This window comes from Haematobia irritans, chromosome 2 (genome assembly GCF_050003625.1).
Source record: "Haematobia irritans isolate KBUSLIRL chromosome 2, ASM5000362v1, whole genome shotgun sequence".
In the NCBI taxonomy this organism is placed as follows: domain Eukaryota; kingdom Metazoa; phylum Arthropoda; class Insecta; order Diptera; family Muscidae; genus Haematobia; species Haematobia irritans.
In genome coordinates this window covers 228,184,163-228,256,251 of record NC_134398.1, presented here as the reverse complement: position 1 = coordinate 228,256,251, position 72,089 = coordinate 228,184,163, and the positions used below count along the sequence as shown (strand labels likewise).

General features: G+C 35.5%; 3 protein-coding genes across 3 annotated transcripts; 1 reads left to right on the top strand and 2 right to left on the bottom strand.

Moving 5' to 3' along the window:
• Window positions 1-27,872: 27,872 nt before the first annotated feature.
• On the bottom strand, window positions 27,873-33,982 carry LOC142227257 (zinc metalloproteinase nas-15-like). The gene is made up of 2 exons (XM_075297697.1): window positions 33,715-33,982; window positions 27,873-28,601 (listed from the first exon to the last, which is right to left on the bottom strand). The coding sequence occupies exons 1-2, from the start codon at window positions 33,941-33,943 to the stop codon at window positions 28,048-28,050; spliced, it is 783 nt and encodes a 260-aa protein (XP_075153812.1). The 5' UTR covers window positions 33,944-33,982; the 3' UTR covers window positions 27,873-28,047.
• A 21,291-nt stretch (window positions 33,983-55,273) lies between these two features.
• On the top strand, window positions 55,274-56,370 carry LOC142227256 (seminal metalloprotease 1-like). Its single transcript, XM_075297696.1, has 2 exons — window positions 55,274-55,525; window positions 55,605-56,370. The coding sequence occupies exons 1-2, from the start codon at window positions 55,300-55,302 to the stop codon at window positions 56,147-56,149; spliced, it is 771 nt and encodes a 256-aa protein (XP_075153811.1). The 5' UTR covers window positions 55,274-55,299; the 3' UTR covers window positions 56,150-56,370.
• A 2,500-nt stretch (window positions 56,371-58,870) lies between these two features.
• Window positions 58,871-63,627, bottom strand: LOC142227255 (uncharacterized). Its single transcript, XM_075297695.1, has 4 exons — window positions 63,340-63,627; window positions 63,171-63,273; window positions 60,369-61,296; window positions 58,871-59,455 (listed from the first exon to the last, which is right to left on the bottom strand). The coding sequence occupies exons 1-4, from the start codon at window positions 63,465-63,467 to the stop codon at window positions 59,028-59,030; spliced, it is 1,587 nt and encodes a 528-aa protein (XP_075153810.1). The 5' UTR covers window positions 63,468-63,627; the 3' UTR covers window positions 58,871-59,027.
• Between the last annotated feature and the right edge of the window lie 8,462 nt (window positions 63,628-72,089).

The following is a 72,089-nucleotide window of genomic DNA, read 5'->3' as shown; positions in this document are numbered from 1 at the left end:
TGCGGGAGAAATTCTAAGATATAACCATGTCCGTCTGTGTGTTGTAATCACGCTACATCCTTCAATAATAGTTGAGAACCACAAATTACTGTGGCGCCTATGGTGTGTATCGGTCCATATTTTGTTATAGCCCCTATTTTGATCGATATCCCGATTTGACTTCTTGAGCTTCTAGAAACCATAGTCTTTATCCGATTTAGGAGAAATTGGAAATCTGAAGGTATTTTAGGACCACTAATAGATTTCCGGAGAATGGTGTGTATGGCGTCCATATACACCGATGTCGCGATTTGACTTTTGGGCTTCTACACTCAAAAAAAGTTTACTTTGATCCAAAGATTTTGACCTTCCCTTAAGGATTTTGGTATTGATTCCGAGCCAAAGATGCGGCTTCTTTAAAATAAAGAATCCAAATTATAACAAGTACTTCAAAGTAAAAAATGCTTTCTTAATTCAAAAAAAAAAAAAAAAAAAAAAAAAAAACTTTAAACCAAAGACACTAAATCCTCAATATAAGTCTTAGCCTATATTTGAAGCGTTTTTATCTTAAATCTAAAATTTCAATATTTCTGTTAGTTTAAGGACAATTTCTTTAAATCAAAAATGTGTTTCGTTCCTTTGAGGAAATTTAGCCTTTGTGCAAAAACATGGGACTTTAACGGAGGGACGCAAATTTAATGAAAGAAAAATTTGAAGCAAAGATTATAAACTTTATTTTAATAAAAATTTAATTATTTTAAAGAAATTTGTCCTTAATATTTTGTAAATTTCGCATCCTAAAATTAAGGTTGCGTAATCTTTAATATCACGTAAATATTTTTTCAGTGTAGATACTGTAATTTTTATCCTATTTACCTGAAAATGGATATTTAGAGGTATTTCAGATCAAAGACTAGGTGTACCTAATATGTTGTTGTATGGTATAGCCCCCAAATAGGCCGATCTCCGATTTGCCTGAAATTGGAAATCTAGGCCCAAAAAGACCTGTGTCGATCTCCAGATTTAAAGACGCATTGGTCATCCGAATTGCTCAAAAGTAAAAGGAAAATTTCCAGAGATGAGAAGATGAGACACAATGATGGTGAAAAATGGTTCAATTTGGGAGGTATAATTTTCGTATGTAATTTTCATAAGAAATTAATATATATGACCCAAATTGAAGCATTTCATCTGGCCAAATCTTAGTGAGACTATGGAAATGCGTATGATAGTTAGGGTTGTGGGATTAGTAACCGGTATTTTCTTTTCAATAACATAATAATACCAATTCATTATTTTCATATCCAATAACAGGTTGGCTGATAAGTCCCCGGTCTGACACATAGATGGCGTCGTTAGTATTAAATGCATATTATTTTTATATAGTACAAACATTCAAATGATTCGTGTCAAAATTTGACGTCTGTAAGTCAATTAGTTTGTGAGATAGAGCGTCTTTTGTGAAGCAACTTTTGTTATTGTGAAAAAAATGGACAAAAAGGAATTTCGTGTTTTGATAAAATACTGTTTTCTGAAGGGAAAAAATACGGTGGAAGCAAAAACTTGGCTTGATAATGAGTTTCCGGACTCTGTCGCAGGGAAATCAACAATAATTGATTGGTATGCAAAATTCAAGCGTGGTGAAATGAGCACGGAGGACCGTGAACGCCCGAAAGATGTGGTTACCGACGAAAACATCAAAAAAAATCCACAAAATCATTTTGAATGAACGTAAAATGAGGTTGATCGAGATAGCAGAGGCCTTAAAGATATCAAAGGAACGTGTTGGTCATATCATTCATCAATATTTGCATATGCGGAAACTCTGTGCAAAATGGGTGCCGTGCGAGCTCACATGTGACCAAAAACAACAACGTGTTGATGATTCTGAGCGGTATTTGCAGCTGTTAACTCGTAATACACCCGAGTTTTTTCCGCCGATATGTGACAATGGATGAAACATGGCTCCATCACTACACTCCTGAGTCCAATCGACAGTCGGCTGAGTGGACAGCGACCGGTGAACCGTCTCCGAAGCGTGGAAAGACTCAAAAGTCCGCTGGCAAAGTAATGGCCTGTTTTTTGGGAAGCGCATGGAATAATTTTTATCGCTTATCTTGAGAAGGGAAAAACCATCAACAGTGACTATTATATGGCCTTATTGGAGCGCTTGACAAAAAAAAATCCGCTGTGTTTTTCTTTGTTAGACCGGGGACTTATCAGCCAACCTGTTAAGACATAAAACATAAAATTATGGATATAATTGTAAGCTTTGACTGCATATTTTCAAGTAATCCGCTAGGACCAGTAACTTTCAGAGGAAATTATTATATTTGTTTCATTGTTGTGGGTATTCGGCCCGTCTGAACATAGTGTAGTATATACTTGATTTAATTTTAATGGTTAATGGGGAGCTACCGTAGTGCAATGGTTAGCATGTCCACATTGAATACACAAGGTCGTGGGTTCGATTCCTGCTTCGACCGAACACCAAAAAGTTTTGCAGCGGTGGATTATCTCACCTCAGTAATGCTACACTGTTAGAAAAATATGTTTTTCATATGTTCCGATATAAACAAAATGTGTTTCGGGAACAATTTTTAAACACAATATATTTAAGTGCAAACATATAATGTTCCTAAACTAACACTAAATGTTTGGGACACATATGTTAATATGTTACAATATATTATGTTTGGGGCATGAATGTTTCATAAAAATAATATGTGTGAATGTAAACATATATAAATTTACAAATTTCGAGTAAACATATATATGTTGTGATATTTTATTCAGAGATCGACAGAGAGAGAGAGAGAGAGAGAGTATAGAGAAAAAAATCGGGAGGGTTGACGAAAGATATCAACATAACACAGCGAGAGAATCAAAAGAGAGCAATTTCTGTGAAACCGCTTGTATGTTGTTTCGGAAAACTGTTTTATGATATGCTTAAGTCTAAATATTATTTAATTTGAATATTAGAATTAGTATTCTGAGTAAAGAGAAAAACAGCATGTGTTTTCGCCTTGAGAGCAGCATTTGATGTAAGTTTGGACATGTGTTTTGTTCGTTAAAAGAAATCGATACGTACGAGGAGTAAGTCAAAATATTCAGGCAAAGGAAATTTAAAAAACGGTTGAAAATATACAAAAATTACAAAGGGATCTTCATAAAAAATAACGAAAGGGCACTATACTCTTTTTAGAGTTGGGACAGAAAAATGAAAAAAGGAGGAAATAGTGAAAAATTAATTAAAAAATTAAAGTAAAATGTATAAAAACAAAGTTTAGTACCTCTTTATGAATAAGTAGTCCAAGAGGAGTTGACGGACACCTTCAAATATAAAAGCGGACATTAAGTTCGAGTTTTGCATCTAATACATTTGAAAAAGTTTATTTTCTTTAAAAAGAATTATTAAAGAAAAGTAAAAGGCAAAACAGGGTCATTTTAGAGCGATAATGCCAACTTAATATCGGCCTTAAAGGTAGAAATAAAATTAAGTGCAAAACACGATCAGTTTTAAGTGCATTTAAAATGGTGTTAAATGCTAGTAAAAAACTATTCACGCTTAAATAAATTTATGTGTATATTACGAAATTATTTATGTATGTTTAAACTCGACTCCACGTTCTTCTTTTGTTAGAGTTTTTGATTTCCTTCCAAAATTTCAAATTTTTTTATACCAAGTTTCATTATAAAAAGTTAATTTAGTATAAATATAAATGTGTAAATTAAAAAAAAATGTTCGGTCGGAGCAGGGATTGAACCCACGACCCTTTGCATGCAAGGCAGACATGCTAACCACTGCACCACGTGGCAAACAAATGTATGTTTATGTTAAATAATGTTATGTTTGCATGGGCTCGTGGGCGCTGAAAACTATGCTATATAAATGTAACTTATAACGATAATTGTCTACTGGTGACTATAACTGCTACGTAGCCCAGTGGATAGTGTGTTGGCTTACAAACTGTATGCTCCTCGGTTCGATTCTCCGTCTAGGCGAAAGGTAAAATTTAAAAAATTTATAAAATTGTGCCAAGAACTAAAAAATATCGTGGAAGTGAAAATTATGTGAGGGAATGAGCACAATCATCTTTGGGGAAAATTCTTCCAAGCATATACAATTTTTGGGCTCAAAATGCTTCCAAACATATAATATGTTCACATAAAACAAACATATTAATGTTTCGGCAGTATCGAATAATATATGTGCTTCCTGCAAAATATGTTTGGAACATATGTTAGAGAAGCGATTTTTTTTGAGGGTGTAGTGACATTTCTCTAAATGGTTTCATTGCAATATGAAACGCCGTTCGGACTCGGCTATAAAAAGGAGGTCCCTTGTCATAGAGCTTAACATGGAATCGGGCAGCACTCAGTGATAAAAGAGAAGTTCACCAATGTGGTATCACAATGGACTGAATAGTCTAAGTGAGCCTGATACATTGGGATGCCACCTAACCTAACCTTTAATGGCTTCTAATTTTATACGATTATTATCAAAATGTATATTCTTCGAATTTTATCATAAATAGCCATTTATGGCTATAGCCATTTATGACACAATTTTTAAACACAATATATTTAAGTGCAAACATGTAATGTTCCTAAACTAACACAAAATGTTTGGGACACATATGTTAATATGTTAGAATATATTATGTTTGGGGCATGAATGTTTCATAAAAATAATATGTGTGAATGTAAACATATATAAATTTACAAATTTCGAGTAAACATATATATGTTGTGATACTTTATTCATAGAGCGACAGAGAGAGTTAGTATAGAGAAAGAAATAGAGATGGAAAACGGGAGGGTTGTTACGTTGAAAGATATCAACATAACGCAGCGAGAGAATGAAATGAGAGCAATTTCTGTGAAACCGCTTGTATGTTGTTTCGGAAACCTTATCATGAAGGCCAAAAATTTAACATGCTTAAGTCTAAATATTATTTAATTTGAATATTAGAATGAGTATTCGGAATAACGAGAATAGACATTCGGAACCAAGAAAATAGACATTTGAAAAAAAAAACAGCATATTTGTATTACAGAAAAAGATGCGAAGAACTCAAAAATTTCGTGGAAGTGAAAATTATGTGAGGGAATGAGCACAATCTTCTTTGAGGAATTCTTCCAAGCATATACTATTTTTGGACTCAAAATGCTTCCAGACATATAATATGCTCACATAAAACAAACATATTAATGTTTCGGCAGTATCCAATAATATATGTGCTTCCTGCAAAATATGTTTGGAATATATGTTAGAGAAGCGATTTTTTTTGAGGGTGTAGGTATTGAAAGAATATTCCGGCTATTATTATTTCACAAAAATCAATTCAATCAAAATTGAAGTCGATTTTCTATCTGGGCAACCCTATTTCTGGCTATTGCAATTGATTTGTATAGTAGTTCCATTTCCGTCCCTTACAAAAATATCATCAATAGTGTAACTCTCTGCTGGTTTAGTACTACCTCATTCATTTCTAAATTATCTACCCCATTTTTGCATTCATCAGATCAGGTTTTGTTCAGCGAAATCCTTTAAGTCCTGTCAAAAGCATCTGTAATAATTTTGCAACATGAAATGCGTGGGAAAGAATTCTCTGCAAACATTGTAGCCTCAGTCGCTGTAGTGATTAGCGTAGCAACATTGGCTTTTTGTATGGTGGCGTAGAGTGATGTACTCCCCCCACCACATTTGCCTTTCTCAATATTGGGTGTGCAATGAGACGGGAAATTGCTTTTAGCCCTCGCGTGCCCCCATAGCCCAACACTGAGCATTGAAACAGCTCGCCATAATTTCTATTTCCAAGGATCGTCATTATCTCTCTCTTATGGTGTGGAGTATTTTTCATTGGCTTTTATAGGCCATAAAAGAAAAGCATTTATGAATTTTTAATAGAGTAAATGGTGAAGCAAAATGGCAACTACACCAGTAGAGGCAACTAAAGCAAAACGTTGGCCAAACCAAATTGTTCTTTGCTGGATTACGCCAACTCTCAGACTTTGTAGGGGCTTAGTTAGGAATAGAAAGGCATAGAATAGAGGAGAAAGAAATCTTAAAGCTTCTATTGTCAGTGGTGGCCAAGTAGCTGAAAGAGTTGTGTTCTAATTCTCTAATACAGGGAATGAAGAGTATTCCAAATCTTCGTATGGGTTAGAGGGTGTGTGTGTGTGAGGACGTTTTAAGGGTTTATCCAAGAACGAACCAAAGTCCTTTCCTGAAAATTGCCAACCCATCATAGAGCAAGGTATATATGGCTGATGGTGCTTACAAAATGATCATTAGCATACTTAAGGGATTGTAGCTATTCTCTATTCAAAGTCATTGCCTATTTTTAGGCTGTAGACAAACATTCGAATTTTGGTATTCGAGCGACACATCATATGTACTTGCAAAACACTTTTGCAATTCCGAACAGTCATTGCCATACATTTTTCGTATTTGCAGAAAAAGTAAACTACCATGATGGTTATTATTATGAGGGAGTAGGGATAATTTTGGGTAAATACTCGTATGGTTTTTCTCCTCGAGTTTCTGTTTAGCTCGAGGGAATGTACAAAAACTTCTAACTACTTTGTAATAATTTCATATAAAGTTACATTATTATTTGTGAACCCTACATAACTTATTTATCCATCTTCGTTTCTTATTTATTTCATTGTTTCTTCAAGGGATAACGTGAAGCAGTTGCTTAATCATCAAATCCTTTTACGGATTATTGGCATGGACAGTTATGAAGATTTACAGCCAGAGTACTGAAGCAGTTTTGAATATTCCTTCATATGCCCTTGCAGGATTATTGTATTAGATTTTCAAGTAGATGAACTTGTCAATAAGGTCTTTAAATATGGAAACCAACATTTTGAAACAAATGATAGAAATATTATGAGAATCTAGAAATGGCCGTAAGTTCGGCCAGGCCGAAGCTTATGTATCCTCCACCATGGATTGCGTAGAAACTTCTTCTAAAGACTGTCATCCACAATCGAATTACTTGGGTTGCGGTAACGCTTGCCGATGGCAAGGTAACTTAAAACCTTCTAGCACCGTCTTCTATATTATAAGTAAGTTCATACGTGGTATATATTAAATTAAAAAAGGCCGATTTAATACGTATATAATTCAGTTTGACAAAATTTTCTATAGAAACAAAAATTTTGACAAAATTTTCTACTGAAATAAAATTTTGACTAAATTTTCTATAGAAATAAAGTTTTGACAAAATTTTCTATAGAAATAAAATTTTAACAAAATTTTCTATAGAAATAAAATTTTGAGAAAATTTTCTATAGAAATAAAATTTTGGTAGATTATTTTTGGCTCGAGTGGCAACCATCATTATGAACCGATATGGACAAATTTTTGTGTGATTGGGGATCGGTTATATGCATGGTTGTTAGCGGCCATATACGGCCATATCGGTTTATATGGGGGCTATATATAATAATGGACCGATATGGACCAATTCTGGAACCGTTGTTAGAGACCATATGCTAACACCATGTTCCAAATTTCAACCGCAAGCCAAATCTGGGGATCGGTTTATATGGGGGCTATATATAATTGTGAACCGCTGTGCACAATTTTTGGCATGGTTGTCAGCAGCCGTATACTAACACCACGTTGCAAATTTGAACCAGATTGGATGCCTTTGCTTCTCTTTGAGGCTCCGCAAGCCAAATCTGGGTTTATATGGGGCTATATATAATTATGGACCGATGTGGACCAATTTGGGTATGGTTATTAAATACCAAATATCAACGCCAAGTACCAAATTTCAGCCAGATCGGATGAAATATGCTTCTCTTAGTGGCTCCGTAAGCCAAATCTGGGGTCCGTTTATATGGGGCTATACGCAAAAGTGGACCGATATGGCCTATTTGTAATACCATCCGACCTACATCAATAACAACTACTTGTGCAAAGTTTCAAGTCCATAGCTTGTTTCGTTCGGAAGTTAGCGTGATTTCAACAGACGGACGGACGGACATGCTTAGATCGACTCAGAATTTCACCACGACCCAGAATATATATATACTTTATGGGGTCTTAGACCAATATTTCGATGTGTTACAAACGGAATGACAATGTTAATATACCCCCCATCATATGGTGGAGGGTATAAAAACAAATAAAACAAGACGATTATTTAAAATTAAAAACAAAGAAATAAAAACAAGTATATATGGCAGTAAATTCGGCCAGGCCGAATCTTATGTACCCTCCACCATGGATTGCGTTGAAACTTCTACGAAAGACTGTCATCCACAATCGAATTACTTGGGTTGTGGTATCTTAAAACTTCTTAACATTGTTTTCTAAATTGTGAGTTAGTCCATACGTGGTATATATTAGACAAAAAAATTATGTATAGGTAAGTCCACAAATAATTACGAATCGATATGGACTTTTGCACGGTATGTAGAGAGCCAGAATTGAAATAGGGGGGTCGCTTATATGGGGGCTATATTATATACAATTATGAACTTGATATAGACCAATTTTTGTGTGATTGGGGATCGATTTATCTGAGGGCTATAGACCGATATGGACCTAGTTGGGCATGGTTTTTAACAGCCATATAATAGCACAATGTACCAAATTTCAACTGATTGGATGAAATTTGCTCCTCCAAGAGACTCCAAAACCAAATCTCGGGATCGGTTTATATGGGGGTTATATATAATTATGGACTGATATGGACCACTTTTGGCATGGCTGTTAAATATCATACACTACCACCACGTACCAAATTTCAACCAGATCGGATGAATTTTTCTTCTCCAAAAGGCACCGGAGGTCAAATCTGGGGATCGGTTTATATGGGGGCTCTATATAATGACGGACTGATATGAACCAATTCCTGCATGGTTGTTGGATATCATATACTAACATCACGTACCAAATTTCAACCGATTCGGATGAATTTTGCTTTTCCAAAGGGCTCCGGAAGCCAAATCTGGGGATCGGTTTATATGGGGGCTATATATAATTATGGACCGATGCGGACCAATTTTTGCATAGTTGTTAGAGACCATATGCTAACACCATGTACCAAATTTCAGCCGGATTGGATGAAATTTTCTTCTCTTAGAGTCTCCGCAAGCCAAATCTGGGGCTCGGTTTATATGGGGGCTATATAATTATGGACCGATGTGGACCAATTTTTGCATGGTTGTTAAGGACCATATACAAAGACCATGTACCGAATTTCAGCCGGATCGGAAGAAATTTGCTTCTCTTTGAGGCTCCGAAAGCCAAACCGGGGGATCGGTTTATATGGGGGCTATATAATTATGGACCGATGTGGACCAATTTTTGCATGGTTGTTAAGACCATATACTAACACAATGTACCAAATTTCAGCCGGATCGGACGAAATTTGCTTCTCTTAGAGGGTCTACAAGCCAAATTTGGGGGTCCGTTTATATGGGGGCTATACGTAAAAGTGGACCGATATGGCCCATTTGCAATACCATCCGACCTACATCAATAACAACTACTTGTGCCAAGTTTCAAGTCGATAGCTTGTTTCGTTCGGAAGTTAACGTGATTTCAACAGACGGACGGACGGACATGCTTAGATCGACTCGGAATTTCACCACAACCGAGAATATATATTCTTTATGGGGTCTTAGAACAATATTTCGATGTGTTACAAACGGAATGACAATGTTAATATACCCCCCATCCTATGGTGGAGGGTATAAAAAAAAAAAAAAAAAAACAAATAAAAGACGATTATTTAAAATTAAAAAACAAAGAACTATAAAAAAATAAAAAAAAAGATTCCAAACTTTCCATAAATTAAAATTTAACTTTTTACAAACAAGTACATACAGTTCGGCCGGGTCGAATCTTAAATACCCACTCCCATAAATCAAATTCTAAAATTGTTTCCTTTGGAAACTCTTCGTCGGGTTACTTGATAATATATAGGATCTCACGTGGATTTGATAATAGATACTCTTATAGATGATAGATACTCTACCAACACAAGAAAATCGAAAGTTTTAACACAGGGGGGCTATACCCAAACATGGACCGATCCACCCCATATTCGCTATACCTATTTACGGACCTCTAGTATCTTAATTCGAATTTCAGGCAAATCGTATAAAAATTGCGGCATATAGAAGCCCAAGAATTCAAATCGGGAGGTCGGTCTATATGGGGAATATGATAATATGGATTGGTGCGTCCATATTCGGCGCAGTTATGTGTTGACCCAAAATATCTCTAGATTTTGAATTTTAGGCAAATCAAACAAAAAAATGGAATGTCTGGACTCTAGACACTCAAGAGGTCAAATCTATATTAGGCCTATATAAAGGAAATACCATCTTCGGCTCATCTATATGTGTGAACTTATTTATGAACCAAAAATACCTCTAACTTTTAGAAAAATCCGATAAAATTTGCGATGTCTGTAAGCCAAAGTATCTTTAAATTTTTAAATTTAGGCAAATCGGACAAAAATTCGGTTATTTAGATGCTCAAGCCACCACACCTTTTTTTTAAACCAAAATACCTCACAATATTGAATTTATAGTAAATAGGATAAAAATTTCTGTGTATAGAAGTCCAAGAAGTCAAATGGGGATATCTGGCTGTATTGGAGCTATAGCAAACCATGGACGGATACACACCATATTCGGCACACTTATTTATGGAGCCAAAATACATCTAGATTTTGAATTTCAGGCAAATCTGATAAAACTTCGGATGTTTAGACGCTCAAGAAGTCAAATCGGGAGATATGGGACTATATCCAACTATAAGCCAAAGTACTTTTAGATTTTTAATTGTAGGGAAATCGGATAAAAATTCGGATATTTAGATGCTCAAGACACCACACCATTTTTTTAACCCAAAATACCTCAAAATATTGAATTTATAGCAAATAGGAAAAAAAATGCAGTGCATAGAAGTCCAAGAAGTCAAATCGGGAGATCTGGTTGTATGGAGTTATGGACACACCATATTTGGCACAATTATTTATGGAACCAAAATACATCTAGATTTTGAATTGCAGGCAAATCTGATAAAAATTCGGATGTTTAGACGCTCAAGAAGTCAAATCGGGAGATATGAGACTATATCCAAATAATGGGCCGAATCATACCATATTCGCCACATTTATATAACCTCATATAAGATCTAAAAATATCGAATTTCCGGCAAATCGGATAGAAATTGCGTTGTCTAGAAGCCCAATTAGTCAAATCAGGAGAACAGGCTATGTAAAAATATGAGCCGAATCACATCATATTCGGCACTATTATTTATGCATACCTCTAGATTTTTAAATACTGGCAAATCGTATAAAAATTGGGATGCCTAGAAGCTCAAGAGCTCAAATTAGGTAGGTCGGTTTGTATGGGAGCTATATCAAAATCTGGACCGATATAGCCCATCTGCGAACTTGCCCTGCTTGCGAACAAAACACGAGTTTATGCAAAATTTCAGCGCGATAGTTTCATTATTGAAGGCTGTAGCGTGATTACAATAGACAGACGGACATCGTTATATCGTCCTAAATTAAATTCTCACGGAGCCACCGTGGTGCAATGGTTAGCATGCCCGCCTTACATACACAAGGTCGTGGGTTCGATTCCTGCTACGACCGAACACCAAAAAGTTTTTCAGCGGTGGATTATCCCACCTCAGTAATGCTGGTGACATTTCTGAGGGTTTCAAAGCTTCTCTAAGTGGTTTCACTGGAATGTGGAACGCCGTTCGGACTCGGTTATAAAAAGGAGGTCCCTTGTCATTGAGCTTAACATGGAATCGGGCAGCACTCAGTGATAAGAGAGAAGTTCACCACTGTGGTATCACAATGGACTGAATAGTCTAAGTGAGCCTGATACATCGGGCTGCCACATAACCTAACCTAACCTAGCCTAGCACAAAAAACGCGGTATAAACAGAAAAAGTTAAGTGTTTTGGAAACTTCCATCTCTGTTATGAACACATGTTAAATTTTGTTTCGATCTGGCAACTTCTTCATATAGAAACAGGTGTTCAAAAAAGACGCATCCACAATTTTTTACAATGGAAAAATTAGAAATGCGTGCTATCATTAAATATTTACATAAAAAAGGTTTATCGGGACAAGAAATTCATAATGATATGGTGAATGTGTTAGATGAAAGTGCTCCTTCATAAGCAATAGTAAAAAATTGGGTTGCTGAATTTAAACGTGGTCGTACAAGCATTGAAGATGAACCACGAAGTGGTCGTCCAAAAACAGCAACAACAACAGAAATTGTAGCCAAAGTGCATGATATGGTATTAAATGATCGACGAATAAAAGTGCATGAAATTGCTAATATCATGGCCATCTCAAATGACCGAGTCCATTTAATTTTGCATGAAGAACTACAGATGAAAAAGCTTTCTACAAGATGGGTGCCACATTTGTTAACAGTCGATCAAAAACGCATAAGAATGAACATTTCTCAAGCTCGTATACTTTATGAAGTTTGAAATCGATATTTCAATGTGTTACAAACGTATTGACAAACTTATCATACCCCCATCACCATTCTATGGTGGTGGATATAAAAATTGCGCATAATACTTATTGTATAAATTATTGTGTGTCCTACTATTAAAATCACATAATAGTAAATCAGTATTTTTCATTTTCAATAAATACGTTTAAAATTATATTCCTGTTTTAGTCCCTTCTCCTTCGATATTAATGTCTTTTTCAATAATGTCCCAGAGAATAATAAATTCTCAATAAACAAGCTTACATTTCGAAATAGTCCACTCGTTGAAACTATCTATCATCTTTGCTTACATTTCTGCCCGTTCGAAGAAGGACGGACTACATCTAAGTGCTATAGCCACTACAATGATTTGTTTGTGGTAATATTTTCGTAATTCAATTAATTGCATTACGTGCCAAGAAAGTAATTAAAGCGATGATGCACAAACACTTGGCTCCACTTCATCACCACCACTCAGCTCCTCTTGATAATGATCCTAATTGTCATGCTATGAAGGAAGCCATTGTGAAACTTGTGGAATGGTGTGAATGGTCTTCAACAATAGCTTGATGCCTGCTTGTCTTTCCAAAGTAGATAATTGCAAAGGAAATGATGGGAAATGTTCAAAGTCTCTTCAAGACACGAAGGCTTGTTACGGCTATTGCAAAAGCTACACTAATTGTGGTTAGTTTAGTCGCCCATTTTGGTAGAAATTTAATTTAGAAATATTAAAATATAATTGCTTCATTGTAAACGTTTTGAAAACAATATTGCATACTCACAGTAACGAATATATACCAAAGCTCGTGCATTATTTTCTTTATGTGATTTCGTTCGTCATCCAGTATCTGCACTTAGTTAGAGCACTTGAAGCACTGTAACCCAGCCACTGTCACAGGTAAATTGTGGCCAAAAATAAGAGCCCTCTCGAAACCCGTTACAAGGGATGATAGGATCGTCACTTTTGGCGACGTGACGGTGAGTTATGCCAAGAGGTGCACGAGGTTTTTCCACCGATAGTTTATTGAGCATCCCCAGTGTGATAGAGCGAAAAGGGAGTCTCTTGTTCCATTCGTGTTCTACGAGCCAACGAAATACCACAATTTCCCCAAGCCGATGCTACTAATATCACCAAAAGCGCATAATTATACAAGACGCTGGGCTCTGGCAGAATTTCTATGCTAATGCTGAAGCAGAGTCCTTAATTGGTCCTTGGAATCAATTACTATTGAAGCCAGGCAAAGACTCGAGTAAGGGAGATTTATATAGTCAGATCTCCCTTATCTCGCTAGTAGCCAAGACACAGAATTTTATAGCTGCCAATCATTAACATGGATTCGGTAAAGTGTCGTGTCACTGGACGACCCTTGTTGCGCTTGACCTATCGAAGCATTCGATAGATCAACATGGCAGACTATTCGAGGACTTCGAGAATACGTCTCTACTGGCAGGAACCAAACGTTGGGTACTTAATTATCTGTGCGGGCGCTTGGGAGTTCCCTATAGGGAACTATATCCCCTATTCCACCTCTTGCCCCATGATGGCACTGAGACTCTATCATATGCGGTTTATTGTACAATCAAGGAATCCATTGTTGATGATAAATGGGATGAAATAAATATCTGCCATGCTGATCTTACCATTTATTTCAGTGTTGGAAATTTGGGGATATTCGTCACCAAATCCAAATTCTTGGGGTTATATTCGACACCTTTTTCAGGTCGTCTGCCCATGCCACTTCACTTTGTGATAAGCTTCGCGGTAGTAACAAGGTTCTTAAGTCACGGAAGCCACCGTGGTGCAATGGTTAGCAATCCCACCTTGCATACACAAGGTCGTGGGTTCGATTCCTGCTACGACCGAACACCAAAAAAGTTTTTTTCAGCGGTGGATTATCCCACCTCAGTAATGCTGGTGACATTTCTGAGGGTTTCAAAGCTTCTCTAAGTGGTTTCACTGGAATGTGGAACGCCGTTCGGACTCGGCTATAAAAAGGAGGTCCCTTTTCATTGAGCTTAACATGGAATCGGGCAACACTCAGTGATAAGAGAGAAGTACACCACTGTGGTATCACAATGGACTCAATAGTCTAAGTGAGCCTGATACATCGGGCTGCAACATAACCTAACCTAAGTCGACTGCCGGCAGCAATTGGGATGCGGACAAGGAAACCATGTTGACCACATATAAGATGGTAAATATTTTTAAGAAAATGTTGTAAATTATTAAAAATTTCTTTAGAAAATTTTACCAAGCTTTTTTTCTACAGAAAATTTTGTTAAAAATGTATTTCTATAATTTTTTTTTATTTTCTTTCTATATATTCTATTTTTATACCCTCCACCGTAGAATGGGGGTATAGTAACTTTGTCATTCCGTTTGTAACACATCGAAATATTTCTCTAAGACCCCATAAAGTATATATATTCTGGGTCGTGGTGAAATTCTGAGTCGATCTGAGCATGTCCGTCCGTCCGTCTGTTGAAATCACGCTAACTTCCGAAGGAAACAAGCTATCGACTTGAAACTTGGTACAAGTAGTTGTTATTGATGTAGGTCGGACGGTATCGCAAATGGGCCATATCGGTCCTCTTTTACGTATAACCCCCATATAAACCGAACCCCAAATTTAGCTTGCGAATCCTCTAAGAGAAGCAAATTTCATCCGATCCGGCTGAAATTTGGTACATGGTATTAGTATATAGTCTCTAACAACCATGTAAAAATTGGTCCACATCGGTGCATAATTATATATAGCCCCCATATAAACCGATCCCCAGATTTGGCTTGCGGAGACTCTAAGAGAAGCCAATTTCATCTGATGTTGCTGAAATTTGTTACATGGCGTTAGCATATGATCTCTAACAACCGTGCAAAAATTGGTACACATCGGTTCATAATTATATATATCCCCCATATAAACCGATCCTCCGATTTGGCTTGCGGAGCCTCAAAAAGAAGCAAATTTCATCCGATCCGGCTGAAATTTGACCATGACCATGCAAAAATTGGTCCACATCGGTCCATAACTATGTATAGCCCCCATATAAACCAATCCCCAGATTTGAACTCCGGAGCACCTTGGAAGACCAAAATCCATCCGATTCGGTTGAAATTTGGTACGTGATGTTAGTATATGGTATCCAACAATCATGCAGGAATTGGTTCATATCAACTCATAATTATATATAGCCCCCATATAAACCGATCCCCAGATTTGACCTCCGGTGTCTTTTGGAGAAGCAAAATTCATCCGATCTGGTTGAAATTTGGTACGTGGTGGTAGTACATGATATTTAACAACCATGCCAAAAGTGGTCCATATCAGTCCATAATCATATATAGCCCCCATATAAACCGATCCCGAGATTTGGTTTTGGAGCCTCTTGGAGGAGCAAATTTCATCCCATTGAGTTGAAATTTGGTACATTGTGCTAGTATATGGCCGTTAACAACCATTCCTAACTAGGTCCGTATCGGTCTATAGTTATATATAGTTAGTCCGTATCGGCCTATAGTTATATATATATATATATATATATATATATATATACATATATATATATATATATATATATATATATATATATATATATATATATATATATATATATATATATATATATATATATATATATATATATATATATATATATATATATATATATATATATATATATATATATATATATATATATATATATATATATATATATATATATATATATATAGCCCTCAGATAAATCGATCTTCAATCACACAAAAATTTGTCCATATCAAGTTCATAATTGTATATAGCCCCCATATAAGCGACCCCTATATTTCAAATCTGGCTCTGTACGTACCGTGCAAACGTTCATATCGATTCGAAATTATTTGTAGACTTACCTATACATACCTTTTTTGCCTAATATATACCACATATGGACTAACTCACAATTTAGAAAACGATGTTAAGAAGTTTTAAGATACCACAAATGCATTTTTTTATAATTTGGTTGGAATTTTTGATTTCTTAGGGGGTTGGTGGCAAGGGGGGGTCACGAATTGACCTCCTTTTCGCTCTAGGACGCTTAGTTTAGGAGATATGAGCAAAAGAAGTTTTTCATATAAAAAATTATATTTTTTTTTATGATTTGGATGGAATGTTTGATTTTTTGGGGGTGGTCACGAATTAAACTCCTCTTCGCTCTAGGATGCTTAGTTTAGGAAATATGAGATAAAGAAGTTTTTCACATAAAAATTTTAGCTTTTTAGGATTTCGATGGAATTTTTGATTTTTTTTTTTGGGTGGACACGAATTAACCTCTTTTTCGCTCTATGACTCTTAGTTTAGGAGTTAAAAGCAAAAGAAATTTTGTAAATGTTTAAAAACATCTATAGAAAATGTTACCAACATTTCTTTTACAGAAAATTTTATTTCTGTAAAAAAAAAATTTTTTATTTTTTATCAAAATTTTATTTCTATAGGAAATTTTGTCAAAATTGTTTTTTTTTCAATTTTTTTTTTCTACGGACAGCTTTGTTAGAATCTTATCTCTATTGAAAATTTAGTAAAAAATTGATTTCGATAGAAAATTTTGTCAAATTTTATTGTTATAGAAAATTTTTTCGAAATTTTATTTCTAAAAAAAAAATGTTGTCAAAATTTTATTTCTCTATTGCCAAATTTTATTTTCTCAAATTTTTATTTCTAAAGAAAATGTTGTCAAAGTGTTATTTCTATAAAATATTTTGTCAAAATTTTATTTCTGTAGAAAATCTTGTCAAATTTTTATTTCTAATAAATTGTTTGTTTGATTTCTATAAACAATTTTCTCAAAATTTTATTTTTGTAGAAAATTTTCACAAAATTGTATTTCTAAAAAAAGATTATTCCTTTAGACAGTTTATGAAGTACCTTTTAGTTGTGGAGGAATATTTTGCATACCATACAATAAAAAATCTACCATTTTTAGTAGAATTTGGCAACCGTAATTGGAATGACATGCAGACCTATCAGAATGGAGTCCTATCAGAATGGAGTAGAACTGCGACAGTATACCCCTGGTAGAGTAACTAAGGCTGCTAGAGTGCTATTGACAGCTAAATTTACCCAAAATCACCTGATGACCCGAATTTATACTCTCCGTCCTTCTGACCACCTGTCTATTTCTCAATTTCCATCACCAGCATGTATCCCTAGCCATCTTTCTATAGAATTAATTTTCATTAGAATTTCTGAACAAAATTCAATGAGGAAAACTCTTTATCATATTTTTATCTTTTTTTCCCCTAATAAATGGCAAATAGCATTCCACTTCTGGTGCGATTAGATGCAAATCCGACCCTTGTTATAACAATTACGGCAAACCTTATGGCAACATTCATTTACTTCCGTTTTTCTTTAAGGAGGAAATGCTACAGAATTGCGTAGTTCCGCGAACATCAAAAAAAAAAAAAAGAAAAAACAAGAAACGCATAAATATTGATCACTTGTTTCGGGGATGTAGCAACAATAATTGTTTCCTTATCGTGTTTTCAATGTGCCCGACTGACTTCATGGCAACAACATTCGGAACAACAACAACAAGAACAACAACAACCATCAAGAATGACAATAATAATATGAGGACCCTATACATATAAAAGAGAGAATACAACTAAACCCTTTCAGTGGATGACATTCCCTTTTAAGTCAGTCATGTTTGTTTTTGTGTTTTTTTTTTACCCCCATCCAAACAAGGATTCACCATTATGTGACATCCTGGCTATGGACCAGGTCCTTAATGGAGGTTTGATTGTTTTGTTGTCATTATTGTTTGTGTTGTTGTTGTTGAGCGGATTCTCTAGTTATGGCATGGGTAGAGAGCAGAGACTGATGCTGTTGTCTTTGTTGTTATTGGTGATGTTCTTCCGTTTTTTATTTGTCCCATTTGATATGGAGATGGTGATGGCGATGGCAATGTTGATGGTGCTGATGTAGGGACTTGTATGCTCTGTTTGTTAGTTTGCCAACATAAAAGCCAAACATCGTTCCCCAGACACAAATTTGTGCTTATTTATTTTAAAATCCCCCCACACACGTGTAGAAAATGTCAAAAAACCAACACAATTTTCAAAAAAAAAAAAAAAAAATGAACCATACCAAACCTTGCGCCATAAGATGAAAGAAGCCAACCAACACCTGTAAATGTTTGAAAATTCAATTTTGTCCTTAAAAAATGATGTGAGAGCTTTCGAATACAGATGTCTAGGGTCGGAAGAAAAAACAAAAACAATTGAAAGGAAAGGGAAAACTTACTTTTATATATGAGACATTTCAAGAAAAACATTTCCAGACCTGAAAGCAAACATTACCCTATGCCAAACAAAACAGCATAAGAGGTGTCATTCGCTGTGAAAATTGGCACAATTTCTTACACAGGGTAGCCACCGTGGTGCAATGGTTAGCATGCCCGCCTTGCATACACAAGGTCGTGGGTTCGATTCCTGCTCCGACCGAACACCAAAAAGTTTGTCAGTAATGCTGGTGACATTTCTGAGGGTTTCAAAGCTTTTCTAAGTGGTTTCACTGCAATGTGAAACGCCGTTCGGACTCGGCTATAAAAAGGAGGTCCCTTTGTCATTGGGCTTAACATGGAATCGGGCAGCACTCAGTGATAAGAGAGAAGTTCAGTGAGCCTGATACATCGGGCTGCCACCTAACCTAACCTAACCTACACAGGGTAGCTGATATGTAATGTAACAAAGTAAAACACTATTATGATTAAAAAGATGTTAAATCTATTCTCTGTGTAAAATTTCAAGTCCATTGAAGTAAAATGCAATTGAACATGTGAAATATTCTAGCATATTTCCTCAAATCAGTCATACATATATATGGGATCTACATCTAAATATAACCGGTGGTCATATGCATTTAAATCGGGCGTAAAATATATAGAGGAGTTGTATCTAAATCTGAACCAATTTCAACCATATTCGTCAAAAGTGATGATGTCATCATTTGTACTTTAAGTGCAAAATTTGAAGCAAATTAAATAAGATGAAACTATTGTCTCTGGAGCCATACGAGGTGTACTTCGCACACACAATTACATATGCAGACAGACGACAGACAGACGGAAATCGACTCAGAATTTAATTCTAAGCCGATCGGCGTAGTAAAAGATGGGTTTGGGACTGCTCCTTCTTGGTGTTACATACAAATGCACAAACTTATTATACCCTGTGCTTCAGCAGTGATGAGGGTATAAATATGGAAAACATTTAAATCTGAAGCAATTTTTAGGCAACTTCACAAAAGTGTCTTCATGATTTATCGGTCGATACATACATATGTATTAGAAGTATAGGAAAATTTGAGTCATTTCTACAAGATTTCGACTAAGCAGTAGAGAATTTACAGGGGTTATGTGGGTATTTTGGGAATTTTTGTCAAAATCGGAAAGACATATATATGGAAGCTAACAGGTTGGCTGATAAGTTCCCGGTTTGATATGTAGATGGCGTCGCTAGTATTAAATGCATATTCTTTTTCTATAGTACCAACCTTCAAATGATTCGTGTCAAAATGTGACGTCTGTAAGTCAATTAGTTTGTGAGATAGAGCGTCATTTGTGAAGCAACTTTTGTTATCGGGGAAAATGGAAAAAAAGGAACTTCGTGTTTTGATAAAATACTGTTTTCTGAAGGGAAAAAATACGGTGGAAGCAAAAACTTGGCTTGATAATGAGTTTTCGGACTCTGCCCCAGGGAAATCAACAATAATTGATTGGTATGCAAAATTCAAGCGTGGTGAAATGAGCACGGAGGACGGTGAACGCAGTGGACGCCCGAAAGAAGTGGTTACCGACGAAAACATCAAAAAAATCCACAAAATGATTTTGAATGACCGTAAAATGAAGTTGATCGAGATAGCAGAGGCCTTAAGATTGTTGGTCATATCATTCAATCAATATTTGGATATGCGGAAGCTCTGTGCAAAATGGGTGCCGCGCGAGCTCACATTTGACCAAAAACAACAACGTGTTGATGATTCTGAGCGGTGTTTGCAGCTGGTAACTCGTAATACACCCGAGTTTTTCCGTCGATATGTGACAATGGATGAAACATGGCTCCATCACAACACTCCTGAGTCCAATCGACAGTCGGCTGAGTAGACAGCGACCGGTGAACCGTCTCCGAAGCGTGGAAAGACTCAAATGTCCGCTGGCAAAGTAATGGCCTCTGTTTTTTGGGATGAGCATGGAATAATTTTTATCGATTTTCTTGAGAAGGGAAAAACCATCAACAGTGACTATTATATGGAGCGTTTGAAGGTCGAAATCGCGGCAAAACGGCCCCATACACTACATCTCAATCTGAACCGATTTTGACGCACACAATAAGAATGTTAATTATACTCCCTGTGCAAAATTCACATAAATCCGAGTAAAACTTTGGCTTCTGGAGTCATATAAGCGCATATCGGGCAAAAGATATATATAGAAGCTATACCTAAATGAGACGATTTCTTCCAAAATAAATAGGGTTCTATTCTGACCCATACTTGTGCCAAATTTGAAGTGGACTGAACTAAAACTGCGACCTAGACTTTCATCACAGACAGGCGGAGATGGTGATATCGATTCAGGAGCCCATCCTGAGCATTTTTCCCAAAGCCACCATATGTCTATCTCGTCTCCTTCTGGGTGCTGCAATCATATGCTCTACTGTTCCACAGTGTGGCGCAGGGTATAAACATGTTATGTACCAATGTTATCCCAGCAAAAAAAGCATCGTCAAAAAAGTAGTGAAAATGTTCTTTTTGGTTACGGAAGTAGTGCAAAATTGGCTCAGAAGCGATAAATTTAACATGTGCTTGTCATAGGACGGATGTCCACCATTTCAAAAGCCGTTGCACTGAATTTCCATCACTTCTTAAGGTGTGATCCGAATTCATTAAATTTCAGCCACATCGAATGAATTCTTCTTTACAAGAAGTTTCAAGAAGTAAAATCTGAGTATTATTTATATAGGAACTATTTATAACAATGGAGCAACATGGACAAAATTTTGCCTAGCTTTAGGAGGACATAGACTGACACCATGGGATGAAATTTGCACCTCCAGGAAGCTTCGGAAATCAAATCTGAGGATCGGATTATATGGGGTCTATGAAAAAACAGTAAACGCACCAGGAAAAAGATTTGGTTAATTTTAGAAAATTTAGATTATTATTTAGATTATTTAGATTGTTTTTAGAAAATTTTAATATCACGCAGATATCACAAAAATAAGCAAATAATTTTGGATAAATTCGGCGCATTTGTAGTAAAATTTAGATATTTAAGAAAATAATGAAATATTTTGTGAGAAGTACGAATTTAGTAAATTTTGTATATAATTTTTTCAGCTTTTTAGTTCATTTAACTAACATAAGCGAAAAATTATTAGAGTAAAGGAAACTTTACTCATAAAAATTCTTTCTTCAAACATAATAATTTCATGGACTAAAATAAAGTTAAATTGGCTTTAGTGAAATAGTATATAATTATGGACCGATATGGACGAGGTTTTCAGAGACCATAAACTAATATCACTCGCAAAAAAATAATTCTTTCCTCCCAAACGAAATGTAAGACAAACAAAGATCGTTTCACATTTGATTTTCGCTGCAAGGAAGTTTATTTGGAAGAAAAGTATATACTTTTTGCGATCTAAAAACAAATTCATAAAGACTATCTCAGAAAAACAATCTTTTCTGGCTAATTGCAGTTTCCCTCGCATCTTTCTCACTTCCACGAGTTTTTTTTTAGTGCTTAGCACCTTTTTCTGTAATACAAACAATGTAGAAAAAATTATTCGTTTTTATAAATTTTTTAAATTTTACTTTTCACCTGGCCGGAGAATCGAACCGCGGACCATACAATTTGTAAGCAACTACACTATGCACTGAGATATGTAGTTATATTTTTATAGCATAGCTTGCGGAGCCCACGAGCCGAATAAACAAACTTTATTTAACAGACCGCCTTGCATACCAAGGGTCATCGGTTCGATGCCTGCTTCGACCGAACACCAAAAAGTTTTTTTGTTTTGTTTTTTTATTGTTGGTTTGTACTTCAATCATATTTGTTTTTTTATCTCAGCTTTAAAACCATTGTGTTGGCTAAATTTCGAGAGTAGCTTAACCAACAGAGGAAAAGAATGTTTGTCAAGTTTATTTGGACAAAGCCCTATAGACTGTAAGATGGTTGGATGGACGCACGTTTCGGAATTACCACATTCCTCATAAGCATCCTCTACTTGCAGCAAAACTATCAACCAATTATCAGAATAAATTCAGTCAGTTCACTAAACCAAAGGTGAACCACACTTGAACCTTCCGAAAAAAGGTTTATGATAGCCGGCTTAAAGGGTGATACGGTCAAAATTTGGTCAAGGGAAAACGCGTGTAAATCGGTGAAATCGTTTATTTAAAATTAAATTTCTTTTTCAAGTTCAATTAGTATAAAATTCAGGAAAAATATTCAGTTAGGCTTTCGCTTTTCCAAATCCGAATTGCCGGGCCTCACGTTTGACACCTGCCATCAGATTTTGTACAGCCACCTTGTCCACCTTCTTCGCCGCAGAAAGCCAGTTTGCCTTGAACTGCTGCTCGTCCTTAGCAGTTTTTTTGGTCTTCTTTAGGTTCCGCTTGACAATAGCCCAGTATTTCTCAATTGGGAGGAGCTCTGGCGTGTTGGGAGGGTTCTTGTCCTTGGGAACCACCTGCAAGTTGTTGGCGGCGTACCACTCCATGGCCTTTTTACCGTAATGACAAGATGCCAAATCCGGCCAAAACAGTACGGAACAACCGTGTTTCTTCAGGAAAGGCAGCAGACGTTTATTCAAACACTCTTTCACGTAAATTTCTTGGTTGACAGTCCCGGAAGCTTTGAAAATGCTGCTTTTCAAGCCACAGGTACAGATGGCTTGCCAAACCATATATTTCTTTGCGAACTTTGACAGTTTTATGTGCTTAAATATATCTACTACCTTTCCCCTTCCTTTTGTCGTATAAAACTCCTGTCCCGGAAGCTGCTTGTAGTCGCCTTTGACGTAGGTTTCGTCGTCCATTACCACGCAGTCAAACTTCATCAGCATCGTCGTGTACAGCCTCCGGGATCGCGCTTTGGCCGTCGTAGTTTGTTTATCATCGCGATTTGGAGTCACTACCTTCTTGTAAGTCGATAGTCCGGCTCGTTTTTTGGCTCGATGCACGGTTGTAGACGATACACCCAGCTTATTTGCGGCATCTCGGAGAGAGAGGTTAGGGTTTCGCTTGAAACTACCGGCAACTCTCTTTGTCGTCTCAGCGGCTTCCGGTTTTCGATTTCCCCCCGATCCAGACTTCCTGGCTGTCGACAAACGTTCCCCAAACACTTTAATTACATTTGTAACGGTTGATTCTACACACACACCTTCAAAATGAGGGTTGTTCAGGTTTTTTAAATGCAAAATTGAAAGAAATACGTTAAGTTTATATTGACCAAATTTTGACCGTATCACCCTTTATGCCGAAATAAATTCATACAAACATTTTTCTTTTCCTTTTTTTATTTTTTTTTTACTTATATTCCATAGATCTTCATGTTATTACGAGAGTTGATACTAGCAATACTGCATTTGCATTACAAAAGTCCAACCAAATCTATAATATTTTGTTCACGATTTTGTGTTCAATTGCATATGGAATTACTCTTTCTATGAAAACAAACATATCGAAGCTCTTGTTAATGTATTTTGCCTTTAGCGTGTCCATTACCGAAAATCTCCTTTTTATCTCCCGTAAAGAGGAGTGATGTTATAAGGGCTTTAGATGAGCATATCTATATATCCGTAAGTATGTGTCGACCATATGCTACCACTGTCGCCATCCAACCAACCGACCAACCAGCTAGACAAAGGGAAATAATAATGTAGACCACAGGACGAGCAAGCCGAGTGCGTGATCGAATGTGAGTGCGAGTATGAGGACACCAGGATGACAACAACACCCCGACATCCACAAAATGATGATGTTCAACAAATTTGCCTTAAGGGACGATTAGACATACAAATGAAAATGTTACGTTTGTTGCCGAGAACAAAGGGAGAAATAATGCTACTCCTAATATCCAAAGATACTTATCATTGGCTGCGAATACAAAAAAAAAAAAATGCGAATGTGGGCTTGTGACTACTGTCATCATCCAAATTTCACAATGTTGGCGTATTAAGATGATTAAGGAATTTTTATTTAAGTTGGAGTTTGAAATGTTGACATTTGATTGTCAGGTAGATAGGCAAATATAATGGATAGGAGATCATAGGGTCAACACATGCTCATACACGTGGAGAATCATTCCTCTGCAGCAATATGGTGTGATGTTGTTCAAATTCTGGGAAATGCTTAAAAATTTTAAAACATTTTTGGGGCCATTTGAACAATCTAATGTTTTTGCCGCATTTTGCAACATGTTTTTTATGGAACTAACGCGTATTTAACCAGCTTATAATTGGAAATGTGACTGGTTGCCAGTACTATGGGGTCAAGCCAGTAGAAGAGTGGCACTATGGGTCGGGGATTTTAACTTTCGTGGTCTTATTTAAAATTGAGGAAAAGAAAAATTTAAAATTCCCGTCGTTTTTGCAACTGTTACTTGTGTAATTTCAAAGATGAAAATATCAGAAACTTCTATATATCTTATCACTTTTCTAACTGAGTGCTGCCCGATCCTATGTTAAGCTCAATGACAAGGGACCTCTTTTTTTTTGTAGCCGAGTCCGAATGGCGTTCCACACTGCAGTGAAACCACGTAGAGAAGCTTTGGAACACTCAGAAATGTCAGCAGCATTATTGAGGTGGGATAATCACCGCTGAAAAACTTTTTGGTGTTTGGTCGAAACTGTATTTGAACCCACGATGATGTGTATGCAAGGCTGACATGCCAACCATTGCGTCACGGTGGCTCTACGGCACTAAAACCAATTTAAGTCTATTTTAGTTCTTGGAATCATTATGTTTTGAGAAAGTTGCCTTGCCTTCAATAATTTTTTGCGTTCCAACAAAACAAATTAGAAGTTGTTCTAAAGGCATAACTTTAAAATATTTTAAGTTCTTGTGGAGAAAATAGACAAATAAAATGTTACCAAATTAAATACGAAATATTTTGTAAGAAATTAATGTAAAAAAAAATTTCTCAAATTGACTATTTATCTTACAGCTGAGATATTCGGCATCTTAAGAAAGATTCCACATTGAAAAGTAACATTTCAGTAATTTATTACCCGCTTTTTTCAGTGTATTTGATTGTTTTTGTTTTTTTTCAGTTCCAAAGACAAGTACGTAGTCAGACTCTTTCGTTCGAGGTTTACTTTCTTATCTTCTAGATTCCGTTTTTATACCCTGCACCACACTGTGGAACAGGGTATTATAAGTTAGTGCATATGTTTGTAACACCCAGAAGGAGACGAGATAGACACATGGTGTCTTTGGCAATAATGCTCAGGGTGGGTCCCTGAGTCGATATAACCATGTCCGTCTGTCCGTCTGTCCGTCCGTCCGTCCGTCTGTCTGTGAACACATTTTTGTGATCAAAGTCTTGGTCGCAATCGCCTTCAAATTTGGCACATGTTCCTAATTTGGGTCAGAATAGAACCCTATTGATTTTGGAAGAAATCGGTTCAGATTTAGATATAGCTCCCATATATCTTTCGCCCGATATGCACTAATATGGACCCAACAGCCAGGGTTTTATACCGATTTGCTTGAACGTTTGTACAAACATAACACTTAGTCGTATTGTCAAGTGTGCAAAATTTGATTGAAATCGGTTCAGATTTAGATATAGCTCCCATATATATCTTTCGCCCGATATGGACTAATATGATCCTAAAAGCCAGAGTTTTGGCCCAATTTGGTTGAAATTATGCACAGGGAGTAGATTTAGCATTGTAGCTATGCGTGCCAAATTTGGTTGAAATCGATTCAGATTTAGATATAGCTCCCATATATATCTTTCACCCGATATGCACTTATATGGACCCAGAAGCCAGAGTTTTATCCCGATTAGCTTGAAATTTTGTACAAGGAGTACTAATGGTAGTATAGTCATGTGTGCCAAATTTGATTGAAATCGGTTCAGATTTAGATATAGCTTCCATATATATTTTCGCCCGATATGGGCTTATATGGCCACAGAAGCCAGAGTTTTGGCCCAATTTGGTTGAAATTTTGCACTAGGAGTACAATTAGTAATATAGTCATGTGTGCCAAATTTGATTGAAATCGGTTCAGATTTAGATATACCTCCCATATATATGTTTTTCTGATTTCGACAAAAATGGTCAAAATACCACCATTTTCCTTACTAAATCGCCACTGCTTAGTCGAAAAGTTGTAAAAATGACTCTAATTTTCCTAGACTTCTACTGCATATATATCTAGCGATAAATCATAAATAAACTTTTGCGAAGTTTTCTTAAAATTGCTCCAGATTTAAATGTTTCCCATATTTTTTACTAACATTGTGTTCCACCCTAGTGCATTAGGGTGGAACACAATGTTAGTAAAATGAAGTGGGATAATCCACCGCTGAAAAACTTGTTGGTGTTCGGTCGAAGCAGGAACCATTGTACCACGGTGTCTCCCCATTAGCCGACTTAAATTTTGAGTCTATAGATTTTGTAGAAGTCTATCAAATTCTGTCCAGATCGAGTGATATTTAAATGTATGTATTTGGGACAAACCTTTATATATAGCCCCCAACACATTTGACGGATATGATATGGTATAGAAAATGTAGTTCTACAAAGTGGTGCAGGGTATAATATAGTCGGCCCCGCCCGACTTTAGACTTTCCTTACTTGTTTTTTACTAAAATTGTGTTCCACCCTAGTGCATTAGCCAACTTAAATTTTGAGTCTATAGATTTTGTAAAAGTCTATCAAATTCTGTCCAAATCGAGTGATATTTAAATGTATGTATTTGGGACAAACCTTTATATATAGCACCCAACACATTTGACGGATTTGATATGGTATCGAAAAGTTAGATCTACAAAGTAGTGCAGGGTATAATATAGTCGGCCCCGCCCGACTTTAGATTTTCCTTACTTGTTTTAATTATGTATATTTAATTATGTATTTATATTATGTTTAATTGGTGGACATCCGTCCTATGACAAACCTATGTTAAATTCATAGCTTCAGCGCCAATTTTGCACCACTTCCGAATCCAAAAAGAACATTTTCAGTACTTTTTTGGTGACGCTTTTTTTGCTGGGTTGGGAATTCGTAGCTTTATTAGAAAATTCCAAAAAACTTAAACCCTTTTTGCCATATCCTAATGCTGGTGCTTTTTCCTCTACATAATTGCAATAAAACTTAATGATATTGTAAGATTTTGTTTATTTTCTTATGATTTAAAGACTTTTAGTAAAATCAAATGTATTTTTGTTTTTCAACTGTTCCTTATTTAGAATATTTAATATAAAGAATTTGGATGTTGTATTCACAAATCATTAATAAAAACATAATCATATAAATGTTCTCTCTGCTAGACCCTAAGGCTCTACTGTGGTTGTAGACTCCATCGGACAATTATACATGGTATTCAATTTTTCAACATCTGGTTTACTTAATTCAACTCGTTGACCAATGGTAGCACTACTATCATGTGTCGTTATTGTTGGCTGATTATTGACCGAGGATGCTTTCTTTCCAACGTGCATGATACTTTTATAATCATAGCCAAAACCATAATGGCTTACTGTGTTATTATCTAGTTTTCGGAAATTGAATTCTTGTCCTGGAGTGATATTTTCCCAATTGATAGTGACGTAATCATCACGATCGTATGACATGTGTTCGTGAAAGAATCCCAAAGCATGAAAAAGTTCATGTACAATGACAAAAACCTTATTACAGTGCGGTGCTCCAGTATACAAATTTAACCTTTGGGCTCCACCGCCACGACCAACTCTAGAACTGCAACCAGTTACTTCGGAAACAATATTCACAAAGTCAGCGGTTGTTTCATTTGCTTCAACAAATCGGATACAGGAAGCCGATTCCACTATATTCATGGCTGTCGTAATATTATTCACGAACAATGAATCTGAAAATAAAATAATTATGAATTTGACTATTTTTTGAATGCATATTCTAACAGCTGATCTAACCATAATATACAGGCTAATGGTAAGGTAGAAAATCCTATTTGTCAGTTCTTTTTACCGTTGAATTGAAAGTATTTTAAAAATTAAAAAAATTTAAATTTCATTAAGATATTTGCAGCAAATGGGATTTTTTTTTTAAAAAAAAAATAAAAATACAAAAAATTAATTTTTTGTTATCCTTCAATTGGATTAATTTTTGACAAGTATATATGGCCGTAAGTTCGGCCAAGCCGAATCTTATGTACCCTCCACCATGAATTGCGTAGAAACTTCTACGAAAGACTGTCATCCACAATCGAATTACTTGGATTGTGATATCTTAAATCGTTTTCTAAATTGTGAGTTAGTCCATACGTGGTATATATTAGACAAAAAAGGTATGTATAAATAGGTAAGTCTACAAATACGGTACGTAGGGAGATCGCTTATATGGGGGCTATACACAATTATGAACTTGATATGGACCAATTTTTGTGTGATTGGGGATCGATTTATCTGAGGGCTATATATAACTATAGACCGATATGGACCTAGTTAGGCATGGTTGTTAACGGCCATATACTAGCACAATGTACCAAATTTCAACTGACCTGGATGAAATTTGCTCCTCCAAGAGGTTCCAAAACCAAATCTCGGGATCGGTTTATATGGGGGCTATATATGATTATGGACTGATATGGACCATTTTTGGTTATTAAATATCATATAGTAAAACCACGTACCAAATTTCAATCAGATCGGATGAATTTTGTTTCACCAAAAGGCACCGGAGGTCAACTATGGGGATCGGTTTATGTGGGGACTATATATAATTATGGACTGATATGAACCAATTCCTGCATGGTTGTTGGATACCATATACTAACATCGAGTTCCAAATTTCAACCGAATCGGATGAATTTTGCTCTTCCAAGGGGCTCCGGAGGTCAAATCTGGGGATCGGTTTATATGGGGGCTATATATAATTATGAACCGATTTCGACATATTGTTGCGTGTGTGTTTGAGGCCATATATTAAAACCACGTACCAAATATCAACTGAATCAGATGAATTTTGGTCTTCCAAGAGGCTCCGGAGGTCAAATTTGGTGATCGGTTTATATGGGGCTATATATATGTATGCACCGATGTGGACCAATTGTTGCATGGTCATTAGAGACCATCTACTAACACCATGTACCAAATTTCAGCCGGATCGGAGGCTCTGTAAGACAAATGGGGGAATCGGCTTATATGGGGGCTATATATAATTATTGACCGATGTGGACCAATTTTTGCATAGTTGTTAGATACCATATACTAACACCATGTACCAAATTTCATATGCTTCTCTTAGAGGCTCCGCAAGCCAAATTTGGGGGTCCGTTTATATGGGGACTATACGTAAAAGTGGACCGATATGGCCCATTTGCAATACCATCCGACCTACATCAATAACAACTACTTGTGCCAAGTTCCAAGTCGATAGCTTGTTTCGTTCGGAAGTTAGCGTGATTTCAACAGATGGACGGACGGACGGACGGGCGGACGGGATGCTCAGATCGACTCAGAATTTCACCACGACCCAGAATATATATACTTTATGGGGTCTTAGAGCAATATTTCGATGTGTTACAAACGGAATGACAAAGTTAATATACCCCCATCCTATTGTGGAGGGTATAAAAATCAATTACGCATCTTTTGCCAGTGGAACTTTTAACAAAAAATCTTATGTACCTTCCACCAAAGGATTGCGTAGGAAATTTTACTAACGTCTATCACCCAAAAATTTATGGCGATTTCGATTGGGAAATAGGGTGCAACATTCTCGAAATTGATAGCAAAATATGAAGGACACTGTGATAGATTTTGGATACTGTACCTCTCACAATATTGGGAATTAAAAATAACTTTGGAATGACGCTATCATTTGGTCGAAAATGCAATAAGGTAAAAAGTAGGGTAACAACATGGCAACATATTTTTTGCGAATCGAAAACGCCATTAAATTTAAAAGAGAATTCTGTCTTAAAAGTATCCTTACTTCAAATCTCCGTTTGTTTGGCTCGAAACCAATACTAAAATCATTAATGTAAACACAAAATCTTTGGAACCGTGCATGCTTTTTTTTTCAGTGTGTCCTTCCAAGAGGCTGCGGTGATAAAATTTGGCGTTCAGTGGGGGCCTATATAGTTATGAATGGATATGGATAAATTTTTGCATAGAAATTAGAGGGTATATACTGATATTACGTAGCGAATTTCGGATGAGATTTGCTCTTCCAGGAGTCTCCGATGGTCACATTTGGGGTTCGGTTTATATGGGGCTTATATATACTTATGGACCGATATGGAACAATTTTTGTTTTTTTTTTTTTTGGGCTATACCTAACAATGATTCAACATGGCCCATTTGCAATATCATCCGATCTATATCTACAACAACTACTTATACCAAGTTTCAAGGCGATAGCTTGTTTCGTTCGGTAGTTAGCGTGATGTCCACAGACGGACGGACAGTTGGACAGACGAACGGGCGGACATCGCTAGATGGACTCAAAACTTCAACACGACGCAGAATAGTGTATATACTGACACCAATATTTCGATGTGTTACACATGGAATGACAAAGCTAGTATACCCTATGGTGGAGGGTATACAAATCGCAAAGACTAAGAAATGGAAATGTCATTTAGAAGTTAGTGAAATCTTTGATTTTCATTGAAATTGAGTTTTCCATTCTAGTAGAGGTTTGGTATCACCGTAGTCTACGGAAGTCTGTAGAAAAATAAATAAACTTTTCTCATTACCATTACAATGACAATGGACAGAGAACTGCAACCGGTGGCTTTTTATACCCTTCACCACTACTGTGGTACAGGGTATAATAAGTTTGTGCATTTGTATGTAACGCCAAGAAGGAGTAATCATAGACCAACCTTTTAGTATACGGATCGGCTTAGAATTAAATTCTGAGTCGATTTAGCGATGTCCGTCTGTCTGTCTGTCCGTCTGTCTGTCCGTCTGTCTGTCCGTCTGTCTGTCCGTCTGTCTGTCTGTCTGTCTGTCTGTTGATGTATTTTTGTGTGCAAAGTACAGCTCGCAGTTTTAGTCCGATTGTCCTAAAATTTGGTATAGGGTCCTGTTTCGGCTCAAAGACGATCCCTATTGATTTTGGAAAAAATCGGTTCAGATTTAGCTGCCATATATATTTTTCGCCGATCTGGTCATAATTGGCGTGTATATCAACCGATCTTCCTCAAATTCCGTACATCCGAATATTTTATGGATCTCAAAAAACTTGCAAAATACCAGCCAAATCGGTTCAGATTTAGATATAGCTGTCATATATAGCTTTCGCCCGATTTACACTCATTTGCCCAAAGAGGCCAATTTTTAACTCCGATTTGGTTGAAATTTTGCACAGGGAGTAGAATTAGCATTGTAACTATGCGTGCCAAATTTGGTTGAAATCGGTTCAAATTTGGATATATCTCCCATATATAGCTTTCGCCCGATTTACACTCATATGACCACAGAGGCCAATTTTTAACTCCGATTTAGTTGAAATTTTGCACAGGGAGTAGAATTAGCATTGTAGCTATGCGTGCCAAATTTGTTTGAAATCGGTTCAGATTTGGATATATCTCCCATATATAGCTTTCGCCCGATTTACACTCATATGACCACAGAGGCCAATTTTTTGCTGCGATTTAGTTGAAATTTTGCACAGGGAGTAGAATTAGCATTGTAGCTATGCGTGCCAAATTTGGTTGAAATCGGTTCAGATTTAGATATATCTCCCATATATAGCTTTCGCCCGATTTACACTCATATGACCACAGAGGCCAATTTTTAACTCCGATTTAGTTGAAATATTGCACAGGGAGTAGGATTAGCATTGCAGCTATGCGTGCCAAATTTGGTTGAAATCGGTTCAGATTTAGATATAGCTCCCATATATATGTTTTTCTGATTTCGACAAAAATGGTCAAAATACCAACAATTTCCTTGTAAAATCGCCACTGCCTAGTCGCAAAGTTGTAAAAATGACTCTAATTTTCCTAAACTTCTAATACATATATGTCGAGCGATAAATCATAAATAAACTTTTGCAAAGTTTCCTTAAAATTGCTTCAGATTTAAATGTTTCCCATATTTTTTTTTACTAACATTGTGTTCCACCCTAGTGCATTAGCCGACTTAAATTTTGAGTCTATAGATTTTGTAGAAGTTTATCAAATTCTTCCAGATTGAGTGATATTTAAATGTATGTATTTGGGACAAACCTTTATATATAGCCCCCAACACATTTGACGGATGTGATATGGTATCGAAAATTTAGATCTACAAAGTGGTGCAGGGTATAATATAGTCGGCCCCGCCCGACTTTTGACTTTCCTTACTGGTTTCGTATTGCAATCTTACCCACAAAATGTCGGTGGCAGTGAGTAAGACACCAATTCCCATGCGATCTTTTACAATGATACAAATGCGAGAATAAAAACACCACCAGTATATAACAATGTTCATATGCAGTGTCTTGCAATATTAAACCAATCGACAGCGTAACAACGCACGGTAAACAAAAAACGAGTGTGACACATAAGTGTGATTGCACGCAACAACAACAATTACCAGCAGTTGGCATTAGCTCAAGAGAATTGAGAGAGTATCAAATAAGCGAATATCAAACTGCTCAGATATGGGTAACCAATTTGTGTGATTGCTTTACTACGGTGTTTTCGAGAGACCAACACTCATACTAACAAACACCGACAGTCGTCGGTTGCATTGGATATTGGTGGTTGAAATTTTTTTTTTACCAATTGGTGTTTTAAGATTGCAAATATTGGTGCTTACTAAATACACTGGTCGGTTGCGATAGATCGCAGCCGTTCTCTGTTCCGAAGGGCATTTCTCATTACGGTGAAGGTTTGAAAGATTTACTTTACCAGGATGCAATACACAGTAAGGGTTTATATATAGGATTGCCCGAATTAGCCTGAATTTATCCTTCACCATTGATTATCCTGCTAAAAAAAAACACATTAATAGAACATATCTTACCAAACACACTCGATATGTTGTAATACACGATGCCACCGGGCCATAGAGCGGCAGGATTTATTGTTCCGCTTCTGGTTAAAGGAAGAATCATATCGTCCGACAAAAAATCGTCAGCTGGTTCTGTATCAAACTCCTCATCATTGGGATAATCCAAAGGAGCACTCCATATAGTAACGAATATAATGGACAAAATTCCAATGACAGAAAAGGAACCACGTAGAAGAACCATTTTAATTCACTTATTCTTGCTTGCTGATGTGAGAGTACAAAATTGAATTCATTTTATAGCAAAATCCAAAATGCATTGGCTTTCTACCAAAGGGAGTTCAGCGGACGCGAATCTCTATCACAAATTTTTCAGACACTTAATACCATCAACATTATCTAAATTACTTAGGTGTCATATTTATAAGACACCCTAATAATAGTAACAAAAGATCATATACTTGTATTATATTAAAGTATTATTTCCACGAATCTTCTATTATACGATGTCAAATACGAAGCATGGTTAATCTCAATTCTCCTTTCTATTACCGAAAGCCATTTGACTGAGACATTTGAATTTATTGCTAGCCATCTTTTTTTCATGACGTTTTTACACTGAAAAAACAGTTAACCCACTAGGATGGAAAATTTTCGTTAAATGTAGAAAAAATTAACTATACTGTATCACAAACGCAGATATCATGCAAATTTCACAATAATAAGTAAATTTTTTTTGAAAATTTTAAGAAAATTTATTATACATAATTATTTTTTTATACCCTCCACCATAGAATGGGGGTATATTAACTTTGTCATTCCGTTTGTAACACATCGAAATATTGCTCTAAGACCCCATAAAGTATATATATTCTGGGTCGTGGTGAAATTCTCAGTCGATCTAAGCATGTCCGTCCGTCCGTCTGTTGAAATCACGCTAACTTCCGAACGAAACAAGCTATCGACTTGAAACTTGGCACAAGTAGTTGTTAGTGATGTAGGTCAGATGGTATTGTAAGTGGGCCATATGGGTCCACTTTTACGTATAGCCCCCATATAAAGGGACCCTCAGATTTGGCTTGTGGAGCCTCTAACAGAAGCATATTTCATCCGATCCGGCTGAAATTTGGTGCATGATGTTGGTATATGGTCTCTAACAACCATGCAAAAATTGGTCCACATCGGTCCATAATTATATATAGCCTCATATAAACCGATCCCCAGATTTGGCTTGCGAAGCCTGAAAGAGAAGCAAATTTCATCCGATTTTGCTGAAATTAGGTACATGGTGTTGGTATATGGTCTCTAACAATCGTGCAAAAATTGGTCCACATCGGTCCATAATTATATCTAGCCCCCATATAAACCGATCCCCAGATTTGCTTGCGGAGCCTCAAAGAGAAGCAAATTTCATCCGATCCGACTGAAATTTGGTACATGGTGTTGGTATATAGTCTCTAAAAACCACGCAAAAATTGGTTCACATCGGTCCATAATTATATATAGCCGCCATATAAACCGATCCCCAGATTTGGCTTGCGGAGCCTCAAAAAGAAGCAAATTTCATCCGATCCGGCTGAAATTTGGTACATGATGTTGGTATATGGTCTCTAATAACCATGCAAAAATTGGTCCACATCGGTCCATAATTATATACATGGTTGCCACTCGAGCCAAAAATAATCTACCAAAATTTTATTTCTATAGAAAATTTTGTCAAAATATTATATCTATAGAAAATTTTGTCAAAATTTTATTTCTAAAGAAAATTTTGTTAAAATTTTATTTCTATAGAAAATTTTTGTTAAAATTTTACTTCTATAGAAAATTTTGTTAAAATTTTATTTTTAAGAATTATTTTTCATAGTTTCGGCTATAGGTCGATTAAAAAACGTAGATATGATGTTTTTCTTTTATTTTTATTTCCAATATTTCGGTTGACTTCGTCAAAAACAAAAAATTTTATTTCTGTAGGAAATTTTGTCAAAATTTTATTTCTAAAGAAAATTTTGTCAAAATTTTATTTCTATAAACTTTTTTTGTAAAATTTCTATAATTTTTCTATAGGAAATTTTGTTAAAATATTATTTCTATAGAAAATTTTGTAAAAATTTTATGTCTATAGAAAATTTTGTCAAACTGAATTGTATACGTATTTGATTGATCTTTTTTGATTTAGTATATATGGACTTACATACAGTTTTGAAGACGGCGTTAGGAGGTTTTAAGATACCTTGCCATCGGCAAGCGTTACCGCAACTTAAGTAATTCGATTGTGGATGGCAGTGTTTAGAAGAAGTTTCTACGCAATCCATGGTGGAGGGTACATAAGCTTCGGCCTTGCCGAACACTTACGGCTAAAATAATAATTCTATAAAAAATTTTCTCAAAATTTTATTTCTATGTAATTTTTTCTCAAAATGTTATTTCTATAGAATTTATTATCAAAATTTTATTTCTATAGAAAAATTTCTCAAAAAAAAATTGTTTATAGAAACTGTTTCCAATTTTGTTTTTCTATAGAGATTTACCAAAAATAAATTTTTTGGTAGGTTTCTACCAACTGAGGCAACCGTGGTGCTAATACAAATTTATTTTCTAGGTTATGTACGTTCCATTTTCATGTTTTAAGATAATAAAGTATTTAGAATCATTTTTGTTTTGTAAAATTTGTTTAAATTTAACGAAAAATATTGTTGGGAAAATTGTTTGGGAATGTATGGGAAAGTAGGGAACTTTTTTGTCCTTGTAGGGTAAACCGAACATTTTCCCTGGCAACACCCCCAGCACCCATAAACATGTACACCTTAATTTTCTTAAATATGCAACTGCGGTTTATCTCCCAGACCTATATCAATGATACCCCACAAATGCTAATGATTACTAATTCAGTAAGGGTGGTTTAGGGTATGATATAGACGGCCCCGCCCGACTTTCTACTTTACTTGCTTGTTTTAAATTAGATATAACTTCTAACCAAACCCAACAATCACTTTTCTCCGTTTCATCGTAAATTAATTAATCGAAATTAACAGAACTCAGTTTACCTAATACAGAAAGTTTTCTCTGCATATTTTCGGGCGTCAGAATTGTTCACTTAACAACACTAAGGCTAGGCCGAATTTTATGTACCCTCCATTATAATCTTATGTAGCCGGACCGAATCTTAAATACCCACCACCATTAATCAAATATTATGGTTTTCTATCAAATTTCAGGGGGGTTTGATGACAGATATTCTCCCAAGCAGAGCATTTCAACCAGTACACTTCCCAAAGTTTAAAGATTTTACCTGTGAAGACTATATCAGATTCTGGATTTATAAGAACCATTTTTGTTTGAGTTTTAGAAGAATCATTAACATCTATTGTAAGTGTGCCAGAAAATGATGACATAGCGTCTTGATTTGAAATGTAAAATCTGTAGATTTTCACGCCCATTATTAAAATGATTACGAGAAGTAAAACCTGCAAATTTTACATTCAGTTTCAAGCAATTCTCATGGTCAGGGCGCCTTTTATACCCTCAAGAAGTGAAATCGGTCTATATGAAGGCCTTACTAAATTCGATATACGTTTTTTTAATCTAAAATTCCGGTACATTTACAATTTCAGGCAAATCGGATAAAAACTACGGTTTCTATAAGCCCAAACAGTAAAATCGGGAGATCGGGCTATACTAAAAGATTGGCCGATACTCACAATTTTCTGCACACCTCTTTATGGTCTAACAATACCTCTAGATTTCCAATTTCAGGCAAATAAAAACTACGATTTCTAGTTTTTATTTGCCTGAAATAATCGGGATATCGGTCTATATGGGGGCTATACCAAAACATGGACCCATACTCATAATTTTTTGGCATACCTCTTTGTGGTCCTAAGATACCTCTAGATTTCCAATTTCAAGCAAATTGGATAAAAACTACGATTTCTATAAGTCCAAAAAGTAAAATCTGGAGATCAGTCTATATGGGGGCTATACCAAAACATGGACTGATACTCATCATTTTGAGCGCACCTCTTTATGGTCGTAAAGTACCTCTAGATTTCCAATTTCAAGCAAATTGGATAAATACGGATACGGTTTCTATAACTTCAAGACCCCAAATCGGGAGGTGAGATTATATGGGGACTATATCAAAACCTGGACCGAACTTTAGCTGCCAGCAGAAAAAAGACAAGTTCGTGCAAAATCTCAGCACGATTGTTTCATTATTGAAGACTGTAGCGTGATTACAACAGACAGACAGACGGACATGCTTATATCGTCTTAGAATTTCTCACTGATCAAGAATATATGTATATACTTTCTATAGTCGGAAATCGATATTTCGATGTGTTACAAACGGTATGACAAACTTATTATACCCCGTCACCATTCTATGGTTGTGGGTATAAAAAGTGACACAACATGACAAAAAAGGTGGTATAAGTATGTGAAAGATTTTTTTGGCTCAACAAGAAAGTTGCACAAAATTATCAACGCTTGGAAAATGAAAAAAAAGATGCCACTACAATAACACAGCGGTACACTGAAACCCACCAGGAAGAAAACTTTCGGTTAATTTTAGAAAGTTTTGAATATTTGTAGAAAATTTTAACTAAACAGTATTACAAACGTTGTCATCACGCCGATGTCATAAAAATAAGTAAAGATTTTTCGACAAATTCAAGAAAATTTATTAGACATAAATAAGTTTTTTTCACTTGTTAGAGAAAATTTTGTAGTTTGAAGGAAAAACTTGGAGTTCAAAATTGCAAGAATGTTATACGAAGTTCATGATGGACACACTTTTGGTAAAATTTACAAATTTAAAGAAATTCTAAACTATTTTGTGGAAGACACGAATTTAGTTAATCGTTATGCTTCATTTGAGTGTAGTTTTTTACTCGGTTATAGTTAATTTAACTAACGTACACAAAAAATTATTAGAGTAAAGGATACTTCCTCCAAACATAACAATTCCATGAACTAAAAATAAAGTTAAATTGGCTTTAGTGAAATAGAGAGTTCACTTTTTTTTTTGAGTGTAATAAGAATGTCAAGTAAGGTGGTTGACTTCATCAAATTTTTTTGAAACTCTTGGTCTAAATAGACATGCGTAATTCTTGAGGGACAGTCGGTGTATACAAGCTGACCATCGTCTGAAATTCTTACATTGGGTTCACCACACGCAAAGAAAAAAACATTTGGAAAACGTGTACCGAAAACGTTTTTCTTTTGTTAGAATTTTTTGAATTTCTTCGAAAATTTTAAATTTTTATTACCAAAAAATTCGTTTGTTACAAAATTTTTATTTTTTTAATAAAACAATTATTTTTGAACCACTATACTTTTCTGACTTTAAGTCTTTAATAAGATACATTTAACAGTTAAAAATTAATATCGAAGCAGGGATCGAACCCACGACCCTTGGTATGCAAGGCGGACGAACTAACCACGGTGCCCACGGTGCCCAACTAAATGTATATTTCTGTTAAATAAAGTTTGTTTAACCGTGGGTCGTGGGCGCCGAAAACGATGCTATATAAATATAACTGTTGATGACAATAACAGCTACGCCCAGTGGATAGTGTGTTGGCTTACAAATTGTATGGTCCGCGGTTCGATTCTCCGTCCAGGCGAAAGGAAAAATTTATAAAATGGAAGTGAGGAAGATGTGAGGGAAAATGCAATTAGCCAGAAAAGATTGTTTTTTTTTTGGAGTTAGGCTTTATGAAATTGTTTTTATATCCTGGAAAAGAATAAACAAAAAGTATATACTTTTCTTCCAAATAAACTTCCTTACAGCGAAAAGCAAATGAGAAACGATCTTTGTCTGTCTAAAATTTCGTTTGGGAGTCAAAGGTTGGTGGGTCACGCTTGCGTATGTCGATCTCCTAGTTTACTTATTTAGTTTGCGGTAAAAGAATGTTCGCTGCTGACCAGAGATGGTCTGTATCAAACTTTTTTAGGTTTGCGACTGTCGCAAAGTTGTAAACGTCGTATACGTCACATACGTGTCGTAAATGTAGAAAAAGTAACAAAAGTCGCAAACTCGAAATACTTTAGTCGCGTCAGCTAGGCGATGGTATGTGCGAAGAGAAGGCTTTAGTCCCCACATTTTCACCATTGCCTTTTGCACGAGTACAGGGTAACCGTGGATTTTCTCGTCCTTTCTTAGCTTTAAGATATTTTGCACACCCACCAACGGGAATTTCGATGCCACCTAAGGAAATAGGCTTGACCGTGGGAAAACTTTCACAAATTTCTGCAGAAACTCTCAGCGAATGCTGTCAAACTAAGATAAAAACTGTTCAGGATTTCTCCTATTCAAAATTAGGTTTTCTACAGTAGGTTTACGACTTTTGCGACATACGTATTATACCGTCGCAAATGTATGTCGCAAAAGTCACAGTTTGTGACAGGCCAACTCTGCTGCTGACCAGTAGCAAAGACAAAATATTATTTTATTCCTTTTATATATCATTTGCCAAAATTCTCATTGTAAACAGTGTATTTTGCCGCAACTTAATTTCCAAATGGAAAACCAATCTAAAAGGGATAAAGGCAAAAATATGAGTTTCTATTTCTTTTGCACATTCTATTTGCCCTGTCTTGAAGGTAGTTTGTTCTCGTTGGTAGAAATTGCAATAATTGCATTGAATGAATGAATTACAAATACAATTATAATCTTGGTTATGTGAAACCTAGATAAAGTAAAGAGGACAAGGAGAAATTTGTGCAACAGGATATTGCTGTTCTTTCGCTTTCCCGCCTCCCGAAAGAGTTTAGAAGATGTACAAGTGCTGCTTTAAATGAAACAAAATTGTATGGCGAGCCACAAACGCTTGAGAACACATACACGCACACACTCAAGCAATTAATATGGGGTAACTTGAGTGTAGCAACGATGTGCAGTTGCAAATGCATGTGGTTGTTGTCGAGTGTGGGTGTGTGTGTGTGTGTGTGTGTGCGTAATGCATACATCCATGATATTAATAGCAATAATCCTATTTCACAATTCCGAAGGCAGATAAGAGAGTTAAACGCATACATACATATGCACAATATCATCATCATCATCATATATGTATATGAAGTTATATTTCCCCCATACATTTCAACTTTGCAATATCCTACTAACCCACAAAATAAGGACTTTAATATATGAGGTGATATCGTACGCATTACAAGATATTTTCCAACATAATGTGGTTTAGTAGCTAGAGGTCTTAATTCATGTGCAATAGGAAATTTATATTTAATATTTTTTGACAAAGTTTTACCCCAACTTTTAATGAAGCTCTGTTAAAGAAAGGTGAGCTAAACAATTTCTGATCCGTTCAACGAATATGTATGTAATTTTGTATACAGTGTGGCTGATAGGTATTACAATCGACTTCAGGGGGCTAATCACGGCATTCGATATCGAGAACTTTTGATCGAAATCTAACTTTTTCGTATCACGGGAGTCGATATCGAGTTTTTTTGATCGACAATTTTTTCGATTGGTAAATTGCAATGGTAAAACATTTTTCACTTGTTTTTTACATTGTTTCCGCCATGTAGGAATAGTAAATATATTAGTTTTAGTTCGAATTGTTGCTAGTTTGTAGTAAATGTACATATAATGAACATATTTTGAATATTTAGGACTAATGCAACTCCAATAAAAGTTAAACTAAAATTGGTCATATTCGAGTTCGGCAGCGAGCATCTTAGCTTGGCAAAGAACCATATATAAAGTGCACATGATAGATCGATATCCAAGAGATTGTGATCAACCAAATACCGTACCATTCTGTGACAACATAACGCTTCTGGAACACCTTGTAAGAATAGTGAATTATGAAGGCTTCCACTCCCAAAAAATTTTAAGACGGCAGACAATTGTAAAGTGATAGAATTGATGCTGACATGCCACCAAAAATTATTTTCCATTTGAACGCCTCCTTCGTCAGCCGAAATGCAAAAGGTGACCATTGAGCCTGCAAAAGGTAACTTTCTACCAGTGCCCACCATTTCAAACCCATGTACTTACACCAATAACAATGTGCACTTTTATTCTTTATTTGTCGCCGAATTATTTTATTGTTTGTGTTGTATTATCTTAAAACTTCTTAACATCGTTTTCTAAATTGTGAGTTAGTCCATACGTGGTATATATAGGTACGTTTACAAATAATTACGAATCAATATGAACTTTTGCACGGTAAGTAGAGATCCAGAATTGAAATATGGGGGCATTTCTGAGGGTTTCAAAGCTTCTCTAAGTGGTTTCACTGGAATGTGGAACGCCGTTCGGACTCGGCTATAAAAAGGAGGTCCCTTGTCATTGAGCTTAACATGGAATCGGGCAGCACTCAGTGATAAGAGAGAAGTTCACCACTGTGGTATCACAATGGACTGAATAGTCTAAGTGAGCCTGATACATTGGGCTGCCACATAACCTAACCTAACCTATGGGGGCTATATACAATTATGAACTTGATATGGACCAATTTTTGTGTTATTGGGGATCGATTTATCTGAGGGCTATATATACCCAGCAAAAATGTGGAAGTTCTTCTCAAGGCACAACTTTAAAAGAACTTACAAATATGCTCTTCCAAAGATGTTCTTTATTTTAACTACACAAGAAGTTCATTTGAGTCAATTTCTTTATAACTTGCTTTTTTCATATTTTTAATGGGAAATTTATTTTTTTTTTGTTTCAAATTGGTTAAAAACAGATTAAGAAGTAATAAAATGGTACAATTTATATAAATTTAGCCGAAAAAAATGCTAAATCCTTTGTAGAAAAATTTCGAATTTTTGAAAATATTTGATCACAAAAGTTCCCGACAAGCGTTGTAATGCATTAAAAATCATAAAAATTTTTAAAAATTCATTATTTGTCAAAATATCACAAAATTTCTTAATTCACATCCAAAACACTGAATTCGCCTTACACCTTAAGAAGTGATGCAAATTCAGTGCAGCGTCTGTTGAAATGGTGGACATCCGTCCTATGACAAGCCCATGTTAAATTCATCGTTCTGCGTCAATTTGGCACCACTTCCGGATCAAAAAAGAATATTTTCACTACTTTTTTGGCGACGCTTTTTTTGCTGGGTAACTATAGACCGATATGGACCTAGTTAGGCATTAGGTTGTTAACGGCCATATACTAGCACAATGTACCATATTTCAACTGACTCCGATGAAATTTGATCCCCCAAGAGGCTCCAAAACCAAACCTCGGGATCGGTTTATATGGGGGCTATATATGATTATGGATTGATATGAACCACTTTTGGCATGGTTGTTAAATATCATATAAAGGGTGATTTGTTAAGAGCTTGATAACTTAAAAAAAAAAAAACGCATAAAATTTGCAAAATCTCATCGGTTCTTTATTTGAAACGTTAGATTGGTCCATGACATTTACTTTTTGAAGATAATTTCATTTAAATGTTGACGTAGCCCCACAAAAAATAGTCTAAAGGCGTCAAATCGCATGATCTTGGTGGCCAACTTACCGGTCCATTTCTTGAGATGAATTGTTCTCCGAAGTTTTCCCTCAAAATGGCCATAGAATCGCGAGCTGTGTGGCATGTAGCGCCATCTTGTTGAAACCACATGTCAACCAAGTTCAGTTCTTCCATTTTTGGCAACAAAAAGTTTGTTAGCATCGAACGATAGCGATCGCCATTCACCGTAACGTTGCGTCCAACAGCATCTTTGAAAAAATACGGTCCAATGATTCCACCAGCGTACAAACCACACCAAACAGTGCATTTTTCGGGATGCATGGGCAGTTCTTGAACGGCCTCTGGTTGCTCTTCACTCCAAATGCGGCAATTTTGCTTATTTATGTAGACATTCAACCAGAAATGAGCCTCATCGCTGAACAAAATTTGTCGATAAAAAAGCGGATTTTCTGCCAACTTTTCTAGGGCCCATTCACTGAAAATTCGACGTTGTGGCAGATCGTTCGGCTATTCATGATGAAATGTCAAAGCATACTGAGCATCTTTCTCTTTGACACCATGTCTGAAATCCCACGTGATCTGTCAAATACTAATGCATGAAAATCCTAACCTCAAAAGAATCACCCTTTACTACCACCACGTACCAAATTTCAACCGGATCGGATGAATTTTGCTTCTCCAAAAGGCACTGGAGGTCAAATCTGGGGATCGGTTTATATGGGCGTTATATACAATTATGGACGGCTATGAACCAATTCCTGAATGGTTGTTGGATACCATATACTAACATAACGTACCAAATTTCAACCGAATCTGATGAATTTTGCTCTTCCAAGGGGCTCCGGAGGTCACATCTGGGGATCGGTTTATATGGGGGTTATATATAACTATGGACCGATGTGGACCACATAAAGAATATATATTCTGGGTCGTGGTGAAATTCTGAGGCGTTCGTCCGTCCGTCTGTTGAAATCACGCTAACTTCCGAACGAAACAAGCTATCGACTTTAAACTTGGCACAAGTAGTTGTTATTGATGTAGGTCGGATAGTACTGCAAATGGGCCATATCGGTTCACTTTTACGTATAGCCCCCATATAAATGGACCTTCACATTTGGCTAGCGGAGCCTCTAAGAGAAACAAATTTCATCCAATCCGGCTGAAATTTGGTTCATGGTGTTAGAATATGGTCTCTAACAACCAAGCAAAAATTGGTCCACATCGATCCATAATTATATATAGCCCCCATATAAACCGATCCCCAGATTTGGCTTGGGGATACTCTAAGAGAAACAAAATGCATCCGAAAGGGCTGAAATTTGGAGCATGGTGTTAGTATATGGTATCTAAGAACCATGCAAAAATTGGTCCACATTGGTCAATAATAATATAGCCCCCATAAAAACCGATCCCCAGATTGGCTTGCGGAGCCTCTAAAAGAAGGAAATTTCATCCTATCCGGCTGAATTGTGGTTCATGGTATTAGAATATGGTCTCTAACAACCATGCAAAAATTGGTCCATATCGGTCCATAATTAGATATAGTCCCCATATAAACCGATCTCCAGATTTGACCTCCTGAGCCTCTTGTAGTTGTAAATTTCATCCGATTCGGTTGAAATTTGGTACGTGGTCTAAGTATTTAGTCTTTACAAACGATGCAAAAATTCGTCCATATCGGTCCAATTATATATAGCCCCCATATAAACAGATCCCCAGATTTGACTTCCGGAGCCTTTTGGAGGAGCAAAATTCATCCGATCGGTTGAAATTTTTACATTGTGGGAGTATGTGGCCGCTAACAACCATGCCAAAATTGGTCCATATCGGTCGATAGTTATTTATAGCCCCCAGATAAACGTATCCCCAATCACACAAAAATTGGTCCATATCGGTTCGTAATTGTATATATACCCCTTATAAAGCGACCCCCATATTTCAATTCGGCTCTCTGCGAGTAATTACCGCTCAAAACTTCATATCCGTTGGTAATTATTTATACACTTCCCTGTATACCATATACCGGGTCAAGAACTGAATTATATACGTATTTAATCTGTTTGTTTTATTTTGGCTAATATATACCACGTAGTGACTAACTTACAATTTAGATGACGATGTTAAGAAGGTTTAAGATGGCAAGGTCATCGGCAAGTATTGCCACAACCCAAGTAATTCGATTGTGGATGACAGTCTTTAGTAGAAGTTTCTAAGCAATCCATAGTGGAGGGTACATAAGATTCGGCCTGGCCGAACTTACGGCCATATTTACTTGTTTTAATTAAATTAAAACTTTAATTTGTAAAATTTTTTTGAAATTTTTATCTGTGTAAGATTATAATTCATGTTTTTTGTGCACTAAAAACTTTTTTAAATTATATTCTCTTTATATCTGTATTTACAATACTGCCATAACATTCTCTTGCTTTTCAGTCCTATAGTCTTCTCAAGAAATTCTTTAGTTTTTCTAACAAAAATGTTTGAATTTCTTCTCGTATCTAAGCATTTGCTTAAGATAACAATGGTATTTATATGGAAAGGTCCTTCCATTTAGTCTTAATGGCATTTCATCTGTTTGAAGTCTATACTGGATATTGGTCAGTCTGAGTATTGGTAAAAATGATTGAAGACAAAAACCAAACATATTCACAAAAACTTAAACTTAAACCAAGAAGGGAAACCCCCAAAATCCTCAAACGATTGTATATCAATAAAGAGAAGTTTTACTTATTCACAGGAATGAATTGTTTTAGTTCAACTTTTTCCCAAAGTGAAGATTAAATGAAACTTCTTCGAATTCCTTTTAACTGGATGAATGAAAAAAGCAAAACAGAATAAAAAATATTCCTGGTTGTTTTGTTTTTTCCACTTGAAAAACCTTAACTTCTTCATTTTCAGCCGTTATCAACGAAACTACAAAACAAAAACCTCAAGAATTCACACATTTGTAAATAAAAAAAAAATGCTGTTGGGAAACATATCCATGTGGCAATGAACAGAAACTATAAATATATGGACAAGTTTTACGAGCTACAAGAGACAACAGCCACCAAAAAAGCAAAAAAAAAAATGAAATTTGTGACACCACTAACATTAGAGTGGTGCTGGGATGGGAGAGAAAGAACCACAAGAAGTGGCAAAGTTTTATAGTTGCCGCAACAGTGGAAACTAAGAAAACTTCAAAGTTAAAGTTAACTGTTACAATTGCAGCATCCAGATTTCATAGCTAAAGATTGAGAAGACGATGGCAATCCCACAATGAAGAAGTGAGGAAAAGTGGTAATACAGTTAACTTGGGGCTTAAGATATCTCACCCAATATCATAGGATACGCTTGGTTGAAACATTCAAAACAATGGAGTTTGGATAGCCATTGGATGAACACTATAACAATTTGATAAGAGTAGTGTTTCGTTTTCTTAACCCTTTCACTACCGAAATAAACCTAATGTTAAAAACTTCTTTTTTATACCCACCACCATAGAATGGTGACGGGGGTATAATAAGTTTGTCATTCCGTTTGTATCACATCGAAATATCGATTTCCGACTATATAATAAAGTATATATATTCTTGATCGGGGAGAAATTCTAAGACGATATAACGATGTCCGTCTGTGCGTCTGTCTGTCTGTCTGTTGTAATCACGCTACAGTCTTCAATAATGAAGCACAAACTCGTCTTTTGTCTGCAGGCAGGTCAAGTTCGAAGATGGGCTATATCGGTCCAGGTTTTGATATAGTTCCCATATAAACCGACCTCCTGATTTGGGGTCTTGGGCTTATAGAAATCGCAGTTTTTATCCAATTTGCCTGAAATTTGAAATCTAGAGGTATTTTATGACCATAAAGAGGTGTGTCAAAAATGGTGAGTATCGGTCCATGTTTTGGTATAGCCCCCATATAGACCGATCTCCCGATTTTACTTCTTGGGCTTATAGAAACCGCAGTTTTTATTCAATTTACCTGAAATTGGAAATCTAGAGGTATTGTACGACCACAATTACGTGTGTCAAAAATTGTGAGTATCTGTCCATATTTTGGTATAGCCCCCATATAGACCGATCTCCCGATTTTACTTCTTGGGCTAATAGAAAACGCAGTTTTTATTCAATTTACCTGAAATTGGAAATCTAGAGGTATTGTAGAACCACAAATACGTGTGCCAAAAATTGTGAGTATCGTTCCATGTTTTGGTATGGTCCCTATATAAGACCGTAGTTTTTATCCAATTTGTCTGAAATTGGAAACCTAGAGGTATTTTAGGACCATAAAGAGGTGTGCCGAAAATGGTGTGTATCGGTCCATATTTTGGTATAGCCCCCATATAGACCGATTTCCCGATTTTACTTCTTGGGCTTCTAGAATCCGAAGTTTTTATCCTATTTGCCTGAAATTGGAAATCTAGAGGTATTTTCGGGTCATAAAGAGGTGTGCCGAAAACGGTGAGTATCGGTCCATATTTTAGTATAGCCCCCATAAGAACGATCTCCCGATTTAACTCCTTGGGTTTCTAGAAACCGTAGTTTTTATCTGATTTGCCTGAAATTGTAAATATTCTGGTATTTTAGGCTCACAAAAACGTGTATCGGATTAAGTTTTTATCGGTCCATTTGGTAATGCCTCCAGATAGACCGACTCCACTTCTTGAGGGTGTAGAAGGCGCACTGATCATGAAAATTGCTTGAAACTCAATGTAAAATTTCCAGATTTTACTTCTACAGATTTAAGATTTCAAATCAAGACGTTATTTTATAATTTTCTTGCACACTTACAAGAGATGTTAATGATTCCTCTAAAACTCAAACAAAAATGGTTCTTATAAATCCAGAGTCTGATATAGTCCTCATAGGTGAAATCTTTAAATTTATCTTCGGGAAGTGTCCTCAAGTCCTCAATCCCTCCTGAAATTTCAAAGGAAACCCTAATATTTGGTTCATGGTGGTTGGTATTTAAGATTCGGCCCGGCCGAACTTAGTTCTGTATATACTTGTTTCTTCTGTTTTTACTTGTACTAACAGCATGTAGAACTAACATTGTCATTTTGAAAACCCATCTCAATTACTTCAAGAGCTATGTGAACTTGTTCTGAAAACTTGATTCTTGAATTGTGACCAAAAGGCCTTTGGGGAAAACAAGAGCTATTTGGCCTATAATATCTTTCAAAGTGTAAAAAAAAAATACAAAAAAGTTAATGCTGTTTAACCCTCTAATGCCCAATCCCGCCTTTAGGCGGTCTTCATTAATTAATGAAGCTTTTAGTAAAACACACCTTAAGAGGCTTTGCAGCAAATACTGAATTTTACCGTATAAATTTGTCTTGTTTAGTTTTCTTAATATTGTGTCGTTAACATTAAATATTTAATTAGCTGGCCAAAAAATTGGGCATTAAAGGGTTAAAGCGCAAGTTGAAGAGTTTCTGTGCCATTTATGAAACATGGATTCACTTGTTGACACCGGAAAATAAGCGGTGTTTTGAACCTCGAACATGATCAGAAGAAGGCGGAGGTTTTCTCTTGGACCGGAAAGGCAACGACTACAGTGTAATGGGATAGATCGAGTAGCTGGACAGAATCATTCCAAAGTAAACCTGTGTAGGTAGTTGAGGTGGGAAACTCTCTTGGCATTTGTGCAATATCCCCAGTAATCAAAGAAGGCGACGATTGTCGGAAAGACAGCGACAACTTTATACTGGGGTTTACGAAATGTGAGTCGTTGGGAAGAATCAAACGGCGAAAGTAATCAGAATTACCATTTTATAGTAATTTGTTAATAGTTTGAAGTAATCTCTAAAATTATTTTGTAATGCGAGAGTTTCCTGAGTTTGGCCATTTCGATGTTGAATTGGAGAAAAAACACAATTTCTCTGGATGACGAAAAAGCCATTCTTCGGTCTCGCCACGGTCAAATTTGGATTCATTGGATCATTACTCCCTTTCCAGCTGGCCTTGAGAAATCGTATTTTTTAGACGAATTAAAAATATGACATTTTACAGGGCCAATTGTACCAAGCTAACAGGCGACCATTTTGAAAAACTGTTACTTCTGTGCTTTTTATGTTGGTTACATACATATCCCATCGGAGACGATTCTGGCTGGTATACTAAAACAACTGCTGACGCTTTTGTTGCTGTACCACACAATAGTTCCACTATTGCCATACATTTTCTTCTTGAGCTTTGAACAAAAATTGCATTCAAAAATTAAATGAAAAACTTTTTGCATAATCGTTTTTGGTGAAATACAACAATAACAACGGCATTCAACTCAATAGCCCAGCGTATCTAACTCCAACTTCTCAGCCTTCTCAGCTTTGGTTTTAACTTCTGCAATAGCTATGATAATAAGAACATTGACAACGAACCTCACTATCACCATGGTGGCACAAATCGCACCACAACTTCTCTATCGCAAAATGCCACAAATGAAAAATTATCCCCTCTCTCTTTCTACACAAAAAAAAAAAAAAAAAATAAAAATAATTGTTCACGAAATTAATTGATCCAATTAATTTTTTATTTGAAATGACACGAAAATGATAGTATCAATCACAGTTTTTATTTGAATAAAAATTAATTAATTGATTTGATTTTAAAATTTAAATTAATTTGTTAATTGATTCAAATAAAAATTTAATTAATGTCGATTGGAAAACTCAATCAAAATATATATATATATATATATATATATATATATATATATATATATATATATATATATATATATATATATATATATATATATATATATATATATATATATATATATATATATATATATATATATATATATATATATATATATATATATATATATATATATATATACGCAACCCAAGTAATTCGAAACTTCTTCAGTAGAGGTTTCTACGCAATCCATGGTGGAGGGTACATAAGCTTCGGCCTGGCCGAACTTACGGCCGTATATACTTGTTTCAGGTTGGATTTAGCAGTTTTTTCGACAAAATTTAAATAATTTGTACGATTTTATGATTTCTTAACCAATTTGAAACAAAAAAAAGAAAGCTAAAATTACCCATTAAAAATATGAAAAATACATTATATAAGAAATTGTATGAAAATAACTTCCTGTGTAGTTGAAATAAAGAACATCATTTGGAGTACACATTCTGGAAGTGCTTTTAAAGTTGTGCCTTTGGAAGAACTTCAAAATTTTTTTGCTGGAATATTAATTGTATCAGTTTCAAAATTCAATTAAGTGTAAGTGGAAAAAAATTCCACGATAATTTTTTGTGTGTAGCAAGATTTACAAACAAAGAAGAATTAAGGAGACATTTCACACAGAACAAGAATAACAAAAAACGAAACGCTGGATGCCCAAAACTTTAAGTGATATTATTTGGAACATAAAAGTTGGTAATTTTTCGCTGGGCGAAAACCACAGAAAAATACTAAGTCACATTTAGGGGCTAGCAATGGCTAAATACTTTCTACACAATTAGACAAGGCGCGTAGTCAGAACGTAAGGTTCATCTACTTACAGTTAGTGGGAGCAAAGAGCAACTATTAAAAGACGAAGAAACATGTGTGTGTGTTATCCCATTCTGTTGAACTTTATTTCGCTTAAATTTACATTTTTTTGCCGGATATGAAAATAAAATAGAATTTCAGCAGCCATATAAGTTTTTCCATTTGTTTCGTTTGATATGTCTATTGCGATAGTGAATTAGTTTACCAAGGTTACAAGAAGAAGGGACAAACACAATAAGAAAAAAAAAAACAACTCGAAATCCTAAAGTCCGATATAATTTACCTAAACAACCATGGCTTTTAAGCAGTTGCGAAAAACTGTGTTCCATTGTCTGGTTATAATGTTTGTTTAAAATTTTGTTTTAGCTTTTAAAGTATAATAAGTGATTGTATAGATTATGATTTTTACTAAAAACAAACGAGCTGTTTTCTATCTATAAATCGTGCGAACAATCATTGGCAATCAAGTGATACCAAATGACACCATTCACACCGAACAAATATTTCGGTAATGACAAAGATTTCACGGCCATGAAATAAGAATGCCCATTTGCGTATAAATAACACATTTCTGTTATGCAAAGATTCTTTAATTGACCAAAAGTAGATAAACTTTTCATTTAAGGCGTTTTCTACTTGAAGTAAGGCGATTCGATTTGAGCTAAACATAGAAGCGGATCCAACGATGTTGACATTCCGCTAAAGATTTTGGTATTGATTCCAAACAAAAGATCCCAAGATTCGTTAAAAAAATACATTTTTAGCAACCTATCTGGCTTTAAGTCTAGGCTAAATAAAATTAAAATTGGGATCCAAATCTCATTTACCAAAGTTTCATTATCTTTTAGCGGTATATTAATAAAGCTATTCACGTACAAATAAATGTCAATTTAAAACTCCAAGTTATAACGGCTATTTCAAAGTAGAAAAAAATATTTTTTTAATTTAAAAAAAAAAAAAACATTAAGCCAAAGATGCAAATCTTCAAAATAAGTGTTGGTCTATATTCATGTTCCAAATTTAAAGAAAACAATTTTTAATGCAAATATTAAGAACTTTCTTTTAATTAAGTTTTGTTTTTATACCCTCCACCATAGGATGGGGGTATATTAACTATGTCATTGCGTTTGTAACACATCGAAATATTGCTCTAAGACCCCATAAAGTATATATATTCTGGGTCGTGGTGAAATTCTGAGTCGATCTGAGAATGTCCGTCCGTCCGTCCGTCTGTTGAAATCACGCTAACTTCCGAACGAAACAAGCTATCCACTTGAAACTTGGCACAAATAGTTGCTATTGATGTAGGTCGGATGGTATTGCAAACGGGCCATATCGGTCCACTTTCGGCCCCCATATAAACGGATCCCCAAATTTGGTTTGCAGACCCTCTAAGAGAAGCAACTTTCATCCGATCCGGCTGAAATTTGGTACATGGTGTTAGTAAAGGGTGATTTGTTAAGAGCTTGATAACTTTTTTTTTTAAAAAAACGCATAAAATTTGCAAAATCTCATCGGTTCTTTATTTGAAACGTTAGATTGGTCCATGACATTTACTTTTTGAAGATAATTTCATTTAAATGTTGACCGCGGCTGCGTCTTAGGTGGTCCATTCGGAAAGTCCAATTTTGGGCAACTTTTTCGAGCATTTCGGCCGGAATAGCCCGAATTTCTTCGGAAATGTTGTCTTCCAAAGCTGGAATAGTTGCTGGCTTATTTCTGTAGACTTTAGACTTGACGTAGCCCCACAAAAAATAGTCTAAAGGCGTCAAATCGCATGATCTTGGTGGCCAACTTACCGGTCCATTTCTTGAGATGAATTGTTCTCCGAAGTTTTCCCTCAAAATGGCCATAGAATCGCGATCTGTGTGGCATGTAGCGCCATCTTGTTGAAACCACATGTCAACCAAGTTCAGTTCTTCCATTTTTGGCAACAAAAAGTTTGTTAGCATCGAACGATAGCGATCGCCATTCACCGTAACGTTGCGTCCAACAGCATCTTTGAAAAAATACGGTCCAATGATTCCACCAGCGTACAAACCACACCAAACAGTGCATTTTTCGGGATGCATGGGCAGTTCTTGAACGGCTTCTGGTTGCTCTTCACTCCAAATGCGGCAATTTTGCTTATTTACGTAGCCATTCAACCAGAAATGAGCCTCATCGCTGAACAAAATTTGTCGATAAAAAAGCGGATTTTCTGCCAACTTTTCTAGGGCCCATTCACTGAAAATTCGACGTTGTGGCTCGTTAGTAAGTCTATTCATGATGAAATGTCAAAGCATACTGAGCATCTTTCTCTTTGACACCATGTCTGAAATCCCACGTGATCTGTCAAATACTAATGCATGAAAATCCTAACCTCAAAAGAATCACCCTTTATATGGTTTGTAACAACTATGTAAAAATTGGTCCACATCGGTCCATAATTATATGTAGCCCCCATATAAACCGATCCCCAGATTTGGCTTGCGGAGCCTCTAAGAGAAGAAAGTTTCGTCCGATCCGGCTGAAATTTGGTACGTGGTGTTTGTATATGGTCTCTCACAACTATTCAAAAATTGGTCCACATCGGTCAATAATTATATATAGCCCCCATATAAACCGATCCCCTGATTTGGTTTGCGGAGCCTCTAAGAGAAGCAAATTTCATCCGATCCGGCTGAAATTTGGTACATGGTGTAAGTATACGGTCTCTAATGGCCATGCAAAAATTGGTCGAAATCGGTCCATAATTATATATAGCCCCCATAATTATATATTAATATTGGTCGAAATCGGTCCACAATAATATACATCGGTCCATAATTATATACAGCCCCCATATAAACCGATCCCCTGATTTGGCTTTCGGAGCCTCTAAGAGAAGCAAATTTCAATCGATACGGCTGAAGTTTGGTACATGGTGTTAGTATATGGTCTCTAACAACTATGTAAAAATTGGTCTACATCGGTCCATAATTATGTATAGCCCCCATATAAACCGATCCCCAGATTTTACCTCCGGTGCTTTTTGGAGAAGCAAAATTCATCCGATCTGGTTGAAATTTGTACGTGGTTGTAGTATATGATATTTAACCACCATGCCAAAAGTGTTCCATATCAGTCCATAATCATATATAGCCCCCATATAAACCGATCCCGAGATTTGGTTTTGGAGCCTCTTGGAGGAGCAAATTTCATCCGAGTCAGTTGAAATTTGGTTCATTGTGCTAGTATATGACCGTTAACAACCATGCCTAACTAGGTCCATATCGGTCTATAGTTGTATAATATATACCACTAATATATACCACTTATGGACTAACTCACAATTTAGAAAACGATTTAAGATACCACAACCCAAGTAATTCGATTGTGGATGACAGTCTTTCGTAGAAGTTTCTACGCAATCCATGGTGGAGGGTACATAGGATTCGGCCTGGCCGAACTTACGGCCGTTTATACTTGTTTTATTTTAAGAAATTTTCTCCTTAAACTTGCATGGTTGTTAGAGACCACATACTAACACCATGTACCAAATTTCAACCGGATCGCATGAAATTTGCTTCTCGTAGAGGCCCCGCTGCCAAATCGGGCGATCGGTTTATATGGGGGCTGTGTATAATTATGGACCGATGTATATTATTGTGGACCGATTTCGACCAATATTAATATATAATTATGGGAGCTATGTATAATTATGGACCGATTTCGACCAATTTTTGCATGGCCATTAGAGACCGTATACTTACACCATGTACCAACTTTCAACCGGATCGGATGAAATTTGCTTCTCTTAGAGGCTCCGCAAGCCAAATCGGGGAATCGGGTATATGGGATCTATATATAATTATGGACGGATGTGGACCAATTTTGGCGTTGTTGTTAGAGACCATATACTAACACCACGTACCAAATTTCAGCCAAATCGGATGAAGTTTGCTCCTCATAGAGGATCTGCAAGCCATATTTGATGGTCCGTTTATATGGGGGCTATACGTAAAAGTGGACCGATATGGCCCATTTGCAATATCATCCGACCTACATCAATAACAACTACTTGTGCCAAGTTTCAAGTCGATAGCTTGTTTCGTTCGGAAGTTAGCGTGATTTAAACAGACGGACGGACGGACGGACATGCTCAGATCGACGCAGAATTTCACCACAACCCAGAATATATATACTTTATGGGGTCTTACAGCAATATTTCGATGTGTTACAAACGGAATGACAAAGTTAATATACCCCCATCCTATGGTGGAGGATATAAAAATATTTTCTTAATTTTGAAAAAACTTTAAGCCTAAGATGCAAATCTTCAAAATAAGTGTTGGTCTATGTTCATGTTACAAATTCAAAGAAAACAATTTTTAAAGCAAATATTATGAACTTTCTTTTCATTAATTTTTTTATTTTAAGAAAATTTCTCCTTAAAATTGTGTAAATTGCCTGTCCTAAATTTTAAAGGTTATATATTATTTTCTCGCATCTTTGGCTCGAAATCAATAAAAAAAAATTTCGAAATACTGAGTACATTGTTTTTCTCAGTGCAGATTATCCATATTGTTTATCAGCCACTAGAATTTCGAACGTACAAGCAACTCAAGTGCTTTGATGGTCTATTTAATTTGTTCATTCGTCAGGTAAACGCCAACTAAATTGATTTGCCAAAAATGAAATCGCACTTTAAAATTGCAAAATATTTAATATTGGTTATATTCATAGTTAATGGTCTAGCTGCTCCTCTTGATAGTTGGAATGAACAGGAGGAAGATCATGAACTAATTGGTGGATTCTTTCAAGGAGATATGGAAGTAGAGTTTACTCGTAATGGAGAAATTGCCGAATCCAAGCGTTGGCCTAATGGCAAAGTTCATTTTAAAATAGATGAGGTTTTTGGTAAGCAGAAATTTAGAACTCACTGAGAAATGTAAAAAGAAATATATATAATTATTTTTAACTTCGCAATTTTAATTAGACGCTGAACATGTCAATCATATTTTACATGGTCTTCGACTCATTGAGGAAGTTTCCTGCATTCGTTTCATTCCCGCTCCAGCAGATATGACCGCTTATCTTCATTTCATTGGTGAACCCTCAGGTTGTCATACAAAAGTTGGCTATCGCGGTCAATTGCAGACATTGAATTTACAAGTTGATCCCTTGGATACGGGATGCTTCAAACTGGGAACTATTGTACATGAAGTCCTGCATAGCTTGGGTTTTCATCATCAACAATGTGCCTCTAATCGTGATGATTTTGTTAAGATTGTCGAAGAGAATATTAAAGAAGGTAAAGAGGGCAACTTCAAGAAATACGATGCTGACACCGTCTCCGACTTTGGCATTGAATATGACTATGGTAGTGTGCTTCACTACAGTTCTACGGCATTTTCGAAGAATGGCCAGAAAACTATTATACCTTTGAAGGATGAGGATATTGAGATTGGTCAACGCCGCGGTATGAGCTCTGGTGATATTGCCAAATTGAATTTGATGTATAAATGTCCGGTATTAGTTTAAAAGCTTACAATAATCGATATATTGATCGAAATAAGAGAAAATATGATTTAAAGAAAATAATCTTTGTTTACAGTAAAGCAGTGAATAACTAATCTCGGGGTTAGTTTTTTTTTTTCGTTATTTCAATATTTTATTAGATTTTCTTTTATATCGCAATTACGTGAATTGCATCTTCATTGAAATCTTCAAAATAAGTAAATATAAAAAACATGTAAATATCACAGCATTGTTTTTAATTTAAATACAATTATTTCTTATTTATATAACGATCAGTTACATACAAAAATGAGAATCAAAAATTCGATTTTTATTGCCTTTAACCAAGAGGCTTAGAAACAAAGGGAAATTCCGTTTCTCAAAACTTTCCTTGGGGAGAAACGTGTTTATTCTTTGGTGGTATTCATTCTAAAATAGTTGACTGGTGGTCCAAGTTTATGGTATAGACCTTATGAGATACTAAGTACTTAAGGTTAAGCATAACCTTAGTCAAAACAAGTATATACGGCCGTAAGTTCGGCCAGGCCGAAGCTTTGTACCCTCCACCATAGATTGCGTAGAAACTTCTACTGAAGACTGTCATCCACAATCGAATTACTTTCGTTGCGGTAACACTTGCCGATGGCAAGGTATCTTAAAGTTTCCTAACACCATCTTCTAAATCGCAAGGTCCATACGTGGTATACATTAAACTAAAAAAAGCCGATTAAATACGTATATATGTTAATTAAGTTTGACAAAATATTCTATAGAAAAAAAATTTGACAAAAGTTTCTAAAGAAATAAAATTTGACAACATATTCTATAGAAGTAAAGTTTGGGCAACATTTTCTATAGAAATAAAATTTTGACAAAATTTTCTATAGAAATAAAATTTTGACAAAATTTTCTATAGAAATAAAATTTTGACAAAATTTTCTATAGAAATAAAATGTTGACAAAATTTTATATAGAAATAAAATTTTGACAAAATTCTCCACAGAATTAAAATTTTGACAACATTTTCTATAGAAATAAAATTTTGGTAGATTATTTTTGGGTAGAGTGGCAACCATGATTATGAACCGATATGGACCAATTTTTGTGTGATTGTGGATCGGCTATATATAACTATAGATCGATATGGACCAATTTTGGAATGGTTATTAGCGCCCATATACTAACACCACGTTCCAAATTTCAACCGGATCAGATGAATTTTGCTCCTCCAAGAGGCTGCGGAGATCAAATCTGAAGGGTTTATATGGGGGCTATATATAATTATGGACTAATATGGACCAATTTTTGCATGCTTGTTAGAGACTATATACTAACACCATGCACCAAATTTCAACCTAATCGGATGAATTTTGCTCCTCCAAGAGGTTCCGGAGTTCAAATCTGGGGATCGATTTATATGGGGGCCATATATAATTATGGACCGATATGGACAAATTTTTGCATGGTTGTTAGAGACTATATACTTACACAAAGTACCAAATTTCAACCGGATCCGATGAATTTTGCTCCTCCAAGAGGTTCCGGAGGTCAAATCTGGGGATCGATTTATATGGGGGCTATATATAATTATGGACCAATATGGACAAATTTTTGCATGGTTGTTAGAGACCATATACACAAAGTACCAAATTTCAACCGGATCCGATGAATTTTGCTCCTCCAAGAGGTTTCGGAGGTCAAATCTGGGGATCGATTTATATGGGGGCTATATATAATTATGGACTGATATGGACCAATTCTTGCATGGTTGTTAGATACCATATACTTAAACAAAGTACCAAATTTCAACCGGATCCGAAGAAGTTTGCTCCTGCAAGAGACTCCGTAGGTCAAATCTGGGGATCGGTTTATATGGGGGCTATATATAATTATGGACCGATATGGACCAATTTTTGCATGGTTGCTAGAGACCATAAACTTACACCATGTACCAAATTTCTGCCGGATCGGATGAAATAGGCTACTCTTATAGGCTCCTCAAGCCAAATCTGATCGTCGTGGGGGCTATACGAAGAAGTGGTATGGCCCATTTGCAATACCATCTGACTTACATCAATAACAACTACTTGTGTCAAGTTTCACGTCGCTAGCTTGTTTCGTTCGGAAGTTAGCGTGATTTTAACAAACGGACGGACGGACATGCTTAGATCGACTCAGAATTTCACCACGACCCATTGCTCGATAATGGAAAACTTAACAGCTATTGGGCTAGAATACAAAGATAAGGGAGCTTTGGATCCAGGTCGATTGGTTTACAAGACTGAAAACTGAATATTCTTTGGTATGACCCAAACCAGAACAGCACTGGGCAACGATTGAAACAGACCTGGACGACAATCAGGACGATCAGAATTGAGGGCACATCTGTAAGGAACAGAAAACTTGGAAAATGATACAACTGATCACTTTCGTGTAAGCTTAGTAACTCCCGGGCTCTTCCCACACTGAAAAAAATATTGTTGTGAGGTCAAAGATTTCATGCCTTTAAAATACGAATGCAAATTTTGCTTAGCATAGAAGACGCATTACTCTAATACAAAGTTTTTTTTCCTTGTCCAAAAGTCGATAAACTTTTCAATGAAGTCGTATTGTCCTTATAATTAGGTGCTTTGACTTAAAAATTGGTATCATAACATGAAAGAAGAAATGTTTGGGCTAAGGTCAACTTGACTTGAATAATTCTGAAATTTATTGAATTTTTCTTTTAATGAATTTGTCTTTAAATTGGTTGTCTGTTTGCATTTTGACTAGCAATGTTTTTTATTAGTTATTGTAACTCATTATATAACATGTCACTCCTTTATAAATTTAGATTAAATTTCAAGTTGATTCGAATACTAAGGTCCACGCAATAAAAATTTCTCTAAAAATTCCACCATTGTTATTTCTCATGTTCATCGCATCCATTCACCACCACGTCTCCATAGCAAGGTGGAGGTGTTTCGGGACGTGGAGCAGAAGGTAAACATTCCTGAGGTTCAGGACTAGAAGTCTCATTGGAATTCTGTCGATCGGCAAAATGTTGACTCAAACGATTATTAAATAAATTACTACGGCTAAGTCTTCTAATTAGGGTGGCCGTATTTTGATTTATGGTACGATAATATTGACTTCTGGCTGGTCGTCCAAATAATCGTGATAGGAAATTTTCACCTACTGGACCTTCGTAGCGTACCATGGCAGTTCGATTTGGAGGATGTGGGGCACGTCTTCTAACTGGCCTTCTACTTTGTGGGGGTAAATTTTGGCGGGCCAATGGTTGAGTTCCTATGCCCTCCTCGTGCTGTTCTTCGATTTCGGGAAAGCGATCTAATGAAAAATAAAGCAAAGTTATTTTTTTACAATTCTCCAAAGATGTTTTTTTTTCTGAAAGAAAATTGTAAACAAATGAAATTCTATTTTCTTTATTTTAAAAGAGAATTTCGTTTGTTTAAAATTTCCTTTTTTATATCAAATTTAGCCGATTTACTAGCTAGAGCTGCCGCGATTGTCTCTAATGTGGTTTATTTCCTTTAAAAAAAATAATTTGCATAAAAATAAAGTTATTTCTTATAAGAAGAGATCTTGTACTTTTCAAGATAGTCTTATTGACTTATTTTTTGAAAATGAGTCAAATCGGCTAATCCACTTCTGGTGTTGGCCCAATTCGACCAATCAACTTTTATCGACAAAATCAACTGTGATTTTAATGATCTCATACGAAGAAGAAAATGATCTGATAAAAATGAAAACATACTCAACAAATTGTAATGTGATATTCGAAATCGCAAAATTTCCGTTTGGCGATACGTCCTAAACCCTAAAACAAAACAATTTTAAATTTTGGCAAAATAGTTCTGCTTGGTAAGAAGTTCAAATACAAATTTACTTTTAGTCCGACAGGGTCTCCATTTATTTCTTTATAAGAAAACTAAGTTCTAGCGATTTGCCATTTTGAATGTCGGAAAATAGGGAAGTGCTTTTTTTCTCAATGTCGTTTTGAAAATAAAAATTTTGAAAAAATGAAGAATATAGCTTTTCGGAATTTTTAAAAAAGTTACAAAGTTTTAAACTTAACAAACGTCGATTTTCACAGAAAATATATTTTTTTTTGTTCATGTAAAGCACGATTCTGAAATACAACAAACTATGGAATTTTTCCTACATATTTTTCCCATTTTAGAAAATATTTCGTTTAAAAAATTTTGTTAGAAAGTCTTCACTATATCACCATCATAATTACCTCTCTTTTTGGATGCGCAGCAATTTTTCAAACACAAAGCACAGGTTAGTATACAAATAACCAGGGTTATTCCGCAAGCAGCTCCCAGGAAGAAAGAGAATTTAGCTTCACTTGAAGTGAAGGTATCCAAAGCTCGTTTCTCATGCCAGGCTGTATTAAGATTTCCCAGACATTTTCTATAGCTCTGGCAAAGTTTAAATTTCTGGCTATCACAGAGAACAGCATCAGGGGCAAAACGTAGCCATTCACTGCTGGCCAAAAACGAATCTGTGATCTCCGATGAGTCTTCCTGCTCATCCAAATCTTCTTCACTATCTAATGTAAGATGCCATTGTTTAAGGAAATCCGGCTGTGGCTCTTCAACTTCTTCCAGTAGAGTCATCTTCTGAAATTTTTCATTATTTCTGAATGACTCAATGGGAGCTATGATTTCTGCTGAATCCTCTTGACATTGATCAATTACAACATTTAAGCCTTGACCTCTAAGTAATTGAACGTTTTCCTTTATGGGTGGGGTACATTTAAAGGAGTTCCCCGATAAGTTTAAAGTTTTCAAATTTTGTAAACCCAAAAAATCATTTACTCCAAATGTATTCAATAGATTTTGTGATAAGTCCAGATCATTGAGGTTAGGCAATGAGGAAAATAATGACTCGTGAACGAAAATCAATTGCGAATTCCTTAGATTTAAGGTGGTCAATGAAATACTTCGGAGGAATGGTTTCGTTTCCAATGTCATAAATTTATTACCCTCTAGGTTGATATTTATTAGACGGCGATTTCTTTCGAATATACGCTCATCCATATATTCGAGTCGATTGTATGATAAATCGATCTCCAAAATGCGTTTCAGCTGGGAAAAACTATCCAAATCCAAAGTTTGTATTGCATTGTGGGAGAGATTGAGATATTTCACATGGTAATATTTCTGAAAAACAAAAGAAATAGAAATTAGATAGAATAAATGATTTATGGTTGGCGAATTCCCTACATCTGTTCCATTTTCCATCTTCGCTTATGGTTGCCCTAAGTGACGAAATAGTTGCATTTGATTCAGTGTTTTTGTCTGTTTTTATCACTGCTTATTATCATCGTTTCGAATTTATCCGTATTTATGCGGAAGCCTTTGGTGTTCATTTCGCTTGATAAAAGGTTAGCGGCCACTGCTAACCTCTATCACTTACTGAATAAGAACTTTATTAGTAAGCGAGAAGTATCAATAGAGACGAAAGTAGAAGACTATAATTCGACACATACTCCCACTTTTACTTATGGAAGCGAATCGTGGGCCCACACAACGAAAAGCAAAAGCAGAATCCAAGCTACGGAAAGGAAGTGCCTACGACAAGCTGTCGGAAAAACAAGATGATCTAGAATAAGAAACGATGATCTACTTTATCCTTAGAACCCCTAAACGACAGTATAGGTAGGAATAAATTAAGATGTTTGGACATGTTGTAAGAATGACAGATGTACGATCGCCGAAACGAATTTTCAAAGCCAGGCCAACAGGTAGGATATACCGAGGTAGAAAGAGAACAACATACGCGGTTCCAAAGATTTTGTCTTTACTTTAAAATTTTTCATATAGATTCCGAGCCAAAAATGCGGAGAATACAAGCTAGGATAATTTTAAGACACAATTCTCGTTTAAATTTGGGTTTTGTGTACTTGACTCTAGGAAGCAAATTTAAATTGTTCGCTTTTTCAGCTTTGTTTCACCATATGCTATCAAAGTCCTTTAAAAGCGAGTTAACGGCAACTTTATTTTTCAAATTAAGACTCGACTTCCAGTAGAAATTATGCTATGTTTCAAGTAAAAACCGTCTTTAAAATAAAGTGTTGGAAAACATGTCCTATATTTGAACGATTTTTTGCTTTGTAGTCAAGATGCAAAAAGAAAACAAATTTAAAGACAATTTCGTTAAATTTAAAGAATTTTTCTGAATTATTAAAGTCAAGTTTACCTTAGTCCAAACGTTGGGAGCCACCGTGGTGCAATGGTTAGCATGCCCGCCTTGCATACACAAGGCCGTGGGTTCGATTCCTGCTTCGACCGAACACCAAAAAGTTTTTCAGCGGTAGATTATCCCACCTCAGTAATGCTGGTGACATTTCTGAGGGTTTTAAAGCTTCTCTGAGTGGTTTCACTGCAATGTGGAACGCCGTTCGGGCTCGGCTATAAAAAGGAGGTCCCTTGTCATTGAGCTTAACATGGAATCGGGCAGCACTCAGTGATAAGAGAGAAGTTCACCAATGTGGTATCACAATGGACTGAATAGTCTAAGTGAGCCTGATACATCGGGCTGCCACCTAACCTAACCTAAACTAGTCCAAACGTTTTTTCTTTCATATTATGATACCCATTCTTAAGTGAAAGCACTTAATTATAAGGACAATACGACTTCATCGAAAAGTTTATCGGCTTTTGGACAAGGAAAAAAACTTTATATTAGAGAAATGCGTCTTCTATGCTAAGCAAAATTTGCATTCGTATTTTAAAGACATAACATCTTAGACCTCACGACAATATTTTTTCAGTGTAGGTCCCCACATCTATTGTTTGCTATTAAAAGTTAAATTGTACATGCCTTATTATAAATGTTTAACCATTTCAAATTTGAATCGTGAATAGTAGTTATTTTTTTGATAATGCTTGGTGCCATTTTATCATTATTAGAATGACACCGTCTGTTCTCCGTTTGGCACCAAGAGCGTGTTGATTCACTTTCATGAACCGACTATTGTGAAACGCCATTATTATGAAATTCCATTTAAAATTATTTTTGTGCGTATACGTACCTGAAATGATGTGCTCTCTATACTGGCAATTTCATTGTAGCTCAAATCCAAGATCTGTACAATTTTAGGGGCTTCAATCTCCGCACTTATAAGATTTTTCGAACTAAAAAAAGTTTTTGTTTACAATATTTGTTTAGTTTCTTATATTAAGCATTCCTTGAAATCTCACCTACATTGGGCCCTATTGAGATTTTGATATAAATCACATTTACAAAATCTGGGGCACACCTTTATCTCTCCTCTGGCCAGTACAGCAAGAACCATAAAAATGGCAAAATTTATTGTTATGTGAGCCATTTTGGAGTTCTCTCAAATTGCATGGTTTAGTAGAAATTTTCGGCTAGTATTTAAAAAAAAAACAAATATTTTGTTTTAGCTTCCGTAAGTATCTTCTATTTTATTGACGTTATATTTTTATTTCGATAGAGCGCACTCATGTTATCTTATGTAGACGTAAAAAATGACTAAATGTCTTAACGCTATTAGGCTTACCCAGTGAGTAATCGTTATCTATATATCTGACGAAAAGTGGTGAAAGAACCCTAGAGGAATAAACCGACTAAATTAATGCTATACAAAATCGCAGTGCAAATTATCATCTCCCAGTATGAGTATAACGTGGCTCCAGAAATTAATACGAACAAAAAATAAGAACAAGATTGGAATCGTTTAAAATATATATAAATTACTGATTTTCATTTTTTTCGGGTTTTTGGTGACCATCTTCCTTCAATGGTGATTTTAGATTATCTTTTTGAATTCACGACTATTTTTTTGCAGTAGTCACACCTAATACAACTTCTCAGTGTGTCCCGAGCACCTTTAACTGCTTTCTGACCTCGATGAAAAACTGATGTCTAAAATATTGATTTTTCGCTTCTGTTTATTCAATTCCGGCACCTTAGTAAGGAGGAGCATTTAAATTATCCACAAAAAATTAAAATAAAACAGTTTTTTAGAGAAGAAAAAAAAACTGTTGTATTTAAACTCTCCTTATATGTTAACTTCATGTATTAAATGAGTATTACTATACCATTCACTGTAGCTCGCATATTAGTTGATAAGATAACATTATGGCTATATCTTATCATATGCATTGCAACATATGAATAACAATTTCACTATCTTCCTGAAGAGATTGAATGTGAAAGCGAGAGAGAGAGAGAGAGAAAGAGAGAAATAGATAAACAAATGACTTATATTTTATGATTATAAACAACTGCAAAGGCATTGTATCTATTTGGATTTTCTGATATTTAGTGCATACTCGTAGTTTTGTTAGGTAGACATTCTCCATATGACAGTGTTGTACGCTACTACTTTTGGAACTGTTAAGATAAACATTTACTCTCTCATTAATGTGCTTTAAACAGTTCTGTTAAATGAATGTGTATAACAGCATTTGATTCAGTAAAAGCTTTTCTTGTTAAACCATATTTGGTTTCTCTCACTTTTCTGTTTCGCCTTCGAGAAATTAGAGCTATTGTAACGGTAGCAGTCGATAACGAAAATGCTGGTGAAGAACTCTGTAATCGAATCGATTAAACAGGAATTTTAAATTATCATAAAAATTTACTACTATATGATCTTATGATATTGGGCATAATATGAAGATCCAAAAACGAAGCTGTTTGGGCTCTTCAGGCTTTTTAAGAGTCGCTTCAGTACCAATTTCCTCCATACAACAAGCCATGTATTCCTCAATAAAACAGTATTTTTAGCATTTATTATTTAATTATAAGCGTCCACTTCATATTATTAAGAAGATTAAGGGAATTGATACTATTAAGTTACTGAAAGGAAGGGAAAGGGTGCAATGCACTAAATCATGATTTTAGGGGCAAAAAATACTTCCCACCAAGATCGTTTCACAAAATTTTGTGAGTACATTTGTAGTTAAAAACAAATATATACGGCCGTAAGTTCGGCCAGGCCGAATCTTATGTACCCTCCACCATGGATTGCGTTTTCTAAATTGTGAGTTAGTTCATACGTGGTATATATTAGACAAAAAAGTTATGTATAGGTAAGTCTATAAATAATTACGAATCGACATGGACTTTTGCACGGTACGTAGAGAGCCAGAATTGAAATATGGGGGTCGCTTATGTTGGGGCTTTATACAATTATGAACTTGATATGGACCAATTTTTGTGTGATTGGGGATCGATTTGTCTGAGGGCTATATCTAACTATAGACCGGCATGGACCTAGTTAGGCATGGTTGTTAACGACCATATACTAACACAATGTACCAAATTTCAACTGACTCGGACAAAATTTGCTCCTCCAAGAGGCTCCAAAACCAAATCTCGGGATCGGTTTATATGGGGGCTATATATGATTATGGACTGATATGGACTAGAGGTGTGCACGTGAGTAATATTTTACTCACACACACTCACGACGGAAAAATCTTACTCACGCACACTCACGCACGATATTGTTTGGTAGGTCTCACGCACACTCACGAAAAGAAAACTGTAACTCACGCACACTCACGCACGAAAATGTAGTGACTCACGAATAATTTTATGAGTAAATTACCTGAGCACAATTAAAATGGAGAGCGTTATTTAACTCTTAACATCCTAGATGTCACTAAAATATCAAATGAATTTAACTTTGAAGCGTTTTATGTTGCACTGAAAAAAAGCATACCCTGTTCCAAAGATTTTGTCTTTACTTTAAAAAAATTGGTATTGATTTCGGAGAATACAAGAAAGGATACTTTTAAGACACAATTCTCTTTTAAAATCGGGTTTTGTGTACTTGCTTCTAGGAAGCAAATTTTAATTTTTCGATTTTTCTCTTCATATGCTATCAAAGTCCTTTAACAACAAGTTAACGACGACTCTATTTTCCAAATTAAGACTCGACTTCTAGTAGAAATTATGCTGTGCTTCATGTAAAAAACGTCTTTAAAATAAAGTGTTGAAAAACATGTCCTATATTTGAACGATTTTTTGCTTTGTATTCAAGATGCAAAAAGACAACAAATTTAAAGACAATTTTATTAAATTTAAAGATTTTTTCTAAATTATTAAAGTCAAGTTGACCTTAGCCCAAACATTTTTTCTTCTTCTTTCTTTTTCTTTGACCTTTGGTCAAGGAAAAAAAATTTATACTAAAGAAATGCGTCTTCTATGTTAAGCAAAATTTGCATTCGTATTTTAAAGACATGAAATCTTTCACCTCACAATATTTTTTCAGTGTGGAGAGCACGATTATTTTCGTGAGCGTAATTCGTTACTCACGCACACTCACGAAGATATTATTTTCGTGACTCACGCACACTCACGCCGCTGACATGAGCATGAGTCACGAAAATTTTCATGAGTCTGGACAATTTCGTGCCACGTGACACCTCTAATATGGACCACTTTTGGCAAGGTTGTTAAATATCAAATTTCAACTGAATCAGATGAATTTTGGTCTTCCAAGAGGCTCCGAAGGTCAAATCTGGTGATCGGTTTATATGGGGGCTATATATAATTATAGGCTGATGTGGACCAATTTTTGCATGGTTGTTAGAGACCATATACTGACACCATGTACCAAATTTCAGCCGGATTGGATGAAATTTGCTTCTCTTAGAGGCTCCTTAAGCCAAATTTGGGGGTCCGTTTATATGGGGACTATACGTAAAAGACCGATATGGCCCATTTGCAATACCATCCTACCTACATCAATAACAACTACTTGTGGCAAGTTTCAAGTCGATAGCTTGTTTCGTTCGGAAGTTAGCGTTGTTTCAACAGACGGACGAACGGACATGCTCAGATCGACTCAGAATTTCACCACGACCCAGAATATATATACTTTATGGGGTCTTAAAGCAATATTTCGATGTGTTACAAACGGAATGACAAAGTTAATATACCCCCATCCTATGGTGGAGGGTATAAAAATTGATTTTAGAAAAAATATGCGGGCCACGCCCCCTTTTTAGAGTAATGGCTATAAATACCTCAAAAAATTGTGTTATTTGTTTTTACATCCTTCAGCAAAGTTCTAGCTCTTGACTAGGCAAACAAAAATGTTGAATATATTAAGTCGGAAAAATTTCATCTTCATGCTCAAAACGCCAAAAATATAATTTTTCGCTTTTCCTACTACAGCTCATGAACTATTAAAAATTTTACCAAACAATCAAGGTAAGAAATGTAGCATATATAATTAGGAACAACTTTGTAATCCAAGCCTTTTACAACGTTTAGTCACTTTCCGAGTAAATTTTACAAATATATGAGCCAGAGCTATCCATAGCTCTGAGATGCATGTAAAGTATGTTGTGCACTCTCGAATCCTTACGAGTGGAACCAGCTCGATCCTCGTTATATCACTTGTTTCGAGCCTCTGCAGAGAAATTTACAATTTACTACTGAAACCACCGTGGTGCAATGGTTAGCATGCCTGCCTTGCATATACAAGGTCATGGGTTCGATTCCTGCTTCGACCGAACACCAAAAAGTTTTTCAGCGGTGGATTATCCCACCTCAGTAATGTTGGTGACATTTCTGAGGGTTTCAAAACTTCTCTAAGTGGTTTCACTGCAATGTGGAACGCCGTTCGAACTCGCCTATAAAAAGGAGGTCTCTTGTCATTGAGCTTAACATGGTGTCGGGCAGCATTCAGTGATAAGAGAGAAGTTCACCAATGTGGTATCACAATGTACTGAATAGTCTAAGTGAGCCTGATACATCGGGCTGCCACCTAACCTAACCTAACCTACTGAAACCTCGTTTATTTGAGATAAATATAGTAATATTTTGTATATTGTTACAGACATCGGGAACCATTCATATGTTGTGAAAAATATTTCACTAGTTTTAATGCAATGACGACGAGACTTTTGAGTACCATTTTCAAATTTCGAGGAGAAAGCAATTAAGATTGGGTGTAGATGTTTTAAACACCAATATTAATACCAGTAAAATATGCTAAAAGGTACATGCGAGAAAATGGTTTTCTCTCTTTCGTGCGAAAAATGTTTTTCATCACCGTTTTCAATGCCATTTGATTTCGACTTTTCAACATGAAAATCCAATTTTTTTTTTTAATTTTGTGTTTTTATTTGCTGCCAAGACTATGCATGCAAGAACTTATTCATATCTCAAACCGCCAGACTTCAATATGTAATTTCTATAATAATTATATGTAATTTCTTCAATATGTAATTTCTCTTAATTGCCAACAAAAACTCAAAGATTTCAACATTTTTAAACCTGAGTGTTTCTGAAAAATATCATTCATTCATTCATTAGCAGTCAAAAGCAGACAGTTTTGCCATGGCATAAGACTGGAGATTTCGACAAACAATCGCATGGAAAAATTTTCAATGGCATTTCAAAAAATTTTTAGTTTTACTCCACGAAAAACGATAAAAATAATCAAAATTTCACAAAAAAGTACGCCCAGAAAACCGTTAAAATAACTACGAAATACAAACATTTAGCAAATTCTATTTGTTTATAGTTAAACTATTCACCTTGAGTATTAGAACTCATATTTACATATTTTTGTATAAAAATATTTATTTAAAAAACAGTTTTTAATTTTAAAAAAATTGTGCTGATTTACTCTTGTTACCACCTATTAAAAGTTTTGTCAACATTAACGGCTGTTTGTTCATAAACAGGGTTGCCAACAATAACAATTTATTTTGATTTTTTACTATCAACATATTCGTTAATAAACCCCATCTAGAAAATATTAAATATTTAAAGTTGAAAATTTGACTTTTTGCCGCTAAAGTCGCGATTTCAGTCATAGTGCAATGGTTAGCATGCCCGCTTTGTATACACAGGGTCGTGGGTTCAAACCCAGTTTTGACCAAAAACCAAAAAGTTTTTCAGCGGTGGATTATCCCACCTCAGCAATGCTGGTGACATTTCTGAGGGTTTCAAAGCTTCTCTAATGCGCTTTACAGACTATCAGTTATTCCGGACGGAATGTCGGTGTTTGTAAAAAATCTTGCAGTATGTCGGATCGATACGACTTGTCGGCGATGAGTAAATAATCGGTAAATTGTTATCGATCCCATAAACATGCAGTAGTATCGATTATGCCTTCGGACTTAACTTATAATGTGCACAATATATGGGATATGTTCGACACGAGCACTGTCGTTCGGAATAACTGATAGTCTGTAAAGCGCATAAGTGGTTTCACTGCAATGTGGAACGCTGGCTCGGACTCGGCTATAAAAAGGAGGTCCCTTGTGATTGAACTTAACATTAAATCGGGGAGCACTCACTGATAAGAGTGAAGTTCAGCTATGGTATCACATAGTATATAATCTAATGGCGATTTCGATTGGGAAAAAAGGTGCAACATTCTCGAAATTGATTGCAACATATCAAGGACACTGCCATAGATTTTGGATCCTTTATACCTCACAATATTATAAATTAACAATAACTTTAGAATTACACTATCATTTGAGCGAAATGTCAATTAGGGAAAAAGTAGTGTAACACCAAGGCAACATATTTTTTGCGAATCGAAAACGCCCTAAGTGAGCCTAAAATATTGAGCTGCCACTATACCTAACCTAACTTACTGAACAGAAAATGCAAGATACCAATCCCACAAGCCTGACTATACATATGTTTCAGTGTTGGCTAATACGTAATTCTATAGACTTTAATGAAATCGGCCGGGTTAGATGAGTCAATTTGGGTCCTTTATGTTAATTCCTTATGGAAATTACATACAAGAATTTTTCTTTCCAAATTCAGTCATTAGTAACATTTTTGGAAGAAATTCTAATCAAAGCCATCTTATTAGGCTATACTGAAATTTGCATTGCTGTACAAGAAATTGGATTGTCAGATCAATAGTGAGGATGAGGAATAACACACACGCAAAAAAATAATTCTTTCCTCCCAAACGAAATTTTAGACAAACAAAGTTCGTTTCTCATTTGCTTTTCGCTGTAAGGAAGTGTATTTGGAAGAAAAGTATATACTTTTTGTGATAAACGTTTATTCTTTTCCAGGATGTAAAAACAATTTCATAAAGACAAACTAAAAAAAAACATTGTTTTCTTGGTAACTGCATTTTTCTTCACATCTTCCTCACATCCACGAGGTTTTTTAGTTCTTAACACCTTTTCCTGTAATACCAACAATGTAGAAGAAATTATACGATTTTATAAATTTAAATTTTTTTTTTACCTTTCGCCTGGACGGAGAATCGAACCGCGGACCATGCACTTTGTACGCCAACACACTAACTACTGAGCTATGTACCTGTTATGGTCATCAATAGTTAAATATTCATATACGTTTTATTTGTGTAGCATAGCTTGCGGCGCCAACGAACCGAATAAACAAAGTTTATTTAAAAGAAACAAACATTTAGTTTGGCACCGTGGAGCAGTGGTTGCTACGTCCGACTTGCATGCCAAGGGTCGTGGGTTCGATCCCTGCTTCGACCAAAGTTTTTTTTTTTATAGATATTCCAGATATGTTCGGAAGATTCCGAAAAAATGTTCAACATTACATTGTAGTATATTAAATTTTGAACTGTAAAATGTGTCTTATTAAAGACCTAAAGTCAGAAAAGAACAGTGTTTGATATAAACGAAATGGAATGTGTTGTTGTTTCAAAAATAACTTTTTTTATTGAAAAAATATAAATTTTGTAACGAACGAATTTTTTTGGTGATAAAAGTTTAAAATTTTCGAAGCAATTCCAAAAAATTTAACAAATGAAAAACGTTTTCGGTACACGTTTTCCAAACGTTTTTTTTTCTTTGCGTGCAGTGCCGATTACGAAAAAGTGGGAACTGAAACCATGAATTGTGCATTAGTTATACACGAAAGTGATTGGATATGTGATAACGAATTATGCTGCGGGTTGATTGCTTGGATATATCCACAAGTTTGCTTGAATAGATCCACGATGGATGGACAATTAAAGACCGAATTTCTTTTAGTACATTATGCAACATTTATATGAGCTATCCAGAACATCGTTGCATAGGTCTTCTGTCCACAACATATTATAAGTACGAAACGCGTTGGTGTTACTAGATTGCATTTTGATAAAGTGACGTTTCCTCAATTCACAATAGAAATTTATTTATTAATGAATTTTGTCGAATAACACAAAATTTAAAGGTGTAAAGTGTCATATATCTAAAGTGTATGCAGTAAATATTTATTACTATTTAAGCTCTTCTTACATTAAAAATGTAAGATTTCGATTTTTTTCTGTGATGGTTTGAACATATCCTGAATAAACGAGTGCTCTGTTTTCTTTTTGTCCATCACGCCTTGAGTATCTAGTACTAAAAGAAAACAAACCTTAAATTTTGGTGTCTAAAGACTTGGAGTTTTAAATCGAGTAAAGATTATTTTTTCACTGTATTGTTTTTCGTAGTATATAAGGCCGAAAGTTCGGCCAGTCCTAATCTTATGTACGCCCCACCATGGATTGAGTATAAAGTCCTAGTAAAGACGTTCAAATCTGGTGATCGGTTTATATGGGAGCTACACACAAAGAAAAAAAACCTTTGGAAAACGTGTACCGAAAACGTTTTTCTTTTGTTCGAGTTTTTTGAATTGCTTCGAAAATGTTAAACGTTTATCACCGAAAAACTTCGTTTATTACAAAATTTTTATTTTTTCAGTAAAAAAAAGTTATTTTTGAAACAAAAACACATTCCATTTCGTTTATATCAAACACTGTTCTTTTCTGACTTTAGGTCTTTAATAAGACACATTTTACCCTTCAAAATTTAATATAGTACAATGTAATGTTGAACATTTTTTCGGAATCTTCCGAACATATCTGGAATATATGTAAAACAAAAAAAAAAAAAAAAAACTGTGGTCGAAGCAGGGATCGAACCCACGACCCTTGGCATGCAAGTCGGACGTAGCAATCACTGCTCCACGGTGCCAAACT

Bases quoted from the DNA above. Each gene is read 5' to 3' on its own strand.
- LOC142227256 (XM_075297696.1), top strand. From the start codon at position 55,300: ATGAAATCGCACTTTAAAATTGCAAAATATTTAATATTGGTTATATTC. The intron at 55,526-55,604 runs GTAAGCAGAAAT...AATTTTAATTAG, and splicing joins TAAAATAGATGAGGTTTTTG to ACGCTGAACATGTCAATCAT.
- LOC142227257 (XM_075297697.1), bottom strand. From the start codon at position 33,943: ATGGTTCTTCTACGTGGTTCCTTTTCTGTCATTGGAATTTTGTCCATT. The intron at 28,602-33,714 runs GTAAGATATGTT...TTTTATTTTCAG, and splicing joins CAACATATCGAGTGTGTTTG to ATTCATTGTTCGTGAATAAT.
- LOC142227255 (XM_075297695.1), bottom strand. From the start codon at position 63,467: ATGGCTCACATAACAATAAATTTTGCCATTTTTATGGTTCTTGCTGTA. The intron at 63,274-63,339 runs GTGAGATTTCAA...AACTTTTTTTAG, and splicing joins CTCAATAGGGCCCAATGTAG to TTCGAAAAATCTTATAAGTG. The intron at 59,456-60,368 runs GTAATTATGATG...ATTTTTCATTAG, and splicing joins CTGCGCATCCAAAAAGAGAG to ATCGCTTTCCCGAAATCGAA.